This window comes from Euleptes europaea, chromosome 2 (genome assembly GCF_029931775.1).
Source record: "Euleptes europaea isolate rEulEur1 chromosome 2, rEulEur1.hap1, whole genome shotgun sequence".
In the NCBI taxonomy this organism is placed as follows: domain Eukaryota; kingdom Metazoa; phylum Chordata; class Lepidosauria; order Squamata; family Sphaerodactylidae; genus Euleptes; species Euleptes europaea.
Genome location: NC_079313.1, coordinates 15,954,965 through 16,006,556, shown reverse-complemented (window position 1 = coordinate 16,006,556; position 51,592 = coordinate 15,954,965). Strand labels below are relative to the sequence as shown.

Sequence of the window (51,592 nt, the reverse complement as noted above, 5' to 3'; positions counted from 1 at the left end):
TTGCGGTTCAGAAGTCCAGAGGAGAAGCCGGCCAGTAATCCACTCAACACCCTCACCAGAGAAACCATTAGGCAGGCCTTGAACGAGATCCCTCAAGTGGGGCAATTTTTTTATACTTCTGAAGCCTGGAAGGAAAGCGAACAGATGGGCCCAAACTAGGGTTGCCAACCTCCAGCTGGAGACCTCCCGCTATTCTGACTGATCTCCAAGTGACAGAGATCGGTTCCCCTGGAGAAAATGGCCGCTTTGGCATCTATTGGACTCGATGGCATTGATGGTTAAGGGGTGACATGATAGCCATGTTTAAATATTTGAAGGGATGCCAGGTTAATGAGGGAACTAGGTTGTTCTCTGTTGCTTCAGAGACTAGGACACGGAATAATGGATTTAAACTATGAGAAAAGCAATTCCACCTAAACATTAAAGAGAACTTTATGATGGTGAGGGCGGTTCAACAGTGGAATGCGCTGCCTCGGGGTGTGTGTGTGTGGAGTCCCCATCTTTGGAGGTCTTTAAGCAGAGGTTGGATGGCCATCTGTCGGGAGCGCTTTGATTGTGGGATCCTGCATGGCAGGGGGTTGGACTGGATGGCCCTTGTGGTCTCTTCCAACCTTGTGTGATTTTGGGAAGTCTCTCCCCTCTCCAAACCCCCCCCTCCTCAGACTCTGCCCTAAAAATCTCCAGGTATTTTCCAACCTGGAGCTGGCAACTAGAGTTGACAGGTCCCTCTTTACCACCGGCGGGAGGTTTTTGAGGCGGAGCCTGGGGAGGGCAGGGTTTTTGGGGGGAGGGACTTCAATGCCATAGAATCCAATGGCCAAAGTGGCCATTTTCTCCAGGGGAGCTGATCCCCATCGGCTGGAGATCATTTGTAATAGCAGATCTCCAGCCAGTACCTGGAGGTTGGCAACCCTATTTTAAAAACAAGGGCTGCGGCTTTTATACAACAAGGAAATAAGAAATCTGTCTAGCTAAATACTTACTCAAATCCCCTGGTCAAAATGGCTGCTTTGGAGGGTGGAATCTATGGCATTTTACCCCACTGAGGTCCCTCCCCTTTAGCATTGCCAGGTCCCTCTTCACCACCGGCGGGAGATTTTTGGGGCAGGGCCTGAGGAGGGTTTGGGGAGGGGTTTCAATGCCATAGAGTCCAATTGCCAAAGCATCCGTTTTCTCCAGGGGGACTGATCTCTATCAGCTGGAGATCAGTTGTAATAGCAGGAAATCACCAGCTCGTGCCTGGAGGTTGGCCAACCCTACTCCCCTTCCTAAATTCTGCCCACTCCAGGCTCCACCTCCAAATATCCAGGAATTTCCAATCACTAAGAGCTGGCAGCTTTAATGGGGCTCCAATTCAGATTAGGACTGTGAAAAACAGGGTTTCATCAGCCTTCCCACACCATTTTCTTGACTCCAGACAACCCTATAAGGCTGCTATTACCATGTTGGATAAAATTCAAGTCCCAGAACAGCTGCTGATATGAGGCATTCTTATGTATGTCGTGTGTGTGTGTGTGTGTGTGTGTGTGATGAAAATAGGGTTGCCAACCTCCAGGCACTAGCTAGACATCTGCTATTACAACTGATCTCAAACACACAGAGCTCACATGGAGAGAACAGCCGCTTTGGCAATTGGACTCTATGGCATTGAAGTCCCTCCCCTCTCCAAACCCTCCCTCCTTAGTCTCTGCCCCAAAAACCTCCCGCCGGTGGCAAAGAGGGACCTGGCAACCCTGCATATACGACACTAGGGATTGCCAGCTCTGGGTTGGAAATACCTGGAGATTTTGAGGGTGGAGCCTGAGGAGGGCGGGGTTTGGAGATGGGAGGGACTTCATTGCCATAAAGTCCAATTGCCAAAGCAGCCATTTGCTTCAGGGGAACTGATCTCTGTCACCTGGAGATCAGTTGTAATAGTAGGAGATCTCCAGCCACCACCTGGAGATTGGCAACCCTACTTATATGACACTAGGGGTTGCCAGCTCTGGGTTGGGAAATACCTGGAGATTTTGAGGGTGGAGCCTGGGGAGGGTGGGATTTGGGGAAGGGAGGGACTTCAATGGGGTAGAAAGTCATAGAGTTCACTTTTCAAAGTGGCTATTTTCTCCAGCGGAACTGATTTCTGCCTCCTGGAGATCAGTTGTAATAGCGGGAGATCTCCAGCCACCACCTGGAAGTTTTGGCAATTCAAAATAAAAGCACCAGCAAAATTACACACATGGGTAACAATAATGCAATTGCTTTTAAAAAATATATTCATTCAACTGTGGTTCTAATTGATACAAACAAATTGAGCAAACAATTTAGTAGTAGTTTACAAATGGTCCAGTAATGACCCCAGTACAGAAACGCAAGGCGTTAAGAAATAAATAAATTAATTAATGGGAGGCAAATTGCTCAGTACTTGAGAGTTCATACACATAAAGTGCAAATGCAATAAATTAGGCAGCGGAGACCGGACGTGTAGCAATGGAGATCCGGTAAAATTCCATTTCATGCGATACTTTTTCAAGCTTTATAAGTCCTTCAACGCATTCACGTACTTTGCCGTCCATGCATACAAGGAAGGCATACTCCTTCCCAGCGTGAATGCGTTGAAGGACTTCTAAAGCTTGAAAAAGTATCGCATGAAATGGAATTTTATTGGATCTCCATTGCTACACGTCCGGTTTCCGCTGCCTAATTTATTGCATTTGCACTTTATGTGTATGAACTCTCAAGTACTGAGCAATTTGCCTCCCATTAATTAATTAATTAATTTCTTAACGCCTTGCGTTTCTGTACTGGGGTCATTACTGGACCATTTGTAAACTACTACTAAGTTGTTTGCTCAATTTGTTTGTATCAATTAGAACCACAGTTGAATGAATATATTTTTTAAAAACAATTGCATTATTGTTACCCATGTGTGTAATTTTGCTGGTGCTTTTATTTTGAATTGCCAAAACTTTCCAGTAGCACTAATAGCCTGCTTTTGACTACCACCTGGAGGCTGGCAACCCTAGATGACACACAGTTGAAGAGCCCACCCCCCAGTCCTGCTGGCAGACATGAGAAAGAGATCTAAAAAAACTGAACAGCTACACACTGTTTTGTAATGAACGCGGTTTTGTGGTATTTCGGTTGTTCCTATGAAAAGTGTATCACACGCATTGTGTTCTTAAAATTTCTGCAACTCGTTAACACAGTGACAGCCGCTGGCCATTTTCATGTGCAGATTAAATGGGTTTCGGGGTGATTTCTCCCCCCACCCCCGTTCCCTGTATTCTCCCTCTTTCCCTGAATATGGACATTGCATTAAAAGGCTCTGGGAAGACTTGAAAAGAGCTCTCTTCCACTCTCAGCCTGAGGAACCGCATTTCACAAGGCTTTCATCGTGGCAGTTGTAAAAAGGGCCCAGTGTTGGAAAGACATGACTGTTTCTCCAGAAGCAAAAGATCCGGCCAGAGGGGCAGAATCTTATCCATATTTACCTCTAGGAACAGCAGATCTCCACGATCAGACCACAGTTGGTCCATGCAGTCTACCATCCTGCTTCTTATGATGGCCATAACCCAAAAAATACAACACTAGGCTATTGTAATATTATATACTATGTTATCTACGAATTTCTGTCAAACATGACAGTAATGTATAGAAACTATTCATACAATATTTTATAAGCAATTGCACAGAACCCAAACTTCCAACAGAGGTAAAGGCAAACCCGAGAGTTCAATAGGTAAGTCAACAAGGTTCAACAGGTAAATAAAAAAGCCTGTATCTTTAAAGAACCAAGTGATGTATCTTCCTCCTTAGGTGCAAAGTGCCAAGTGGGCCAGGTAAGTATAATAATCCGAGAATCTCTAGAGACCCACGGCGCGAAGTAGATCAAGAAGACGGGCTTTTCGAGTAATAGTTAGGCTCCGTTTGTGCTTCCAGCTTTCAGGAGCACTGCAGTAGAAATGGACTCTTGAGGAGTAAGAAATAACACATTGGCTATATTGTGACTTTTTGGATCAAGTAACTGGTTGAAGGAGCTGGGTTGAAGGAGCTGGGTATGTTTAGCCTGAAGAGGAGAAGACTGAGAGGGGATATGATAACCATCTTCAAGTACTTGAAGGGCTGTCACATAGGGGAGGGTGCCGAGTTGTGTTCTGTTGCCCCAGAAGGTCGGACCAGAACCAGTGGGTTAAAATGAAATCAGAAGAGTTTCCATCTAGACATTAGGAAGAATTTTCTAACAGTTAGAGCAGTTCCTCGGTGGAACAGGCTTCCTCAGGAGGTGGTAAGCTCTCCTTCCCTGGAGGTTTTTAAGAAGAGGTTAGATGGCCATCTGTCAGCAATGCTGATTCTATAACCTTAAGCAGACAACGAGAGGGAAAGCATCTTGGTCATCTTCTGGGCATGTAGGGGGAGTCACTGGGGGAGTTGTAAATTTCCTGCATTGTGCAGGGGGTTGGACTAGATGACCCTGGTGGTACCTTCCAACTCTATGATTCTATGATTCTGAAGAAGCTGGAAGCGCAAACGGAGCCTGTTGAACCTTGTTGACTTACCTGTTGAACTCTCGGGTTTGCCTTTACCTCTGTTGGAAGGTTGGGTTCTGTGCAATCGCTTATAAAATATTGTATGGATACTTTAGTTTCTACACATTACTGTCATGTTTGATAGAAATTCGTAGTGAACATAGTATATAATATTACAATAGCCTAGTGTTGTATTTTTTGGTTATAGTTACAGTTTGAACAACACTAATTTTGCTTGTTTTGGTTTACTCTTATGATAGCCAAACAGAAGCAACAACAGGAAGCCCACAATAAGGAGGGAACTCACCCTTGCCTGCTGTCCCCCCTGACCCATTTGTTATTGGGAGGTAACGCTGTCTCTGAACAAAGAGGTTATGTGGCACCACTATGGCAAATTGCCAATGACGGGCCTCTCCTCCTCTGTGAATTTCTTGAGCCTGCTTATGAAGCCACCCATGGCCATCACTACATCCAGCGACACGGAGTTCCACAAGTGAACTACGCATTGCACGAAGAGCAACCTCCTTCTGTCTGCCCTGAATCTATTGCCCATCATCTTCAATGGATGCTCCCCTTCTCAATTTGGGGAAAGGGAAAATTCTGCCTGACCAGCATGGTGTAGTGGTTTGGAGCGGTGGAGTCTGATCTGGAGAACTGGGTTTGATTTCCCCACTCCTCCACATGAGCGGTGGAGGCTAATCTGGTGAACTGGATTTGTTTACCACTCCTACATAAGAAGTCAGCTGGATGACTTTGGGCTAGTCACAGCTCTCTCAGCCCCACCTACCTCACAGGATGTCTGTTGTGGGGAGGGGAAGGGAAGGGGATTGTAAGCCGGTTTGATTCTCCCTTAAGTGGTAGAGAAAGTCGGCATATAAAAACCAACTCTTCTTCCTCTTCCTCTTTCTCCGTTCCATGCATCACATTACAAACCTCTTTCATGTCCCCCTCCCCCACTGCACCATCTTCTTTTTGTTTTTTTAAACTGGAAAGCCCCAAAGTTTTTAGCCTTTCCTCTCAGGGAAGGCATCCGAAACCGCTGGACCATTTGGCTTTGCCTAATGGGGTGCGGTTGATAAGGTCGGGGATGGGCTTGAAACTGGGCAGAGAGCCACCAGCATTCCTAATCCAGCCCTGGGAACGTCACCCCCCAGAGATAACTTGGCAAATGGCATGTGCTTGAAAGAAACAGAAACTCTTCCCTCAAAGTCACACTCATGCTGTCTGATAAGGCAGATAGTCCAAGGGCAGGAGGGATGTCTCACAGGGCAGTTGCTTTGTGTACAAAGTTGAGAAGGGTCAAAATTCCAGACCCACGGCCCTTGACGCAGCACAGTTTTGGGGGGAACCAGCCGCGGGCTTGCTCCCTTCCACGTTCCGTGCTCTCCCAGATGGTCGTTGTCCCAGGAGGGCTTCCCCCTGCCCCCGAAAGGGGCTCCGGAGGTTCCCGATCCCTTCAGAGCAACCTGCTCGGCAGACAGTGTTTCGCCACATCTCGCAGCTGCAAGTCCTCCCGGGGCGACCAGGGCCGGGCGTAGCTGCTGCGCTGCAGCAGGATGCGGTTCAGGGTGTGTTCATAATTGACGTGCCGGCGGGCCATCAGGATGTATTCGCGCTGCTCCGCCAGCAGGGGGCAGTCGCAGGTGTTGGAGACCCAGATGTACTCCCGGTGCACGATGGGGAAGCGGTTGCGGTAGGTGTGCTTCACTTGGACGTCGTAGCGGGTCTCCAGGCCAACGTAGCGCTTGGCGAGGATTCGAGCACGGAATACTGTCGAGGAGGGGAAAGGAGAGGTCATTTATGCAGGGGAAGTTTGGTTTGCTGCAGTCTTCTGATCCGAATTCTTAAACATCATATGCATGAGGGCTTCCCCCCCCCAAAAAAAAAAATTCCAGGAGTGTCTTGTGACTAATTATGCATCCCCAGTGAATCAGGGAGCTTCTGAGTCCCTGCCTCTGAAAATGCAGCCGTGTTGCAGTTTATTTGGAGGGGGCTGGTCAGCTCTTAAAGGGACTGCTCCCTGTCTGTGTGTGTGCTTTTGCAGAGCTGGGTCTTCCTCCCCTCCTTTCTTCAATAGCTCCCTGCCAGGAGCTGCCTTCCAGCCTGTCTTCGGTTGGTGCCTTCCTACATGTTTCATGAAGGTTTCACTCCCTCTTTTGTGCTTCGCTTTGAGGGAAGGGCTTGGATATGAGGGTCAGACACGTGGGAGGGAGAAGCTAGAATGGGTGTGGGGAGAGAAACCCCAAAGTTAGGACTGTGCATGGAAATGGTGGGGATTTGCCTCACTCTTGCCTCGAAGCAGAATTTAAATTCATTATAAAACAGCATCATAGAACTGCGGGGAAAGAACGAGGCGGGAGCGAAGTGACTTCTAAAGGTTGGTAAAATCATGAATAAAGCAAAGGAAGCCTTGAAGCAGTCCAGCAGGGATCACGAGCTAAATACCCCTGCATACATGGCCAGAGAGTCTGAAAAAGAGGGGGGCTCCCAAGTCTCCCTCCTCAGGGAGAATTTTAGCATTGGCAGCTTCTCCCTCCGTGGTTTCCCAGTCACTGGAGCCACAATTCAATGTGTGTGTCTTTAAAAAGAATTAGAGTAATTTATACCCAATTCTTGCCCCTTATGGGAACCCAATGCAGCTTACAACAGTGTTCTCCCCTCCTTCATTTTATCCTCACAACAACCCTGTGAGGTATGTTATGCTGAAAGAAAGTGAATGGCCAAGGTCACCCAAAGAGTTTCCACTGCAAAGTGTGGATTAGAACCCGGGTCTCCCAGATCCTAGTCTCATGTTCGAAACACCCCACCAAGTCGACTCTGTAGCAGTCTTCTTCTTCACCACGACCCTGGAATTTCTTGCCTTCCAGATGTAAGAAAGTCCCTGGCAGGGGTGGGGCTCAGTCTCAAACTAGATGAGATGTTTTGGCATGAGTTGGGTCTGGTTTACTCTGACTGAACTCTGATCGCCTTACAGTCAAATGTAACCTGCAGGAAACAAAGTTCCCAAGTGCGCCGGTCCCCGATTTGGATTGGAGCTGTGGTGTGTGGCAGGGAGGGGCTTCAGCATTCTACCCTGTGCCATTTTCCCTACTCAAAACGGCCCCAGGATGTGTGTTTTTTCCGCGTTGGTGGGGGGGGGGCTGCACATATCTAATTTGAGCCGAAGGCCATTTATGCATGCCCGTTTCCTCACAGTCACCCCCACCCGGACTTCTTCGAGGCTTTGCTTTGATTATGGATTAATTTTCCGACTGTCAGAGGTTGCCTCGCTCTCCCCGTGCATTTCCGCCCGTTTCCCCTGTGTTTTTTGGATGCTGGCTAACACAAATCCAGGGTCTTTTATGCATGGCTGTTTCACTCGCTGTCACCCCTCAGATGACTTTGGGTCTTTATTTGGATTATGCATGCTGTTTCCGACCGTCAGAGGTTGCCTCGCTCTCCCCTTGCACTTCCCTGTGTTTTGCCCTCATTTTGAGGGACCTGTTTTATTTTGAATTTGCAAACGCAGACAAAACATGGGGAAACACAGGGGGGGAGTGAAGCGACCTCTGATGATTGGAAATGGCATGCATAATCCAAACAAAGACCAGCATCCAAAAAACACAAGGGAAATGGGCTGAAATGCACGGGGAGAGCGAGGCGATCTCTGACAGTTGGAAATTCATCCATAATCAAAGCAAGTTCTGAATTCCCAGCAAATTTTTCAAACACTTCTTAGGTACGCAGGGGCCTGATTCAGGTCATTTGTGCAGGGCCCCCAAGGTCACCCCCACCGACTGCTCTGGTGCTTAGCTATGATTATGCATGCCTTTCCCGACTGTCAGAGGTTGCCTTGCTCTCCCTGCGCATTTCCGCACGTGTTGCCTGTGTTTTTCAGATTCTCGCAAAAACAGCATCCAGAAAACACAGGCAAAATGAGCGGAAATGCTCAGGGAGAGCGAAGCAACCTCTGACAGTCGGGAAAGGCATGCACAATCAAAGCGAAGCTCAAGAGCATTCGGCAGGGTGACTGCAAGGAAAACAGCCCAGCATAAATGGCCTCAGATCGGGAGATCGGCTTAAGCTTGGAGAAGAACATGCTATTTTCCCAGCCTGAAGTGGTCCTGGGGAGACACCATTTGCCCCATGGGGAACCTTATGTGTAGTTTATAAGTCTGCATAAACTTTCTCCAAGAAGGCAAGGGTTATTTCAGGCTGAGAATACAGCATAGTGGTGAATAGAGAGAATTAAGACCCCTCTCCGTTCATGCCATGGTCCCAACCTACGCCTGATAATTGTAAAATTGCTTGGAGCTATGAACTTGGAACTCCCGACACACGTCTTCTGCTTTGGATCATCTGAGTCTTGTCAATTGTGTAATGTGTCCTTAGGCTTCCTGGGATTTTTACTGATGCCAGAGATCTTCTGCACACAACAGCACTGAGCTATCCATTTCGCCATCCATGCTGTGATGCAAGAATACGCCTCTCCCCAAACCCTCCAGTAATCAGGCAGCCTCTGCTAATCAGTTCCAAAAGGGTTCTGAGGCAGTTTCTCCAATTTCGGGGGGAGGGGTCCAAATACCCAGCCCCTACCTCATTCCTGAAGAGGAGCGATACATACCAAAGTCACTCTGGCAGTAATGAAGAATGCGCTGGGATTTCCCTTTTGGTGTTTCACAACGTCCGCATCTCCCTGGAGGACAAGAAAGACATAAGAACATAAGAAAGGCCATTCTGGATCAGACCAAGGCCCATCAAGTCCAGCAGTCTGTTCACACAGTGAACAACCAGGTGCCTCTAGGAAGCCCCCAAACAAGACAAAGTGCTTTATTTGCAGTTCTGGTGCAGTGATGGGATGGGGTGGGGAGCCTTTGCACTTCTTTGACCCTCTACTAATCCAACTCAAGCAATTAACTCCACCTCACACATGCCTTTTATGAAGGGACATTTCCCTGTGGTCACCCCCGCCAATTGCTTTGGGGCGTTCTTCTGATTATGCCTGCCTTTTCCGCCCATCAGAGGTCGCCTCGCTCTCCCCACAGGTTTGGCTGCGTTTTCCGGATGCTGTTTTAGCCAGAATCTGGAAAATGCAGGCAAAATGCGCAGGGAGAGCAAGGTGACCTCTGACATGTGGAAAAGGCAGGAATAATCAAAAGGATGCCCCGAAACAGTCGGCGGGGGTGACCGCGGGGAAATGGCCCTGCATAAAAGGCCAGAGTCATCCTCCAGCCTCCACACCCATTTATCCTTATTCCTCCTTCTCACAAGTCACACATTACAGCTTACACAGGTTGAGTCTGGAATATTCCCACCCTTTCTAACAGTCAGCCATGAATTGTGGGTTCTCCTCAATTCCTCTGTGCGTTGTGCTCCAATTTTGACTGGCACTGTGGCACATGTGCCTTCCTACCTGTGCTATATTTGGGCTTGAAAAAGAGGGGGTCTTCTTTGTAGTCCATGGTTGTTTATGCATGGGTAATTTCACTCACGTGGGCCCCCAGTCTGTCTTGGTTATTCCTTGGAGTTATGCATGAGTTTTCCCTCCATTAGAGATGACTTCGTGCCCAGCCCTTGCAATGTCTGGGTCTTCCCATTCCTCTGTTAACCCAACTCTTCCCTCTCCCCTGAACAAAGCCCGGGTGAAATCCCTGTGTAGAAGGCAAAGTGCGGGACACATAAGCTTGGTTACACTCACAACCAATTACAAAGCAGCATATCCAGAGGTGGGGATTCAAATACTTCTGCTTCCTAGGAACTCTTTCTGAGCAGAAGAAAAGCTTTTTGAAACCAAGGCTTGGATTTCTCCCCCCCCCTTTCAGATTGCTCCTTTGTTGTTGTTGTTGTTCTTAAAATGCTTTTTTATGTGGCAATTGGGTTTGGGGAAGAATTTTCTCTTACAGTAAGCACTACAAGTAAGGCAATTACAAAACAGCATTTAAAGGGGCGGGGACTTGATTTGAGCTTGGAGACTTGCTGGTGCATAGATTCCCAACAGGAAAGTGTGGGTTCTGCCAGCAACAAACCTCAGGTAAAACTCCCATGCATAAACGACCATGTGTTTCACCAAACATGCGTTTGATCCTGGCTGAATCCTGGCTGAAACAGGGAATAAATGAGGCTAAAGCGACCATGCGTTTTTGTCCCATGATTTTTTAATCAGTTCTCAGTATTCTTGGACCAGACAGCAACCCGGTTTTCTCACTCCCAATCCTCCACCGGGAATCAGTCTTCTCCCAACTCCTGGTAGCCACCTCCTCACCAACCTAACCCTCTGCTCCGACTTTTTCATCGGCCTGTCCAAACATATCCCACCACTTCTCTCATCCTCCAAAAATCCGGCCTTGAACCACCTCTCATATAAAAATGATTAAGCTAATGGAACCAGATTTCTTCCTAGGCAATGCTTTTGTTTTGCTGGAGGAATAGGAGGAAATTTGGTTTATAATCTTTGAATGTGTGACGTTAGTTTAGAATAATGTGTTGTGCAGAAACTGGGGAGGGGGTGATTCTGTAACATCAAAGACCTCCCCCGGTGCCAAAAATAAACCTGTTATTTGTTCTTTATTCGTTCTGTGGCAAAACGTTCCAGTCGGACCGGCGAGGGCACAGATAGGTGAACTGCCCGTACTTGCACAAGTCAGAAATCTCGTTGTGAATTATGGAGTGAAACTCTGGCGGCTGGAAAGAAACAAGCCTTTGAAAGTTGTGCGTGACGCAGCAAGCAGAGAAATACGCCTCCAGACGTTTGGGCTGACATAATGCTAAAACTGATCGTCTGACTTTGATTTTTCATTTCCACCTTCTGTCAGCCCGATTTACGAGCAATCAGGAAAGGAAGTTGACAGGGACACAAGACATGGGCCCTTGTTGTCTGCGTCCAACAGCATCAGTAGAACCCAAGGGGTCTGACTGGTCAAACTGGAGATGTAAAGCTGGATGAGTGAAACTGACCATCAACAGAAACAATTAATACTCAAGGAAGAAGAAGAAGGAAGAAGAAGAAGAGTTGGTTTTTATATGCTGACTTTCTCTACCACTTAAGGAAGAATCAAACTGGCTTACAATCACCTTCCCTTCCCCTCCCCACAACAGACACCCTGTGAGGGAGGTGGGGCTGAGAGAGTGTGACTAGCCCAAGGTCACCCAGCTGGCTTCATGTGGAGGAGTGAGGAAACAAATCCAGTTCACCAGATTAGCCTCCGCCACTCATGTGGAAGAGTAGGGAATCAAACCCGGTTCTCCAGATCAGAGTCCACCGTTCCAAACCACCTCTCTTAACCACTACACTACGCTTGTCATTTATGCAGGGCTGTTTCCCTCATGGTCACCCCTCCAACTGCTTTGGGGCTTCCTTTTGATTACTCGTGCCTTTTCCGGCCATCAGAAGTTGCCTTGCTCTCCCTGTGAATTTCCGTGCATTTTGCCCAGGTTTTCTGGATGCTGGCTAAACACAAATCCGGAAAACGTGGGGGAAATGCATGGAAATGCGCAGGGAGAGGGAGGCAACCTCTGACAGTCAGAAAATGCAAGCATAATCAAAGCAAAGCTCCAAAGAAGTTGGCGGGGTGACTGCAAGGTAACAGCCATGAATAAATGGCCAGAGAGACAGGGTTCTAACTACATGACCAGCTGAGAGAGAGGGCAAGAGTGAGAGTGGAGCTTCCGAGAAGAAGAAGGGTATTGCCCTAAGAGTAGCACACATGAAGCTGCCTTATCCTGAATCAGACCCTTGATCCATCAAAGTCAGTATTGTCTATTCAGACTGGAAGTGGCTCTCCAGGGTCTCAGAGTGGTGTAATGGTTAAAGCAGTGGTTTGGAGCGGTGGAGTCTGATCTGGAGAACCGGGTTTGATTCCCCACTCCTCCCCATGAGTGGCAGAGGCTAATCTGGTGAACTGGATTTGTTTCCCCACTCCTACACACAAAGCCAGCTGGGGGACCTTGGGCAAGTCACACTCTCTCAGCCCCACCTACCTCACAGGGTGTCTGTTGTGAGGAGGGGAAGGGAAGGTGGTTTGAGTCTCCCTTAAGTGGCAGAGAAAGTCGGCATATAAAAACCAACTCTTCTTCTTCTTCTTCTGTCACCCGCCACCTGGTCCTTTTAGCTGGAGATGCCGGGGATTGAACCTGGGACCTGCTGCATGCAAAGTATAGGCTCTTCCACTGAGCCACAGCCCCTCGCGAATCTGGAGACAGACAAGGAAAAACACTTAACTGGAGAGAAGGTGCTGATCTCACCATCCTATCTAATTGCTCTTTTGCTGCCCCCTTTAGGGTCTTCTTCTCTTCTTCTTTCTGTGCCAGACATTGCCTATTCTGACAGTCTCTAAGTTTGCTGCCCCCTTTAGGGTCTTCTTCTCTTCTTCTTTCTGTGCCAGATATTGCCTATTCCGACAGTCTCTAAGTTGCTACTGGACTTGAATCTAGCAGAAAAAGGTGCTACAGTCAGATGCTACAGGCCCTACCTGGTTGGCTGGGGATCCTGGCTGGAGCAGACACGGGCACCTCTTGCGAAGTCTTCTTGGCCGCACCCCTGACCTTTTGAATGGGTGGGGCTGTTGTAGCTTGTGGGAAATGTTGGGGTTCCCTCTCTGGGCTTCCCCCTACTTCCCTGGTCTGTTGCTGCCGCAGGGGGCTGGCGTCGCTCTGGACCTGGCGGAACTGCTCCCTCGGCAGCCAAAACTGATATTCAATGCCAGAGTTGTGCTCCTGGAAGAGAACCTGACAAGAAAGTTTGGGCTGAGACTCTACGGCGGGGGTAGCTCGTGAGCTAGCTATAGCTCACTGGCTGCTGCAGAGTAGCTCACGCATCCCCTAGGCCTAGAAAATCCAGAAGATAACAAACGTCACTTATGCATGGGTACTTTCACTTTCACTCACATTCACACACACACACACCCGGGTCTGTCTCAGTTGTTCCTTGGAGTTATGCATGAGTTTTCCCTCCATTAGAGATGACCTCGCTGCCAGCCCTCACAAATCCCGGGACTTCCCATCCCTCTATTAACACGATTCTTCCCTCTCCCCTGAGCTCAGTCTGCTTGAAATCCCCATGCATAAGGTAAAGCGCGGGACACAGAAGCTTAGTTTCTCTCACAGCAAGAAGACAGCCAATTACCAAGCAGCTTGTCAAGGGGCAGGGATTCAAATACTTCCTGCTTCCTCTGAGTTCTTTCTGAGCAGAAGGCTTTTAAAAACGAGGGTTGGGTTTCTCCCCCCCCCTTTCAAATAGCTCAGTTTTTGTTTTTAAAATGCTCTTAAAATGTGGCAATTAGGTTTGGGGGGGGGAGGGAACTTTTCTCTCACTACAGTCAATTATAAGTCAGCATTTCAAGGGGTAGGTATTCAAATACTTCCTGATTTGATCATGGAGACTGCTGGTGCATAGACTGCCAACAGGAAAGTGTGGGTCCAGCAAGTGACGAACCTCAGGTGAAACTCCTATGCATAAACAACCAAAGACCATTTATGCATGGCTGTTTCCTCGTGATCGCCCTGCCAACTTCTTCAGGGCTTTGCTTGGATTATGCTTGCATTTTCTGACTGTCAGAGCTTGCCTTGTACTTCCCGAGCGTTTCCTGGATGCTGGCTAAACCCGAACACAGAAAACGCGGGCAAATCGGTGGAAACGTGGGGGGGAGAGCGAGGCGATCTCTGACGGTTGGAAAATGCAAGCATAATCAAGGCAAAGCCCCAAAGTAGTCGGCGGGGTGACCACGAGGAAACAGCCATGCATAAATGGCCCAAAAGATCTGTCCTCGGATTTAAAAACAAACAAATCCAAGACTTTTATTTCATAGGATTTTTCTCTGTGCTGCTTGGCTTTCTGATGCTCTTCCAAGTCCACGTTCTGTTTCTAGGACAGAACAAAACTTCCTTAAATGCCATAGATGGGGGGGGGGAAGTCGGTAGGCACATTTTTTCCCATTACTCTCATTAAAGAAAAAGCTGCAACACTTGCTTTGATCTCGGGGACAGATCTTTGATCTCGGGGACAGACTTCAGAATCATTCCAGGAGGGGAGGCACAGTACCCCAGATGTCTCTCCTAAAGGCAGCGGATGTAGAGGGAGGATTACAAAATCGTATGCCCCGTTCCACCATATTGTGTTAGTTGGAATGGAATGGTCTGGGGCTGAGTAGAGGAGGAAAGTTGAGAGTGGGGCTGGTAGTTGGGGACTGGACCCCTTGCACGGATGCTGTTTTTATTGCCATCTCTTTCCTGTATCGATAAATCAACCTCTGTTGGGCTCCAAAGGAGTGATTCGGTGTGCTGGATTTCAGTAGCAGAAGTTAGCTTTGTGCTGGGGATTTGAGCAGCGAGGAATGCACCTCCCCCCTTTTCCCAGGGCTCCCTGCCCTCCCCTCTTACCATCACAGACAAGTCCTCCTGGGTGGGCCCAGCGGCCTCAAAGCTCTCGTGCACGTCTGCTGTGCGAGCATAGTGCACCTTGGTGCCTGCCACTTCGTACACGCCTGGCCAGTCGATGGCCCAGTCCCCGTTGATGATGTAACGCTGGTTTGCATTCATCAGAGCTGCGGAGGGAAGGCAGAGGGAGAGATGAGGCGGCCCCCAGCCAGGCGCTGATATTACATGCAGGTAGATTAACAATGGTCTTTCATGCATGGCTGTTTCCCTCACCGTCACCCCTCCAACAACTTTGGGTCTTTGTGTGGATTATTGCATGCCATTTCTGACCATCAGAGGTCGCCTCGCTCTCCCCCTGCTTTTTCCTGCGTTTGCCTGCATTCTCAAATTCAAGAGTAAAACAGGTCTCTGAAAACACGGGGAAAACGCGGGGAAACACAGGGGGACAGCAAGGCGACCACTGACAGTTGGAAACAGCATGCATAATCAACACAAAGACCCGAAGTCATCGGAGGGGTGACAGTGAGTGAAACAGCCATGCATAAAAGACCAATGAGGACTGGCGAGGAAACAGCAGGATCCATGCCAAGCCCTAATAGCTGAGAAGAAGTTGAGTCCAGTGGTTGGAGGGAAAGTACAGGCTCTCCCCCGCATTTTGCCTGTTTTACCTCAAATTTGAAAATGCGGGGAAACGCAGGGGGAGAGCGAGGCGACCTCTGACGGTCGGAAACGGCATGCATAATCAACACAAAGACCCGAAGTTGACGGAGGGGTGACGGCGAGGGAAACAGCCATGCATAAAAGACCATATATTCCACCTAGAGCACCTTAGGGGGATATAAATTTGATAGACAGTCAGGTATGTGCTCCAACTGTCACCAAACAGGGAAACAGGATAATACTTCTGCTGGCCAGTGGAAGGAAAGGAGAACCGGACAGGGCAACCAGCCCAGGGAAACGGCTTCCTACCCAGGTAGTTGCGGCTGCGATCCGTCACCTTGATGTTCCTTGCGCCTGCTGGGATACGGGTCACATTCTTGTACCCAAAGAAGCCTGTCAAGAGATCAGAGAGGGGAGAGAGTCAAGTGTAGGGGGGAGAGGAAAACCAGGGCAAGGTGGTGAGGGGGCTGCTGCCATCAGCGGTACGACAGGACGTGTGTGGGTCCAGGGTGGATAAGAACTGTGTTGGGATAGTGGGGAGGGGGGACCGCTTATAGCGTGACACAAAGCGAGAGGCAAAAGTCTTCCTGAGACAGCAAACCTGTTGGCTCAGACCCCAAGACCATCCCCCAAATGTCAGGCATTTCAGATACCTCCTCTTTCTGCGATCAAAACAGGTCACATTAAATAATTGTACATTTCAGGTAACTAGAATTTTGGATGCCCATGATGGTGGAAAAATGGGGTGCAGAGTTAATCTGGAATCTTAAAAAAACAAAACATTGGTTCTTGTAGGTTATCTGGGCTGTGTAACAGTGGTCTTGGCAATTTCTTTCCTGACGTTTCGCCCGCAGCTGTGGCAGGCATCTTCAGAGGAGTAACACTGAAGGACAGTGTCTCTCAGTGTCAAGTGTGTAGGAAGAGTAATATATAGTCAGAAGGGGGTTGGGTTTGAGCTGAGTCATTGTCCTGCAAAGTATTAAAGATAATGTGCAAATCATTGTCCTGTAAGTATCAAGATAATGTGCTAATGAGGGTGTGGTATGTTAATGTGGAATCATTGTATCCTGAAGTGATCTGTTAACATGTGGAATCCAAGGCTAATCTGCATGGCTATTGTGTACTGTAGTCTTTGTTAGTCTGGAGGAGACTACAGTAGACTACAGTACACAATTGGCCCTAAGCCAGCACGCGCCATTGGGCACGGGGAGGTTGTCCCCCCCATCACAGACCGGGGGGGAGTGGCCACAGGTGGCCAGGGGGGCATATAAGCAGGACCATTCCCAATGTATCCCCAGTTCTGTTCTACCCTACAATAAACGTTGGTTGCATTGAACTCCGTCTCCGACCTCTTGAATCCTGCCCACGCAGACTTAACAGAGACCATTGAAGACAGAAGTTAATTCAGTTGGGAGTGAGTCTGGCTGAGTGAAGCTGTAGAGAAGAGCAGCTCAATGTTGGCTGGAGAATACACACACACACACACACACACACACGGATATGAATAGATGGTGGCAGCGTGGCAGTGTTTGAGTCCTGAACCCCAACAGCTCTGTGCAATGTCTGAGTGAGGGGTGATTATTAAAGGGGAAAGGGCTACCCTGTCCAGTGGTGTCTCTGTGAGTGAGAGAGAGGACCTGGGATGTGAAATGGCCATGGCTCTTTATATGTTTTAAAAGAGACAAGACAGGTAGCGAACTGTGACTGCCTGACCTACCAGTAACCCGAACCTGTGAGACAGAGGGTGTGGAGGGTGGTAGGCATTCTGTGAGAGTGAGAAAAAGAGCCGTCACAAACTCCTTGGGTCCAAATCATACATTTCCTTGTGTTTACTACAAAAGTTGTGTTTTTTTGTTCTCAACTTTTATTTTTTCCCTACTTCTCAGACAGCCAAAATTAAGATACATGTGCTAAGGTAGCAAAAGGTGCAGCAGTTTGCAGGTCTTTCTCTGCCTCAGGTACTGGATGTATTTGAAATGTTGCTTGTAAAAAACGAACAATTTTTTTATAAAATATGTTTAGGGTTCATAGGAAAGTAAGTACTGAATATATTTAATTCCCCTCATTTCTGTGTCCCCCTCCTCCACTGAAAAAACAGTTTTCCCCATGGCTTCAACATTTTGGGAAATCTAACATCTCTTTGTGGGGGTTAACGAATTAACAATGCGATCCTAAACAGACTTCAATTGACTCAGCAACCTGTAACTACCCAAGATGGCACTGCAAGAACTAATTAATCTAATTAAAAATACAGGTCTGTTGCACCCCAAGCAAGGCCAGCTGTAAGCAGAGAGGGTATTGGATGGGTGGGGTTGTGGGGATGGGGAGAAGGTGAAAGGGGGGGGGGAAGAAAGAGCAAAGGCATTAAAGCCAAAGGCCAAAGCATTCACCCACGGAGAACGTCAGGGCATTCAATCACCAGAGGTGGGGAACGCCACCCGGAACACCTGCTGCACAAAGACGCAGGACTCATTCTTGCCGTTGCAAACACCGCAGGCATCGGCTTGGGTATCGGAGCCCAGAATACCATCGCAACCTGCTCTCTGGCAGAGGAGACAAAAGCACAGTTTTAGTTGGCGAATCATGGTGAGCGTTATTTTACCCTCAAGCAACCCTGAAGGTGTTATGTCCTGCCCTGGTTGTACCGATTTTGGCAGAAGGCAGAGTAAAGTGGTTCTAGAACCTTTTCCTCTTAGGACATTTGCCATTTATGCATGGCTGTTTCTTCTGCGGTCACCCTGCCGACTTCTTCGGGGCTTTGCCTTCATTCATTTCCTGGCCTCAGAGGTCGCCTCGCTCTCCCAGTGTATTTTGCCTGGGTTTTCTGGGTGTTGGCAAAACACAAATCCAGAAAATGCAGGAAAAATGTGCAGAAACGCGAGGAGAGAGTGATGGTCAGAAAATGCATGCATAATCTAGGCAAAGCCCCGAAGTAGCCCCATACATAAATGGCCATTGGTTCTTGTAGGTTATCCGGGCTGTGAGACCGTGGTCTTGGTATTTTCTTGCCTGACGTGCTGTGGCAGGCATCTTCAGAGGAGTAACACTGAAGAATATAAATGGCCATTGTCATAAATAAATAAATAAATGGCCATTGTTACCTACACAGTAAGTAGTAAAGAGTGTGCCCAAAGTACAGCCACGTATACTTATAGTTTTCTTTCGGTAAACAAAAAACTCCCTTATCGGAGGTAGAAGAACCTCCCCAAAAACCAACGCACACATAACGTATGGAAGTAAGAAAAAACCTCATGAGTATTTTCATAAAACGCTGCTCCAAGAAAGCCCTTTTAAGGTACCCCGGATATACACACTCTTCCTGACAAACAGTCGCCACAGAGAGACATTTTCTTGGAGTAGAAAATACTCCCCAAGGTACAAAAATGGTATTCGTTTTAGATACTGTTACAATGTTTCCATTCAAAATTAATGAAAGCTCATGTTCGTTTTGTAACGAGTTCGAAACATAGTTTTTGTTTTTCTAGTAACTGGAATTTATATATATATATATATTTGTTTTTACAGGGCTATTAGGGGATTTAATCTGCAAGTAAGGGGGCACGGCAGTTTCGACAGGTGAGAAGGCATGAGGGGACAATGTCTAGAGAGCACCTCATTCCATCCTGCTGTTGGCCCAATCAGGATCAGGCCCTCCCAGAATTTTACACTGACCATTCCAAGTTTTAAAATGGCAGTGGCGCCCCCATGTCAGATATTAGGATGGTATCCAGTTTGGCCAGCAGATTGGGAAGTCTGGGGGGTCAAAACAAAGTTTGCAAATCAAAGTCTGCAAAGTTTGCAAACGAAAATTCTGGGGGTCAAAACAAAGTTTGCAAAGCAAAGTCCCCTCCTGTGCGAGCACCGGGTCATTACTGACCCATGGGAGTGACATCACATCCCAACGTTTACTAGGCAGACTTTCTTTACGGGGTGGTTTGCCAGCGCCTTCCTCAGTCATCTTCCCTTTACCCCCAGCAAGCTGGGTACTCATTTTACCGACCTCGGAAGAACGCAAGGCTGAGTCAACCTCGAGCCAGCTACCTGAAACTGACTTCCATTGGGATCGAACTCAGGTCATGAGCAGAGCTTGGACTGCAGTACTGCAGCTTAATACTCTGCACCACGGGGCTCAAATCAGTGATAGCATGATGTTAACCCATGGTCCCACTCTGAATGGCTTTCCATGTCCTGCATATCCTAAATTTCAACTGCGAACTCCCACCACATGGCTGTTTGACGGGATCCAGGGCAGACCTGAGGATGGATTCAGGAACAGTGTATCATGTACAGAAGCTGCCTTATTAGATCTAGGAATCGTCGACTAGCAGGGGTTCTGACAACCCCTCGTCTTTCTAGAACTTTCTGTTTAGCTAGACTGAATGCAAACCCCTCCATGGTTATGCAGGGCAGGATTTTGAACATACCATACCCAGACAGGGCCTGTCCTTGCTCTTCTGGCTCTATTTATTCATCAGCTCCATGTCCTCTTGGAATGCCGCTTTTATGAGGAACTTCGATCACGTTATATCTCTCCCCTTTTAACATATAAATCTAATGCCTCTATCTCTGACATAATGCCTTTTTTATTAAGAGACAGGGATCCCAAGGCTATATTGTCAGTGGCAAGATTTATTTCAGTCCTTATATCCCTCAAACATTAGATTTATGCTGCTCAAGATCAATGGATCAAGGAGCTTCTAAGGGATAAAGGAAAGGACTAGCAGGGGCTCTCCCAGGTCGCTGGCAGAGAAAAGTCACTCCTAATGCCTGCTCCCCAAGATCCTTTAACTGGAAATGAATCTGGCTCCATCGGCATCCAAAGCAGGCACCTAACCTCCCCAAACATCTTTCCTTTCCTTTATCCCTTAGAAGCTCCTTGATCCATTGATCTTGAGTGGCGTAATTTTAAATCTAATGTCTGAGGGATATAAGGACTGAAATAAATCTTGCCACAGACAATGTAGCCTTGGGATCCCTGTCACTTAATAAAAAAGGCATTATGTCAGACACAGAGGCATTAGATTTATACGTTAAAAGGGGAGAGATATAACGTGATCGAAGTTCCTCATAAAAGCGGCATTCCAAGAGGACATGGAGCTAATAAATCAATAGAGCCAGAAGAGCAAGGACAGGTCCTGCCTGGGTATGGTATGTTCAAAATTCTGCCTTGCATAACCATAGAGGGGTTTGCATTTAGTCTAGCTGAACAGAAGGCTCTAGAAAAACGAGGGGTTGTCAAATAATAAGTATAAGAGGGCAAACCGCATGGTATTCCGAAAAACTGAGATGAACAAACCTGGCAAGCACGAAAAGTAGTGCTGTTATAATCAAGCTCTTTAATGACCTTTTTAATTTTGGCAAAAGCTTCAGTCCCCAAACATCCAGCACCACCATTAAAAGGGTACGCGCGCCCCTAAACCTCTCATCCCAAAGTTGAATGCAACTCACCAAACACTGACCGGTGATGCAGAGATCCTGAGACTCGGGGTTGCAGCGGGTCCCATCCAAAACTCTTCCAAAGGTGTAATAAAAATTGTGTCCCACCGCCAGACAGTTAAGATCGCAGAGGTTGGGCGCTAGCAAAGGGAGAGTTAAGGAGAGATAGGTGAGGTTACAGCATCTGGTGGGTGCATTTATGCCTAAAATGTATGAACCTCATGAACTTCCTGGGCCTTCTTCCAGATAGAGCTCCCTGCTGTTTAATATATAGTACAGGCGCCTACAGCCTTCGCCCCTAGAGCCAATTTGTGCCCCAGTATGGAACCAAATATGGCCCTTTAAAAAAGAAAACAAAATATTTACGTTAAGGTACATTGGCGGAATAGGTAGGGTTGCCAGCCACCAGGTACTAGCTGGAGATCTGCTGCTATTACAACTGGTCTCCAGCCGATAGAGATCAGTTCCCCTGGAGAAAATGGCCACTTTGGCAATTGGGCTCTATGGTATTGAAGTCCCTCCCCCTCGCCAAATCCCGCCCTCCTCAGGCTCCGCCCCAAGAAACCTCCCGCTGGTGGCAAAGAGGGACCTGGTAACCCTAGGAGTAGGTGGGTTCCTAAAATAAACAGTATGTGAAGGGAATGACAGGCAATGGTTTTTATGGGATGAAAGAGACTTCTTGGAGATGTGTATTATGGAAAGGGAAATGGGAGAGAGGTGAACAGTGGTCAGTATTCCAAGTACAAACCATGTGCAGATTTATGCCAGTGCACTGAAACAAATGTGCAGGATGCTTCTGAGCTTGGGTTGCCAGCTCTGGGATGGGAATTACCCAGATATTTTGGGGCTGGAGCCTGAGGATGGCGGGGTTTGGGGAGAGGAGGGACTTCAATGCCATAGAGTCCAATGGCCAAAGTGGCCATTTTCTCCAGGGGAACCGATCTCTATCGGCTGGAGATCAGTTGTAATAGCAGGAGATCTCCAGCTAGTGCCTGGAGGTTGTCAATACTCAAAAAAGATTAGCCTGCTGTAATAGGGATGAACAAACAATACACAGCAGAGAGGCTACAATGAATAATGCAACAAAGTGTATAATGTCAAAAAAGTAATATAACAAGCCGAGTGTGCGTTCCAATACAAAAATATTATTATAATATCAAGCAAATAATAGTACGAGCATGTCTGTATCATTCATTGGCGTGTCGACGCTACCACAGTTCATGCTCTGAATGCGTAGTCCAGACGATGAGGTAATAATCCACTTTGGCGCTTCAGTAGTAAAGCCAGGTATAGGATCAGAACCCGTCAGAAATATGACAGAGATCCAGTAATCAGTCTGTCGTACTCCAATGAACGAAACAGACATGCTTGGACTATTATTTGCTTGACATATTATAACATTTTTGTATTGGAACACGCACTCGGCTTGTTATATAGTACTTTTTTGACATTATACACTTTGTTGCATTATTCATTGTAGCCTCTCTGCTGTGTATTGTTTGTTCAGTGCCTGGAGGTTGGCAACCCTATCTATGGCATTATACTCCACTGAAGTCCCTCCCCTCCCAAACCCCACCCTCTTCAGGCTCCACCCTCAAAATCTCCAGGTATTTCCCAACCCAGAGCTGTCAACCCTACATATTAGCGAGCCTTGAAAGGAAAACGAAGAACTCTGGCGGAAGGTTTCAGCTTTAGCTTCCATCCAAAACCAACAGTGGAACGGGAGGCAGAATCCGGCCATGCTCACCTCCGTGAAACGGGACCCATTGATATGGTGTCTGGCTCCCCAAGATGGGCTTGCCGTTGTAGAGGGAGCACTGTATGGCCCGGAAGGGTGTTGATCCTGAGGGGCAATCCTGCAGGGAATGGGGGGGGAGAGAGAGAAAGGGCACCATGGAGTAATGCAGATTGCAAGATGCCAGGAAAACATAAATATTGGACTCCCACCTGGGGACTCTATAATTCCATATGCGTGATCACTAAGGTTGCCAACCTCCAGGTGGTAGCTGGAGATCTCCCGCTTTTTCAACTGATATCCAGGTGATAGAATCAGTTCCCCTGGAGAAAACAGCCGCTTTGACAATTGGACTCTATGGCTTTGAAGTCCCTCCCCTCCCCACCCTTCTCAGGCTCCACCCCAAAAACCTCCCACCAGTAGTGAATAGTGCTATGAATGCCTTCTAGCTAGGGTTCCCAACTTCCAGGTAGCAGCTGGAGATCTCCAGCCGATAGAGATCAGTTCACCTGGAGAAAATGGCCACTTTAGCAATTGGACTCTATGGCATTGAAGTCCCTCCCGTCCCCAAACCCCACCCTCCTCAGGCTCTGCCCCAAAAACCTCCCGCCGGTGGCGAAGAGGGACCTGGCCACCCTACATCTAGCATCTCAGGCAACACATAAAATGACACACACCGTAAGTCCTTGCATAACGGCTGATACTCACATCCAGTTCACAGATTCGATACTGCCGGGGCTTCCCTTTGCACATGTCCTCCTCAGGAAACCTGCATCCAAAGAGGACACCCACTGAGTAGCCAACCTCTACAATCATCACAGGCTTTGTTCCATTAAATGGTGCAATTAACTATCCCCTAACACGCCACAAATGATTAGATTCCCATAGTACTGTGTTACTGAGAACATAGGGTTGCCAACCTCCAGGTAGTAGCTGGAGATCTCCTGCTGTTACACCTGATCTCCAGCCGATAGAGATCAGTTCTCCTGGAGAAAAGGGCCGCTTTGGCAATTGGACTCTATGGCATTGAAGTCCCTCCCCTCCCCAAACCCCGCCCTCCTCAGGTTGCGCCCTAAAAACCTCCCGTTGGTGGCAAAGAGGGAACTGGCAACCCTATGAGAACAGCACAGCAAAAATTAAACACTTCACTAAGACTATTTATTTACAACATGTATTTTTCCCCTGGCAACTTCCAAGAAAAACTTCAGACTGCAAACAAATTACAAGGGATGTTGCTATTTCTAGCCTGTACTTTTCAGGCCTAACTCCTCTTACATATCTTGATGAAAAAAACAACAACTGGCAAGGCAGCACAGGCTGACAGTTTGGAGAGGGGCCATAATCTCAGTGATGCTGCACGAAGAAGGTCCTCAGTTCAATCCCTCGCATCTCCACTTAAAGGATTCCAGGCAGCAGGTCTTGGGAAAGGCCTTTCTCTGCCTAAGCTGCTGCCAATCAAAGGAGGCAATGGGAACTTGATGGATAGGGTTGCCAACTGCCAGGTACTAGCTGCAGATCTCCTGCTATTACAACTGATCTCCAGCCGATAAAGGTCAGTTCGCCTGGAGAAAATGGCTGCTTTGGCAATTGGGCTCTATGGCATCGAAGTCCCTCCCCTCCCTAAACCCTGTCCTCATCAGGCTCCGACCAAAAAACCTCCCGCCGGTAGCAAAGAGGGACCTGGCAACCCTATGTGTTAAGTCCGCGTGGGGAGGACACACGAGGTCGAGACGGAGTTCCAACAACAACGCGTTTATTGTGAACAGAACTAGAGAATACGGTGAACCGGCCCAGCTAATATGCCCCCCTGGCCGCCCGCAGCCACTCCCCCTCTGATCCATGATAGGGGGAAAACAACCCCCGGGTCGCCAATGGCGCATGCCAGCTTAGGGCCAATGGCACATGCAGGTTTATGATCCTTCGTCAGGGACTCAAGCTCCTAGGTTTTCCCCCGCTTATCGGCCTAACTATATACATACATAACACTATGTATCAGGGAGGGCTTCCTACACCACAGGAAAGCGCCACTGCTAGAGGAATCAATCCACAGGATCCAACCCTGAGACTGAGACCTATAATCTTCATCTCATTGTCAAAAGATTTTGCAGCACTGGGAAGTTGTGACGAATAGCGTGCAAGAGAGGACAATTCCAATCTCTCCACTAATTGTGTTATCAGTTTTTTTTTCCGGAAATGCCGGATTATATCTGAAGATCTGGAATTGGCAGGTGACCCACCGATATCTTGCAGGATAACCTTTGCTAAAAATTATTGGAAAAAAAATATTTGGCTGCAGCAGTGGAAAAAGGGAAGGATTTGGCAAGCGTCCCTAATGAATATGCTGAAATCTCAGCAAGTAGCTGTGATGGACTGTACAAAAAAATAATATCCAAAGCCAGCAGTAAAGAAATATTTTTAGTTGTTCTTAATAAAGGAATTATCTTTCTGTTGCTTTTTCTCAAAGTATGTCATCTCACATCATATGCGGACTCTGCACATGTAGTTAACTGCAGGATAAACGACAGACTTTGGAACCAGTAAAAAGCAAGACTAAAAAGTAATGAGGAGCCCCGTGGCGCAGAGTGTTAAGCTGCAGTACTGCAGTCAAAAGCTCTGCTCACGACCTGAGTTCGATCCCAACGGAAGTTGGTTTCAGGTAGCCGGCTCGAGGTTGACTCAGCCTTCCATCCTTCCGAGGTCGGTGAAATGAGTACCCAGCTTGCTGGGGGTAAAGGGAAGATGACTGGGGAAGGCACTGGCAAACCACCCCGCAAACAAAGTCTGCCTTGGAAACGTCGGGATGTGACGTCACCCCATGGGTCAGGAATGACCCGGTGCTTGCACAGGGGACCTTTACCTTTTTAAAAAGTAATGACCACAGGAGAATTACACAACTTTAAGGGTGACAAAAAGGAAACTGACATTGAATAGAAAGTCTTCATTCCTTGGCTCCATCATCAACCCAAAGGGGGACTGCAGCCAAGAAATCAGAAGGAGATTGAGACTGGGAAGGGCAGCCATGAAGGAGCTAGGAAAGATTCTGAAGTGTAAGGATGTGTCACTGGCCACCAAGATTAGGTTAATTCATGCCATCGTATTCCCTATTACTATGTATGGGTGTGAAAGCTGGACATTGAAGAAAGCTGACAGGAAGAAAGTAGACTCCTTTGAAATGTGGTGTTGGAGGAGAGTGTTACGGATGGCCCAAAAAGCAAATCAGTGGGTTATAGATCAAATCAAGCCTGAACTGACCCTAGAAGCTAAAATGCCTAAACTGAGGCTATCGTATTTTGGTCACATTATATGAGAAGGCAAGAGTCACTGGAAAAGACAGTCATGCTAGGAAAAGTTGAGGGCAGCAGGAAAAGAGGAAGACCCAACAAGAGATGGATTGACTCAATAAAGGAAGCCACAGCCCTCAATTTGCAAGACCTGGGCAAGGCTATCAAAGATGGGTCATTTTGGAGGACGTTGATTCATAGGGTCGCCATGATTCGGAGGCGACTTGACAGCACTTAACACACACACACACACACACACACACACAAAAAGCAAGAAAATTGCTTGGTATTTGATTTTGTTGAGTCACTTTGAGCTTGGGAGAAACAATATTAAAAAAAGATTTAACTAAATAAACAACAGGAAAAGAATATCAGCCATGACAGGGCCTTCTCAATGGTGGTGCCTCACCTGTAGAATTACCTGCCTGTATTGTCTTCAAGGTACCTTCTGCACTGAGTTCTGGTTTTCCAGGTAGAGAATATATTTATTCTCCCAGGTATTTTGCAATTAAGGTGGGGATTTTTTTTAATTATTGGAGGTAAAAGGAGGCCTTTTAACTCCCCTTGGTTTCTTTGCACGTTTATTTGCTGTGTGAATACTTTCCAGATTTCTTGTCAGTGCTGTTTATCATACTGCTATTGTTTTGCTGTAGTTTTAGGTAATTTGTTTGTTATGACTGTATATATTACATCTATATTTGTTAAGTTCATATCCCATAGCATGAATTGGAGAAACTCTGGAGTCATAAATTAGGCTGGTAAAATTAGGCTCGTTTCGGTCGGGGAGGGCGGGCTAGAAACTGAAATAATAAAATTGAAATAATAAAATGTAACTATTTTAAATATAAGTACTTTTCAATATAAGTACCTGAAAGAACAGGTGCCATTCTGGAAAAGTCATTCCCACCTTTATTTATGCTATTTCTTGGTCACTCATTCAACAACAGCAACAATAATGGCAAAAGATTTACAAGATGGTTTCTGCACACACACAAATCAAAGGTACAAAAAGTTCCCTCGCAGATGAGGGACTGCTTGTTTTAAGAAGATGCCTTACATATACTGCATTCTCCCGTCCTTCCCATGCAGGACAGAATTCTTCTTCTAATAAGGCCTGGCCATCCCTAGAAGAGGTTTTCACCTTCCCTCACACACAGCATGGAATCCCTCTTCTTAACTTGCCATTTGTGGAAGAGGCATTCCCTTTTCTCACATAGGAGAGATTGCCACCAGTGGAAGAGGCATTCCCTTCTCACACAGAAGGGAATGTGCCTTTTAAGAAGCCACCCCGTCATGTTTGGAAGAGCCATTTCCCTTTCTCTCACACACAGGAAGGAGAAAAGATCAAGAGTCCAGTAGCACCTTAAAGACTAACACAATTTCTGGCAGGGTATGAACTTCTAATCCGTCTTCTAAGAAGTTACCTGCCATTTGCAGAAGAGGCATTCCCCTTTCTCTCAAACAGGAAAGAACGCTCTTCTAAGAAGAGAAAGCCTTTTCAAAGAGGATAGAGCCTCATAGCCTTCTAAAGGCTTGTTTGTTTTTGTATAAGCTGGAGCCCCCTTTGTCTGATGAGTGCCTTCTTTGCAATTTTGGCTGAATCAGACTACTATGGCTACCCTTCGGGAACTGATCTGCTAGAAGAGGCATTCCTATTCCATTTTCACATGGGAGGGAATGGCTCTTCTAAGAGGATGTTCTGCTGCAACACTGATGGAAGGCATCTCAAAAGCAATAATGTCCTTCCTTCAAAAACCTTATTCACTTTTTTTTGCCAACAAGTTGACTTATGGCTAGCCTGCAAGGTTTTCGAGGCAAGAAATGTTCAGAGGTGGTTTTGCCATTGCCTGGTCCTGGTCACAACCCTGGTGTTCCTTGGAGGTCTCCCATCCAAATACTTACCAGGGTCAACCCTACTTAGCTTCTGAGATCTGATGAGATAAGACTAGCCTGAGCTATGCAGGTTGGGGCAGAAGGCAAACTTTAATTGACATTGAACCAATTAAGACCGACAGTTCTAACCAAATGCAGACATGCACCCCAGTTCTGGATGTTAACTGGAAAGAAGAAGAAGAGGAAGAGGAAGAACAAGAGGAGTTGGTTTTTATATGCCGATTTTCTCTACCACTTAAGGGAGACTCAAACCGGCTAAAATCCCCTTCCCTTCCCCTCCCCACAACAGACACCCTGTGAGGTAGGTGGGGCTGAGAGTGTGACTTGCCCAAGGTCATGAACACATGAACACATGAAGCTGCCTTATACTGAATCAGACCCTCAGTCCATCAAAGTCAGTATTGTCTACTCAAACCAGCAGCGGCTCTCCAGGGTCTCAGGCAGAGGTCTTTCACATCACCTACTTGCCTAGTCCTTTAACTGGAGATGCTGGGGATTGAACCTGGGGCCTTCTGCATGCCAAGCAGATGCTCTACCACTGAGCCACAGACCCTCCCCTCACCCAGCTGGCTTCATGTGTAGGAGTGGGAAATCCAGTTCACCAGATAAGCCTCCACCACTCATGTGGAGGAGTGGGGAATCAAACCTGGTTCTCCAGATCAGAGTCCACCGCTCCAAACCACCACTTTTAACCACTACACCACAATGCCACGCCTTTTAAGCAGAGCCCCCTGTTAAAGTGCCACAATCCAAGCCGCCACGTCCACATATTTAGCTGACTGCAAACTGAAAGGCTCCCAGAGGCACACCCACGGATTTCATAGCCATGGTCTGCTGCCCCTCTTGCGCACACTTACCGGATGCACCGCCTGGTCCGGAATGAAGCTCCATCTCCACAGGTGCTGGAGCAGGCACTCCATGCACCCCAGTGCGTCCATGTCCCGTGGCTCGGCTGGCGCTTGAGGCGGGGCCGTGGGGACAGGCCGGGTCCCAGAGTCCTGCCGTCTGTCCCCTACTTAAAGGAATATGGCAAAGTCACAATTCTCCAAGACGGTCAACAGCTTTGCTTTTGTCTCATGGAAACATCTGTCTCTCGCCGAACCAAGATCTGTTGTTTGCGGGAGGAGCATGCTAGTCTCTGATTTACACAGGCCTCTGGCAAAGCAGCAAAAAAATGCTGAGTCTTGGGGGCACAGAGATTTGGTGTTGGAATAAGGATTCACCAGCTGAACCATGGATTGGTAAGAATATGCCTCTGAAGAATGGTCCTTTGGCAAAGAAATGGCCTAGAAGGCAGCTCAAGAAAGGTTTTCTGCATATTATGTAGGTTTAGGGTTGCCATGTCCTCCCTGGCCAGGGGGGTAGGGTTGCCAACCTCCAGGCGGTGGCAGGAGATCTCCTGCTATTACAATTGTTCTCCAGCCGATAGAGATCAGTTCCCCTAGAGAAAATGGCCACATTGGCAATTGGACTCTATGGCAAGTATACTTGCCATCTGCTTGTTACAAAAGGTTACACGCCTGATTCTGGAACAAATGTTCCATGGAATACACATCTAATCGTTGTGGGGTTGCCAGAATTGATGAAGCTTGAGCGAAATGGGACTAGCTACCAGAAATCCGTCTGCATTTTTGGCATACATGGACAAATGAGAAATTCTTTATATGTTTCCATGTTTATATGTTCCTTGTACTATGTACATTTTGTAAAAATATCTAGCAACTGCTAGAGTGTTTCAGTTATTGATCAGTGTGCTAATACATGTGATTTTTGGCATAATTTTGAGTACTGCTCGTAACTGGTTAGCCATACGTGCTGTTTGTTTTGTTAGACTTATATTGTTGGCTTGAGTTTGTATTTTTGGTTGCGTAACCTCCAGGTAGTGGTTGGAGATCTCCCGCTATTACAACTGATCTCCAGGTGACAGGGATCAGTTCCCCTGGAGAAAATGACTGCTTTGTCAATTGGACTCTATGGCATGGAAGTCCCTCTCCAAACCCCACCCTCCTCAGGCTCCACCCCCAAATTCTCCAGGTATTTCCCAACCCGGAACTGGCAATGCTACCTGGAGACCATGGCCCCCTATCTCTTTCAATGGCACAGGAGAAACGGAGGAGGTCTGTCTTGCAAGCTGCATGCAGTTTTCAGTCCTACCCCCCAAATCTTTAAGACCTTTTCATGCACCAGGCTGAAATGGCCTCTCTCTGAGTGTTTACCTGAATATCTGAAGGACATTCCCAAGGGCCAGAGAGAGGCATATGAATCCTACCAAGCATCCTGGCTCACATGGGATTTAGTGAGCAAGAACAGTTTAAGTATTGTATGAAGACATGCAGAGGGAGGGGATCCCCAGCAAACCAGAGAAGGTGGAAACCTGAAAGGGCCCGTGGCTTAGTGATAGAGCACCTGCTTGTCATGCGGAAGGTCCCAGTTTCAATCCCCGACACCTCTAGTTAAGAGGATCGGGCAGGAGGTGATGTGAAAGATTTCTGCCTGGACCCTGGAGAGCAGCTGCAAATCTGAGTAGACCATACTGACTTCAACGGACCAGTCATCTGACACTGGCTAAGGCAGCTTAAATAAGGGTAGAGGACCTCACCAGTAGAGGACCTGCTTTCCATGAAGAAAGTCTCAGGTTCAATCCCCAGCATCTCCAGTTAAGAGTGATGCAAAAGACCTCTACCTAAGACCCTGGACAGCTGCTGCCAGTCTGAGCAGGCAATGGTCTTTTATGCATGGGAGTTTTACCTGGGGTTCGAGGCTCTCTTGACCCACACTTTTCTGTTCCAAATCCTAAAAATGCTAAGCATGTTGTTGTTTACCCTGGAGAAAGTCCTGGGGTTTCCAGAGTACTGTAGAATCACCAGCAGAATTCCGGAAGTGTCTGAGTCCCGCCCCTTGGAAACACTGCTTTGTAATTGGCTGTAGTGCTTACTGTGAGAAAAACATCACACGCACACCCAGCTCCCCTCTCCCACATTTTGGCTTATGCATGGAAAAGGGGACGATGTGACCCAGGCTGATCTCTGGGGAGATCGAAGAATCACATTACAACAGGATCGGGAAGACCCAGACATTGTGCAGGCTGGGCACAAAGTCATCTCTAAGGGACAGAAAACTCACGCATAACCGCAACAAAAAAACGAGTCGGACCAGCGGAGAAAGTAAGTCAAAGTGCCCATGCTTAAAAGACCAATAGTAACCTTGGTGGGCCAATGCTGATTCAGTATCAGGCAGCTTCATGCGTTCAAGGAATGGTGGGGAGTCATGAAACCGCACTGGAGGTAGCAATGTCCATCATGCATCCCCTTGCATAAAGACAAGCGCTGTCCAATGATAAAGCAGTGTCCAGCACATTACAAAGTCCTCAGGTTTGCCACAAGGACTTTCAATCAGATGTCCATTGCAGGTTCTCCACTCGGAACACAATTCACAAGAGCAGGGGAAGATCTGATTCATCCTGAGACCAAGGGAGATGGGGCTTAAGCCTTCCCCCACCTGTGCCATTTTCTTGACCTAAAACAGCCTGGGGTCAATGTTTGCTCTGTTGGGGGCTTCATGGGTACCAATGGGGTACATATAGGATTCCACAATGGGGCAATAAGTGGGCCCTGGGGCTGTTTCAACAGAGGACAATGGAGTGGGGGGAATACGTAAGCACTCTCCCCACACACACACTCTGGCATTTTATGCATGACTGTTCCCCTTGGTTTTGATTATGCTTGCTGTTTCCGACCGTCAGAGGTCGGAAACAGCATGCTCTCCCACCCCCCGCGTTTTCCCCACATTTTCAAATTCGAGATAAAACAGGTCTCTGAAAATGTGGGCAAAACGTGGGGAAACACGGGGACACGCAGAGGGAGAGCAAGGCGACATCTGATGGTTGGAAACAGCATGCATAAATCAAAACAAAGACCCAAAGCTGTCGGAGGGGTGACCACGAGGGAAACAACCATGCATAAAAGGTCTCTGTGTTCCCAATCTGAATTGGGCCCCCAGCTGGTTTGCCAACCTCCAGGTGCAGCTTGGAGATCTCCCGGAATTACAACTCATCTCCAGACTACAGAGATAAATTCCTCTGGAGGAAATGTCTTGTTTTGGAGCTTGGACTCTGTGGCTCTGTTATATCCCACTGAGGTCATTTTCCCTTTTCAAACCTCACCTTCCCCAGGCTCCGCTCCCAAATCTCCAGGAATTTCACACCCTGGAATTGGCAACCCTAGCCCAGGCACCTGGAATTATGTTCCTAGCAGAGAACTCCAGATGCACGTCTAACTGAACATCTTCCCGGCCGAACCAGATGCGACCGAGGGGTTTTGTAACGGGTCCTGAGGCCCTCAGAGAGACTTCAGGCTCCAGAAATCCAACTCCCCCACCCCAGCCAGGCAGCTTCTCTCATTGCCTACGTCATTTTTGTTTCTGTTTTGTATCCCTTTCACTCGCCTGGTTAAATTCTGGATGTTCTTCCCGCTGTCTGCTTTACCTCTTCCCAGACTTTTGGAATGGAACCTTACAACCTTTTTTTTTGAGGTGCAGAACGAAACACAGACAGACAGACACCCAAAGGCACCTTCCAAATATATGTTTTTAGAGAAGGGAAACTGGAGGGAGATACCCCCACGGCCCCACTCCAATCAAAAATATCCAGATGCAGATTTGGAAGTGGGCTGGGGTGCCTCATCCTCAGAGCCCCGGATGGGAGAGGGACTACCTCTGTTTATGAAGGAAAGGTCAAAAGAATTAAATATTTATCGCTGGACTAAGCAACCGCTAACAACAAGAACAAAGCATGGCGAATGTAGGACGAAGGGGGTGGGTTTGACCACTGGAAGGAGAGACGAATGAGGCAGGACCGGGAGAGAGAGACAGAAAGAGAGGGAGGCCACCACAGAAAGAAGGGCGAAGCAGAGCAGGCAAAGGGGGCTGGGCCCCCTTTCTTGCACCAAATCCCCCCCATGCAGGATCTCTTGGCTGCATTAGCATCCCTCTGGCTGAAGAAAATCAGCTGTAGGTAGGGTTGCCATCTCAAGGTTGGGAAAGACCTGGAGATTTTTGGGGCAGAGCTTGAGGAGGGTGGGGTTTGGGGAGGGGAGGGACTTCAACGCCATAGAGTCCAATAGCCAAAGCGGCCATTTTCTCCAGGTAAACTGATCTCTATCGGCTGGAGATCAGTTGTAACAGCAGGAGATCTCCAGCTACTACCTGGAGGTTGGCAACCCTAGCTGTAGGTAGGGTTGCCAACTGCCAGGTAGTAGCAGGAGATCTCCTGCTATTTCAACTGATTTCCAGCCGATAGAGATCAGTTTACCTGGAGAAAATGGCCGCTTTGGCTATTGGACTCTATGGCACTGAAGTCCCTCCCCTCCCCAAACCCTGCCCTCTTCAGACTCCGCCCCCAAAATATCCCACCGGTTGAGAAAAGGGACCTGGCAACCCTAGCTGTAGGTGAAGTGGGTCCACTTAGCCCAGCTTCCTGTTTCCAACAGGGGTCAGCCGGATGCCCCAATGGGAAGGACGCAAGCAAGGCAGGAAGGCAAAAGCGCCCCCCCTGCTCTTTGTTCCAAAGATCGGCTATCGCTGGACACGGGGGATCCATGGTTCTATCCTTGTTAATATTAGCCTCCCATTTTTGAAATGGCACAGTGCTGAATTCGTGGGATCCAAACAAGCTGGGGTCAGCCATCCCAGCATCCTGCCTCCAACTGTGGTCTACCACTTGAACGGATGGGCCTCCTCTGCTGTTTATTCTGCATGTGGTACACAGAGGTAGACTGCCTCTACATATAGGTCTTATAGGTCTTTTATGTAGGATTGCCAACCTCCAGGTACTAGCTGGAGATCTCCTGCTATTACAACTGATCTCCAGCCGATTCAGATCAGTTCACCTGGAGAAATTGGCCTCCGTGGGGTACAATTCCATAGAGGCCAAAGCATCCATTTTCTTCAGGGGAACTGATCTCTCTAGTCTGGAAATGAGCTGTAATTCCGAGAGAACCCCAGATCTCACCTGGAGGCTGGCATCCCTAGCAGCAGCAGCAGAAGAGTTGTTTTTTAATTGCCGACTTTCTAGGGTTGCCAACCTCCAGGTGGTGGCTGCTAGTACAACTGATCTCCAGCCAATAGAGATCAGTTCCCCTGGAGTAAATGGCCGCTTTGGCAATTGGACTCTATGGCATTGAAGTCCCCTCCCCAAATCCTTATCAGGAAAACCTCCCGTCGGTAGCGTAGAGGGACCTGGCAACCCTGCAACTTCCTCTACCACTTAAGGAATCAAACTGGCTTACAGTCGCCTTCCCTTCCCCTCCCCACAACAGACACCCTGTGAGGTAGATGGGGCGGAGATAATGTGACTTGCCCAAGGTCACCCAGCTGGCTTCACGTGGAGGAGTGGGGGAAACCAACCTGGTTCACCAGATTAGCCTCTGCCGCTCATGTGGAGGAGCAGGGGAATCAAACCCGGTTCTCTGGATCAGAGTCCACCGCTCCAAACTACCACTTTTAACCACCACACCACGGCAAAGGAGGGCCATTCCTTCAAGTGGCACAGCCCCGCTTTGCACACAGACAGGCTGAGTTCCTGCCCCTGGCATCCCCAGTTAAGGTGATCTCGGTTAGCAGATGGCTTTTTCTGCTTGAGACCCTTCAGAGTCGCTGCTAGTCTGAAAACATAAGGCTCAACAGCCTGAATAAGGCAATAATGAGGCAAACTCCCACGGTTTCCTTTCCTTTATCCCTTAGAACCTCCTTGATCCATTGATCTTGAGCAGCGTAAATCTAATGTTTGAGGGATTTAAGGGCTGAAATAAATCTTGCCACTGACAATGTAGCCTTGGGATCCCTGTCACTTAATAAAAAAGGCATTATGTCAGACACAGAGGCATTGGATTTGTATGTTAAAAGGGGAGAGATATAACGTGATCGAAGTTCCTCGTAGAAGCGACATTCCAAGAGGGCATGGAGCTAATGACTCAATAGAGCCAGAAGAGCAAGGACAGGTCCTGCCTGGGTATGGTGTATTCAAAATCCTGCCCTGCATAACCATGGAGGGGTTTGCATTCAGTCTAGCTAAACAGAAGGCTCTAGAAAAACGAGGGGTTGTCAAATAATAAGTATAAGCGGGCAAACCACATGGTGGTGGTATTCCGAAAAACTGAGATGAACAAACGCGGCGAGCACGAAAAGTAGTGCTGTTATAATCAAGCTCTTTAATGTGCTCTTTAATTTTGGTGAAAGGGTCAGTTTTCCCAAGATCTAATATCCTGCAAGAAGCCCAACAATGACAATTTCTCATCTAAGATTTTTTTGCCATGAGGATTTAAAAGGGTTGTGCTTCAGAGAAGCTAGGAGCCCCTCGGTGCTAAAGCACACCTTAAAGTTGTAACTTTAAGGCCATGCCCTGGCTTCGAGCAACATTTGGCCAAACTCGGAGCGAAGGGCAACGTCAGCACTCCCATGGTTTCCAGGAAGGGTTGGGCTCCAGCGGTTCCCCTGCTTTAGGAACAACACAAAGCTTAATTTACTTCATGTGTCTGCAGAAGCGCATTCCCAAACCCTCCCATAGTTCCATGGAAATCCAGCGGGAGTCCAGAGAGTCCCCGGGGCTTGGCTGCCGACCCCTCCCAACACTGGCCGGGTTTAATGAACTCAGGCTGAAGGAGAGGATAAACACGGGTGGCTGGAGGACCAGGGAAGAACAGCCTGAGCGCGACCCCCACACAGAGGGGAGACAGGCCAAGTTTCTCGGGCCGCAAGCCGGGTGCTCAGCTGGGGGTCTCCAAGCAACTCTCCCAAGGAGAGGAAAGCCATCTTCAGAGGGGAGGGGGATTAACCCACCAAGTTGGTCCCCTCCCTACAAAATCCTTAAGAGATGCACGAAGAGGCCCTTGAAAGCAAGAATCGATTATCCCTAAGGCTGTGCTTTCTCCCAGATCGTTTGTGCAACTAGGAGAGGTCCTGTGGCAATAGGGTTGCCAACCTCCAGGTGGTGGCTGGAGATCTCCCGCTATTACAACTGATCTCCAGGCAACAGAGATTAGTTACCCTAGAGAAAACTGCCGCTTTGGCAACTGGACTCTATGGCCATTTATGCAGGGTCGATTCTGCTCCTCGCTCAATGCTGATTTTTTAAATCCAACCTTTAAAACAACCATTCACAGTCCTGATGCAAGAGGAGAAAGTCAAACAAATTCCACCCCCCACCTCGCCTGCTCCTTCTTTCTGTTTCTTCGTTTACATAGACATTAGCAATAGTCATTTGCATAGCTAAGCCATGGCTGGGATTCTGCATGCTTCCTTCAGTGAATGCTTCGATGTGGGGGCGGAGCAAATAAAAAAGATTCTGTTAAAGGGGCTCTTAAGAAATGAGAAGCAGGTATGCAGTGGCTTCGCAGTGACGGTTCAGCGTGAAGAAATTTAAAAAAATATGTGGGGTGCTTCAGCCTGGAACGAGCTGCTATTTAGCGAGCATAAACAGCCTTTGGCATTGAAGTCCCTCTCCTCACCAAACCCCACCCTACTCAAGCTCTTCCCCCATAATCTCCAGGTATTTCGCAACCTGGAGCTGGCAACCCTACGTGGCAAGGAGACCTTCTTCCACAACCTGAACTTACAGAGAACCACAATCCCTCCAGGTATTTCCCAACCTGGAGCTAGCAACCCTACTGCTGGATCATTTGAGCTGCCCTTTTCCTGTTCCATGATATCCTTTTGAGCCTGGATTAACATTGGCGAGATGGGCACATGGTTGTTGTGTCCCTTCAGCCCTGCCTCAAACAACAGTGTATTAATACTCTGTGCCATGCCTTAAACACAGGTGTGCCAGAGAGAAGATGCACCCGCTGCCATGCCCATCAAAGATTTAATTGATAGGGACCCGGGGGGGGGGGTAGGTGAGCCCCAAAGAAAAACAGCACAAGCACCTCACACTACGAAAACTCTTTTTAAAAGGCATCCCCAAAAGGCAAGGATAAAGGGACAGAAATTTGCCAGGGACGGGGAACAGACAAAAGGGACTCTCTCCAGAAAATATTGGGTCATCTGGAGTATTTTTCCCAGTTCCACAGTAAGACCACATCTTGCACTAAATGATCTGCCAGTATTATAGTTGGTTGGCTGGAAAGGAGGCTGAAGGGCTGAACAAACACTCGACTCATATATAAGAATATCAAAATGAATGATATGGAATAACTTTAAACAGATACAGTTCAGATTTTGGCTGAAAGAAGAAGAATTGGTTTTTATACCCTGCTTTTCTCTGCCTTTAAGGAGTCCCAAAGCAGACACCCTGTGAGGTAGGTGGGGCTGAGAGAGTTCAGAGAAAGCTGTGACTAGCCCAAGGTCACCCAGCAGGCTTCATGTGAAGGAGTGGGGAAACCAACCCAGTTCACCAGATTAGAGTCTGTTGCTCATGTGGAGGAGTGGGGAATCAAATCCGGTTCTCCAGATTAGAGTCCGCTGCTCTTAACCACTACACCATGCTGGCTCTCTAAGAGTTACAAGCATCTTACTAACAAAAGAAAAAATTTTGATGTTTTCTCTCTCTCTCTCTCTCTCTCTCTCTCTCTCTCTCTCTCTCTCATCTCCCTCATATATCTTAAACATCATAAATTTAACAAAAGGTCACCCAATCCTTTTGAAATGAATGTTTGGTTTTCTCGGGCTGGAAGTTAGTTTGGACATTTCAGCCCATTTCTAAATCTTGACTATCCCTTCTTCCAGTGCTGTTTTTTTCTTTTACGATGACACTATTTATTTGCTGCCAGGGTTTTGGCTACAGATAGTAAATTCCAAAATTTCTTGTAATCCTACAAAAGCCATCCAAGAATCCAAGGAAAATACTCAGCGGATTATCTGACAAAGCCTGGAGCATCTTCTGGCTAATGCTGCATAAAACCTTCTTCCAGAAAGTCTGGATCTTGGGATGTTCCCATCATATATGTAAGAAACTGGCTTTGGTTTGATGCAGTTTCCAAGTGCAGTCCATTTAATATCAACAAAGTGGTGAACTTGGGGAAGAAGCCGATGTCAGTACAGCAGAATGGTAGGAACGACAGAAGAAGAGTTGGTTTTTATATGCTGACTTTCTCTACCACTTAAGGGAGATTCAAACCAGCTTACAATCACCTTCCCTTCCCCTCCCCACAACAGACACCCTATAAGGTAGGTGAGGCTGAGAGAGTGTGACTAGCCCAAGGTCATCCAGCTGGCTTCATGTGGAGGAGTGGGGAAACAAATCCAGTTCAACAGATTAGCCTCTGCTGCTCATGTGGAGGAGTGGGGAATGAAACTCGGTTCTCCAGATTAGAGTCCACTGCTCCAAACCACCACTCTTAACCACTACACCATGCTGGCTTTGGGTTTCCGTTGGAGAGAAAAGCCGGTTATAAATAAAGTAAATAAATACTCTGTCTTTCTGTTGTTTCACAGTGACCTTTTAGACATGGCTGTTTCCCTCGCCATCACCCCTCCGACGACTTCGGCTCTTTGTGTTGTCTATGCATGCCGTTTCCGACCATCAGAGATCGCCTCGCTCTCCCCTTGCACTTCACCCGCATTTTGCCCACTTTTTCAGGGACCTGTTTTATTTTGAATTTGAAAACAGGCAAAACATGGGGAAACGCAGGGGGAGAACAAGGCGACCTCTGACGGTCAAAAACGGCATGCATAATCAAAACAAAGACCTGAAGCCATCCGAGGGGTCATCACGAGGGAAACAGCTATGCATAAAAGACCAAGGAGCCAGTGTGGTGTAGTGGTCAAGAGCGGTGGTTTGGAGTGGTGGACTCTAATTTTGAGAACCGGGTTTGATTTCCCGCTCCTCCACATGAAGCCAGCTGGGTGACCTTGGGCTAGTCACAGTTCTCTTCGAGCTCTCTCAGCCCCACCTACCTCAAAGGGTGCCTGTTGTGGGGAGGGGAAGGTGATTGTAAGCCGGTTTGATTCTTCCTTAAGTGGTAGAGAAAGTCGGCGTATAAAAACCAACTCTTTGTCTTCTCCTTCATTGACTTACAATCAGGTGCTCTATTCCTGGCCACTTCTGGATATCAGCCTCTTCTAACTGCACATATTCCCCCACCCCATCCGCAAGTAACCACTTCCTGTTTATCTGGTGTTCCAAGCAAGATTCTGGCCATTGGAAAGGCAGTGGGGGGAATCATAATTCATACAGGAAGCGACTGGAATCTGCCTGGAGGGGTTGTGAACATACAATGCTGCTGTATTCTGAGTCAGCCCTCTGGTCCATCCAGCTCTGTATTGACTCCTCAAACTGTCAGCGGATCTCTTGGGTCTCTGGCCTTTCCCAGCATCTGCACTGAACTGGGACTCCCCCCACCCCCCAAAACAAAGTATGCGCTCTGCCACTGAGATCTGGCTCAACCCTCAGAGGAACAGAGCTGTGGAGTTTTGCTCGTGAACCCACCGACTTGCGCCATTAGACGTCGAGGGTCTTTGCTGTCCCAGTGTTATCTAACAGACGGCTGCTTTCCAAGGTCTCTGGCGAAAAGCAAACAGGATTTGTGTCCTCTTACCTCCGACTTACCTGAACAGCACAGGGCAAAGCCAGCCAGACAAACAGAAGCACCATCCAGGGAAAGCCATTCCTGTGAGAAAGTAAAATGTGCCTGTTGAAATTAAAAGTTCCAAAATTGTTTCTGGGAACTGCAGGGTGCCTCTATTAGTACCTCGATGCTGTCTATTTATAAGGTTTCAGAAATAATTTTTATGATTATTTATACATACTCCGTTTTTCTCCCCAATGGGTACTCAAAGAGGCTCACAGTATCACTCTCCCATAGGGTTCCCAACCGCCAGGTGGTGGCTGGATATCTCCCGCTATTACAACTGATCTCCAGGTGACAGAGATCAGTTCACCTGAAGAAAATGGCTGCTTTGGAAGGTAGACTCTAGGGCATTATACCCCATCGAAGTCGCTCCCCTCCCCAACCCCTGCCCTCCTCAGGTTCCACCCCCAAACTCTCCAGGTATTTTCCAACTTGGAGCTGGCAACCCCCCTCTCCCCTCCTCAATTTTGTCTTCTTAACAGCCCTGTGAGGTAGGTTTGGCTGGCAGAGTGACATGCCCAAGGTCATCTAGCAAGCTTCCATGGCTAAATGGGGCTTGTTTAATCCTAACAACAGCAACCCCATGAGGTAGGTTAGGCTGAAAGAGAATGACGGGCCCAAGGTTACCCAGCAGGCTTCCATGGTACAATGGGGGTTACATTATCCTCATGACAAAACTGTGAGGTAGGTTAGGTTGAGAGAGTGACTGGGCCAAGGTCACCTAGCAAACTTTCATGGCAGGGTGGGGGATTCGTACCTGGGTCTCCCAGATCCTAGCCCTTCATTCTAAGCATTACACCACGCGCGTTCTCTCTTTCTCCGTCTTTCCTTTTGTAACTTTTATGCGTGAATTTATAGGGAGGGGCCTTGGCTCCGTGGCAGAGCCTCTGCTTGGCATGCAGAAGGTCCCAGGTTCAATCCCCGGCCTCTCCAGTTAAAGGGACCAGGCAAGTAGGTGATGTGAAAGACCTCTGCCTGTGAGACCCTGGAGAGCTGCTGCTGGTCTGAGTAGACAGTACTGACTTTGGGTGAAAACACACAGTCGCTTTAGCCTGCTTTATTCCCTGTTTCAGCCAAAATTTAGCCAGGATCGTACGCACGTTTGGCGAAAACGCATGCATTCGATCCTGCCTGAATCCTGGCCGAACCTGGGAATAAAGCAGGCTAAAGCGGCCGTGCGTTTTCGCCCTATGATGGACCAAGGGTCTGATTCAGTATAAGGCAGCTTCATGTGTTCATCAGATTACAAAAAAGGACCCGTTACAAAGCAATTTTGCTCAGTTTCTGCTGTAGGCTGCCCGCGGCCACAGTCTTTCCATAACAAGGAACAAAAAAAAAACCAGCACGAAGGAAATCCAGCAATTGCACAAGAGCCGGGGGCGAGTGAGCCTCTTGCAGAAAACGAAAAAAACAAATGCATCCTGACACCTTAGGAGTGAACTGATTGACTGCGGATGGGAGCAGCCAAATTCAACAGATGTGGGTCAGGAGGGAAGCCACGGAGCAGCTGAAGGCCGGACTTCCCAAGCAGCCGCTCCTTGCTGGTTTCATTCCTAGCAAAGAACGGATAGAGAGATTAGGAACGCTTCCGCGTCTCCATTTCTCCCTGGGTTTGGGAGCTCTGGATGGCCTCGCCTCGTTTCTGAGACCTCTATTGCTCTGTTATAGATTTCCAAACTTGGTCCGTAAAGCTGCACCCCTCACTGCTTTATTCCTTCTGTTCCTTTGCGTCTTGGCTGACCTGCTATGCTGGGGTTGCCAACCTCCAGGTGGCACCTGGAGATCTCCCGCTATTACTATTGACCTCCAGATGACAGAGATCAGTTCCCCAGGAGAATATGGCCGCTTTGGAGGGCGGAGTCTATGGCATTATGCCTTGCTGAGGTCCCTCCCCTCCCCAAACCCAACGCTCTCCAGACTCCTCCCCCAAAATCTCCAGGAATTTTCCAACCCAGAGATGGCAACCCTACCCTACGTTGAGGGTTGCCAACCTCCAGGTACTGCTAAGGTAAACATACAACACTGACACTCTCAACTAAATAATGTATTATTACTTACTTCATTCAAAAACACCATAAATTATACTATTTCAAACATTTGTTGTGTATTCTTTTATGCTATTTACTCTAATAAATTATATTAATTCAAAACATAGGTTTGCACTATTTGCTCAAGTAACTACACTTTTATAACAACACAATCCACCAGAGCCTTAGTGTTGTATGTTAACCTCCAGGAACTCGCTAGAGATCTCCTGCTAATTCAACTGATCTCCAGCCAATAGAGATCAGTTCCCCTGGAGAATGGCCACTTTGGCATCTATTGGACTCTGTGGCATTGAAGTCCCTCCCCTCGCCAAACCCCACCCTCCTCAGGCTCCACCCCCAAAATCTCCAGCTATTTCCCAACCTGGAGCTGGCAACCCTATTGCCACCTATGGAAGAGGCATTCGCCTTCTCTGACTAGAAGACGATTGCCAGTGGCGTTTGGTGTAACTTCCAGATTCTGAAGGAGATGAACCCCAAAGAATAACAAGGATTAATTTTACCAAAGCCTCTCTCCATAAGGCAAACAAGAGCGGGGAGGGGGTGGAATGAAATGTGTTTTTGCAGGGATAGGGACCATGAAACAAGGGTCTTTAATTCAGATTGAAGTCTAGTGGCCAATACAGGAAACCTTTACCACAATCTGATAACAGGAAGCAAACCTTGACAAAACCTGACGGCTTGGCAAAAGGCTCTCTGTTTCCTCTCCTGGACAACCCAACTTTAATATCTCCCCCCCTCCCACTTTAAAAGTTCTGCTCAAGGTACTGTGAGGTATGAATGCAAAACATGCACCTAATCAGACAGGGCCTTCTTGGTTGCTGCCCCATTCTTGAAACAGGCATTCTACCCCAGGAGGTTTGTTTGCTACTAACTCATTTCTCCTGAGAGAGAATGGGAATAACTCCTTTGTTCTACCAGGTTGTTTATGCATGGGTACTTTCACTCACCTTTGCCCTTGGTCTGTCTCGGTTGTTCCTTGGAGTTATGCATGAATTTTCCGACCATTAGAGATGACCTCGCGGCCTGGGACTTCCCATTCCTCTATTAACCTGATTCTTCCATCTCCCCTGAGCTCAGCCAAGGTGAAATCCCCATGCATAAAGCAAAGCACGGGACATAGATCCTTGAGGGAGTGACATTTCTCTCACAGACAGCACTACAACCAATTACAAAGCAGCGTGTCAAGGGGCGGGGATTCAAATCCTGCTTCTTGCTTCCTTGAAGTTCTTTCTGAGCAGAATAAAGGATTTTAGAAACGAGGCTTAGATCCCCCCCCCCCGCTTCCTTTTAGAGAACTCCATTTTTTAAAATGCTTTTTAATGCAGCGATTGGGTTTCCGGGGGGAGGGGAACGGGACTTTTCTCTCATAGTAAGCACTACAGCCAATTTCAAGGGGCAGGGACTCAAATGCTTCTTGATTCGAGCTTGGAGACTGCTGGTGCATAGATTCCCAACAGGAAAGTGTGGGTCCAGCCAGCAACGAACCTCGGGTAAAACTCCCATGCACAAACAACCCCAGACTCTCAATAATTATCTGCTCTGCTGAATTTTGAATTGAGCTGCTATCTGGGATTAAGAAGGAGTCCCCTTGCGCTGGAAGAAAGAACCGCCACTAGCGTCACAGATCTGCAGGGCCGGGCATTGCCAGGGCTGGGCACGGGGAGCAGGAAATGAGGACCATTGCTGGTCAGTAGGGACAGTGTATGCGGGCATTCTGCTAGGGGCCACCCGCAGTAAGATCAGCCCTAGTTCATCCGGAGTTTCATAGAGGGAAGATGCTCCCTGCACACAGACAGCACACACAGTGAGACACAAGCAAACCCGGACAAGACAAGACAAAAGCCATGCACGCGCAGTGGTGTGCAGGAACAAGTCGACAAGGCGGAGCGGGGAGAGAACAAACAGATCCGAAATCCAGACTGATGTCTCTGGTGCGTCGAGTTCAAGCCAAGAGGCTGCTGGATTGTTTGCGAGCTTCCCCTGGAAGAGTCCGGGTTAGAGGGCAGACGGGTACTGCGTTTCCACGTCACTTAACAGGATCCTGAGATCGCAGGGACGCCCGGCCCGTGTGGAACAGCCCCCAGTGCCCCTGAGCATGTGCAGAACAGCCAGTATTGTGTAGTGGTTAAGAGCAGTGGTTTGGAGCAGTGGAGTCTGATCTGGAGAACTGGGTTTGATTCCCCACTCCTCCACATGAGCAGCGGAGGCTAATCTGGTGAACTGGGTTGGTTTCCCCACTCCTCCACATGTAGCCAGCTGGGTGACCTTGGGCTAGTCACAGTTCTCTTAGAGCTCTCTCAGCCCCACCTACCTCACAGGGTGTCTGTTGTGGGGAGGGGAAGGGAAGGTGATTGTGGGCCGGTTTGATTCTTCCTTAAGTGGTAGAGAAAGTCGGCATATAAAAACCAACTCTTGAACACATGAACACATGAAGCTGCCTTATACTGAACCAGACCCTTGGTCCATCGAAGTCAGTATTGTCTACTCAGACCGGCAGCGGCTCTCCAGGGTCTCAGGCAGAGGTCTTTCACATCACCTATGTGCCTAGTCCCTTTAACTGGAGATGCTGGGGATTGAACCTAGAACCTTCTGCATGGCAAGCAGATGCTCTACCACTGAGCCACAGCTCTTCTTCTTCCTCTCATGTTCACATTACTGTAACACTATGAGGGAGCAGCGTGGCTGGGAAGGATAGAACCGGGCGCAGCCCTGCCCAAGCTCCGTTTCACCCTGCAAAACTTATTCTGACATGTTGATCTGCCGATAGCCGAGGACAGAGCAGCAGAGATAAGATCCCCAGCTCCCACACGTGGGGGGGGGAGGGGGAGGAATCAGATAAAAGCCCGAGGTAAAGATGTGCATCGCTCTGCTCCGGTTTCAACAGCACAGAGTGCAATTAAAGCAGAGCCCCGGGCAGGCCGGGCTGGCTCCGGAGAGGGAATCAAGGGCACATGCTACAGCTCCCAGGGAGAAATGTGGTTTTTTTCTTCATGCGCAATGACTCATTCAGGCCTGCAATGTGTAAATCTGGTGGGATCTCGCCTTTCATCGCTCAAAGCACCCAGTCTGTTTAGAACAGCCCATGCGCATGACCCACCGTGAATGTCACCCTGCCCTCTGAAGATGGGGGGGGGTCCTGTGGCGTCCCCCCCCCAATCTCTACACAATTCCACCACTGCCCCAGTTCTCTCTAGAGCGGCCTTCAAAATGGAGTGTTGCTGTTTCGTACACATTCAGGTTTTTAGTCCTGATGGGCTAGATATAGGGTTGCCAACTTCCAGGTTCTAGCTGAAAATCTCCAGCTCTTACAACTGATCTCCAGACAACAGATCAGTTCTCCTGGAGAAAAGTGGCTGCTTTGGCAATTGGACTCCATGGCATTGAAGTCCCTCCACTCCCCAAACCCCACCCTCCTCAGGCTCTGCCCCAAAAACCTCCTGCTGGTGGCGAACAGGGGCCTGGCAACGTTAGCTAGATTCTGGAACTGCAGGCTCTAGGTCTGCAGGACTATCGAGATGGGGATAAAATTCCAGGGGGGCATGCAAGGAATCTTTGTCTGGGGTGGGGTGCAGTACTAGTTCTCAGCCACCCTGTAGTTATGGTTGTCAGGTCCCTTTTTGCCACCGGTGGGAGGTTTTTGGGGCGGAGCCTGAGGAGGGCGGGGTTTGGGGAGGGGAGGGACTTCAATGCCATAGAGTCCAATTGCCAAAATGACCATTTTCTCCTGGCGAACTGATCTCTATCGGCTGGAGATCAGTTGTAATAGCAGGAGATCTCCAGCTAGTGCAGAAGAGCCAGTGTGGTGTACCTGGAGGTTGGCAACCCTACATGTAGGTCTGTGGACAGGTGGGGGATCTAGAACCCGCAGCCAGCTGGCATTTGGGGAGGGAGAAGTGAAAGCACCGGCAATGGCGCCTCACTTGCCGACAATGCTCTGAAAGCGAATTTATTTACAGCACTTTTAATGTCGTTCCTGCCTTCTCAGTCTGTGGGGAGGGAGGGAAAGAGAGGACGTCAACCCTTTTCTCCTCCCTAATTCCCCAAACTGCAAGTTTGACCAGGTGACTCAGGGATGACTAATTCACTAAAATTGTGGAATAGGCTCATCCCTAAGAAGCTTAACTGGTGACAAAGAGCAGCATTAAACCTGCCCAAACCATCCTTAGACCTATTTGGGGCATATCTGACTTAGGCAAAAATAGATGTATATTTATCTTTTTTTAAATCATACCCATTTTAAAGATGGGAAAAATTAAGACTGAGGAGAAGCCCCTTTGGCTGAGCATTAGGGTTGCCACGTCTGGGTTGTGAAATACCGGGAGATTTTGGGGGTGGAGCCTGAGGAGAGCAGGGTTTGGGGAGGGGAAAGACTGCAATGCCATAGAGTCCAATTGAGACAGCAGCCATTTTCTCCAGGTGGTCTGATCTCTATCGGCTGGAGATCAGTTGTAATAGCTTATCTCCAGCTAGTACCTGGAGATTGGCAACCCTACTGAGCATGCATACTCCACAGCATGTGGTTTGTCCAGAGGGCAGGTTCCTGTCTTATATTTAGGGTTGACAACCTTCAGGTACTAACTGGAGATCTCCTGCTATTACAACTGATCTCCAGTCGATAGAGATCAGTTCACCTGGAGAAAATGGCCACTTGGGCAATTGGACTCTATGGCATTGAAGTCCCCTCTCCAAACCTGGCAACCCTACTTATATTCCTGGTGGGGTATCTTACAGCCCTTGCTGGAAGCAAGGAGAACTTTTCTCCTTGCAAGATCCGCCCACAGCGAGGTCAAGGAGGCTGCAGGGAGCATTGCATAGACCAGGTTGGTCTCCCGCCAGGCCCTGAAAGTCATGCGTGCCAATGGGGCATCAGCAGATGCCAAAAGGGCACAGGGACCGGAAACATCGGAACAGGCATCCAGCGTTGAAAATCACAACCAGCCAAAGCACTCTGAGAGCCAAGCTCGGCTGGCATTCTCTCGAGAATAACCAACGGGCACAGCACGGCGGAACGAGAATGCCCCCTGCCCTCCTCGTACACGCTTCCTACATGTATAGTGTGTACTCGTCGCAGTTCGGGGGTATGCGTGCAGGTTTCCCCTTTCAAGATGGCCCCAGACCCAATTTGGATCGCCTGCCCCTCTTTTCCAGGTTGCGCTGGAGAGGCAGGAGCGCAGGGGGGACAGCTCATCCCAACCCACGCACCTGGAGACGCCAGCTCCCGGCGCAGGTTGCATGCTGTCTGCATGTCTCAAACACGCCAGGGGCAAAGAACTGGGGGCGGGGGGAGAGATTGCGTAGGAAGGAAAGGAGCCTGCAAAGATTTATGTGGCACCAAAGAAACATGACATCAGGAAGTTTCCAGCCGCACTTCTCTCTCCTGTTCTCCCTTCAAAGAGCTACGCCCAGGAGCCAGGTGGGCTAAGCTTTGCCATATGCACAATTGAAGGGCTCCAGAGCATGTGCAGAGTGCCTTTCCCTCAGCTCCTGGTCACCTTTGCCCTGGATTGTATCAGGGAATCAGCAAAGGGCTTTCTGGTTAATATAGGAACATCAGGCCAGTTGGATCCTGCATTGTGCAGGGGGTTGGACTAGATGACCCAGGTGGTCTCTTCCAACTCTATGATTCTATGAAAGGACCACCAAGTCCAGTATCCTGCTTCTCGCAGTGCCCCCGGGAGCTCTACAAGCAAGGCACAAAGGCCAATACCTCAACCTGCTACCGTCCTACAGCAATGGGTGTTTAGAGGTAGAAAGCCTCTGTATGTGGAGGCTCCAATTAGCCATCACACACCTGTCCTCCTCCATAAATGTGTTTAATCCTGCTTTTAAAGCCACTTAAGCTAGCAGGAATCTCCACATCTTGTGGTAGTGAGTTCCACAAGTTAATTCCGTATCATACAAAGAATGTAACCTGGGTATACGACCCCTTTTAAAACTTGTTTACATCTGCATGAACCTACCTTGAGCAAGGCTGGGTTTTTTTGGGGGGGGGGTAAACCTTTATATCTCTCCCCATTCCTATTGTTCTAAGGGTCCTTTTGCCATCCTACAAACAACAGGGTGAGAAGAACTTGGTCACCAGTGGTTACAGCCAGCCTGCAGGGACGGTAGGATTAATTTGATCGCTACGTCAGTCTACAGACTTGCATGTTTTGCTGTGCCCTTATCCAAAGGTTAAGAGTAAACAACAGACATAGAATCATAGAGTTGGAAGGGACCACTAGGGTCATCTAGTCCAACCCCCTGCACAATGCAGGAAATTCACAACTACCTCCCCCCCCAAAAAAAAAACTCCCAGTGACCCCTACTCCATGCCCAGAAGATGGCCAAGATGCCCTCCCTCCCATGAACTACCTAAGGTCATAGAATCAGCATTGCTGACAGATGACCATCTAGCCTCTGCTTAAAAACCTCTAGAGAAGGAGAGCACACCACCTGCCGAGGAAGCCCGTTCCACTGAGGAAGTGCTCCGTTAGAAAATTCTAACTGTTAAAAATAAACTTCTTATTTGTAAAATGGATGGCGACATCCACCTCAGCCACTGAATGCCACTGGGAATACTTCCCATGGCTCAACAAGGGGACAGATCCCAGGTTCAAGCCCCAGCAGCATCTCCAGTTAAAGAGTGTCAGGACAAGATATTAGGAAGGGTTTTTTTCCCTCTCTGCCTAAGACCCTGGAGAGCTGCTGCCGGCCAAAGACAGCACTGAGCAGTCTGGAGGTTTGACTCAATACAAAGGTCAGGGTCATAAGGCGCTTCGGAAGGTGCCTGGGTGCAGATTTTGGAGAGTCACCCATAAAGTAGTGAACAGAAACTGAGAGCCAGAATCCCTGGAGTGAGCAGGACACAGTGGTGACCTGCATGATTAACTTGTGGAACTCACTGCCGAAGACTATAGTGACGGCCACTGGCTTAAGCAGCTTCATACAATGCATCGTGAACGTATGGAACCTGCTGCTGCAAGATGTAGCGATGGGCACTTGCTTCACTGGCTTTAAAAGGGGGTTCTCTGAGTAGAGGACCTCAGAATACTGAACAAAAAGGAAAGGCTGTTGGCCTCCATTCCTCACCAGAGACCTTTGCTGGCCCGCTTGGAAACATAATGCTGGACTAGATAGACCCCCACCTAGACTTGTTTGGATGCCGAAATGGAACCTCCCCCTTTAGAAGCAGTCTACCACTGCAAACTGCAGCTCAAGCATCAAAGGAGGGATGTTGCCTTCACACCCTGCTTGCAGACACCGGAGAGGCATGCAGTTGGCCGCTGTTGGAAACGAGACGCTGGGCTGAGCTGGCAGCCCTCTTCTTGCGTTATTAACAAATGTCCAATTTCTGTGCAATCTACCACAAGCGAGGTTGGGGAGGGGCCTCCAACAGGACTCCTGGGTCCTTATTCCCAATCTGGAAAGGGCCCTGGCAGGCAGGATGTGTGTTGTGTTAGAATCATAGACTCATAGAGTTGGAAGGGACCACCAGGGTCATCTAGTCCAACCCCCTGCACAATGCAAGAGATTCACAACTATCTCCCCCCCACACCCCCAGTGACCCCCTACTCCATGTCCAGAAGATGGCCAAGATGCCCTCCATCTCATCATCTGCTTAAGGTAATAGAATCAGCATTGCTGACAGATGGCCATCTAACGTCTTCCTAAAAACCTCCAGCAAAGGAGAGCTCGTCACTTCCCGAGGAAGCCTGTTCCACTGAGGAACTGCTCTGTTAGAAAATTCTTCCTAATGTCTAGACGGAAATTCTTTTGATTTAATTTCAACCCATGGGTTCTGGTCCGACCTTCTGGGGGAACAGAAAACAACTCGGCACCATCCTTTATATAACAGACCTTCAAGTACTTGAAGATGGTTATCATATCCCCTCTCAGTCTTCTCCTCTTCAGGCTAAACATACCCAGCTCCTTCAACCGTTCCTCATAGGACTTGGTCTCCAGACCCCTCACCATCTTTGTTGCCCTCTGAGGAAGGCCAGGGAGCAGCCGCCGGTTAAGAGGCCAAAGGCCACAATAAGCCCTTTTGGGGCAAGCGGGGGCTACCGATTGGAGAGGCCAGTCAAGACCCCACAATTCCCATCCCTCTGCCTCTGGCTCCCCATCACTCCAGCCCCCAAGCCACAGTTTCCCCATCTGTATTGTTGGAAAAGAGGAAGACCCAAGAAGAGACGGATCGACTATGTAAAGGAAGCCACGGCCCTCAGTTTGCAAGATCTGAGCAAGGCTGTTAAGGACAGGACATTTTGGAGGACATGGATTCATAGGTTCACCATGAGTCGGAGGTGAGTAGATGGCACTTAACACACACACACATTGCTGGGCAGAGCTTTACACCCTCACCCCACCAGCAGCGCAAGAGAGAGCTACTCACCAGATGCTCAGGGCACCAGAGGGTACGGGGTCCTGCCCCGGATTGCGTTTCGTGCCTCCCCTCCAAAGCCCAGCCTCGAAGGGCCCCACGTAAGTCGCCCCCTGCATCTCTGGGTCTTTCGGGAGGGCTTCTTCTGCTCCCAAAGGATTCAGACCCAGGAGCAACAGGCAGCTGGGAGCTTCGCCTCTGCGATCAGACCCCGGCGTCCGCATGGAGCCGACTGCCGCCCGCCCTCCGTTGTGGAAACTCCTGCATGCTCATCCCTCAGCTGTTCTGGAGCCTGTCCCAGAGGCTTGGATGACGTCCCAAGGGTGGCGGGGCTGGGTGGGGTGGTAGCAAGAGCTTCACGGGTGGGGACCCCCCCTCCCCTCTCCACTGCCCTGTCTTCACTCTGTTCCTTCGACGTTGCGCCGTGTTCCCAAAAATCTTCGATTCCAGCCTCCAGCGACTGGAGATATTAATATGCATACAGAAAAGGTGTGGGCAGAACGGCTTGTGCATTAACCCTTCAGCGCCATTCACACACACACTCTTTCCAGGGTTAAAAATAGTCCCGCACACAAACACACGCATACACATCCTTCTTCGGCCCCTCTTTTTTACAGGAGAGCAGGATGGGGAGGGGAGATGCGCAAGGAATAAAGGAATAAAGACTTGGCCTTTCCCCTTTTTGTTACATATCACCTAACTATATACATACATAACACTTTTCTTTTTAAAGATTTCTTTTTTAAAAGATTTGGGGGGAGACAGAAAAGGAGAGCGGCATTAACCCCCGAATGCCCAGCGTCATTTTCCAGGCCTCGTGCCAAACACGTGCACACAAGGACAGGCTATAAATAAATTCTCATGGGGGGGGGGAATGTCACCAAATCTTACAGGGGGAGGTGGCGGAAAGAGAGTCCAAAGCAGGAAGGGGTAAGTGAAGTTTGGCTGACGTTTGGAGGATGAACTGAAGGCCTGACAACGGCAGCAAGGAATGAATCTGGACCTGAAATAAGAGAAAACAAATTGACAAGGTGGTATTTTGGAGGTCTGGGGGAAAGCGGGGCGGGGGGGTTGTGTACTGCCCCAAGAGGGGAGGAAGACAGAGGTGAAAGGGGGAAAGAAGAATCACCGACACATGAAAGCCAGTTAATTCTTCCCATTCAGAGTTGTCCAAACCTGGTTGGTTTCGGTGGAGAAATTCAAGGCTCAGGAAGGAAACCCGGTTTCATTGCACAAAGCCCGGTGCAATTTGACAACCTTTGCCGAAACGTCTCTTGCAACATGCAAAAGGCACTGAGCTTTGTTGTTTCACCTTTGCCCTCCCCGGCCTGCTTCGTACTATGGTTGGGCAACCTGGATGGGGCCCCCCAGAGGAAAGAAAGCTTTCTGGCTTGCCTTTCCTCTCCACCCTTTCTCCAAGCTGGTGAAGCTGAACCTACTGAATTTCTGCCTGTTCCTCAGCTCTGAAAGACACCGAACCATGAAAAAGAGTTTCAAACCTACTAGCAGAAGGGTTGCCGTTCCCCCGCCGCCGCCCCTACTCCTGTGTTTTTAACCGCCATGCAAATGTCCCCGGTTTTTTAAGAAGGATAAATGAATCCTTTCTTTTCTGGGTTAATTAATTCAGTGTTTGGACTGCGGGGTTTGGGGTGTTCGTTTTATGTATTGCCTGGCTTTCTTTCTGGTTCCAAATAATTGTCTCTTATGTTCCTTTGCTGTGTTTTTGATTGCTGGGCAGTATTTATCGGCTTCTGTTCT

At 48.5% G+C, this 51,592-nt stretch overlaps 1 protein-coding gene across 1 annotated transcript; it reads right to left on the bottom strand.

Moving 5' to 3' along the window:
- Positions 1 to 5,964: 5,964 nt before the first annotated feature.
- Positions 5,965 to 39,458, bottom strand: ADAMTSL5 (ADAMTS like 5). The gene is made up of 11 exons (XM_056844682.1): positions 39,403 to 39,458; positions 28,721 to 28,875; positions 23,398 to 23,458; positions 22,702 to 22,810; positions 20,967 to 21,094; positions 17,938 to 18,061; positions 15,828 to 15,911; positions 14,862 to 15,025; positions 12,956 to 13,211; positions 9,112 to 9,183; positions 5,965 to 6,278 (listed from the first exon to the last, which is right to left on the bottom strand). The coding sequence occupies exons 1-11, from the start codon at positions 39,445 to 39,447 to the stop codon at positions 5,965 to 5,967; spliced, it is 1,512 nt and encodes a 503-aa protein (XP_056700660.1). The 5' UTR covers positions 39,448 to 39,458.
- Between the last annotated feature and the right edge of the window lie 12,134 nt (positions 39,459 to 51,592).

Excerpts from the sequence above, each read along its gene's own strand:
- ADAMTSL5 (XM_056844682.1), bottom strand. The coding sequence starts at position 39,447 with ATGGTGCTTCTGTTTGTCTGGCTGGCTTTGCCCTGTGCTGTTCAG. Across the intron at positions 21,095-22,701 it reads ATGGGTCCCGTTTCACGGAG|CGCCCAACCTCTGCGATCTT; the intron begins GTGAGCATGGCC and ends TCCCTTTGCTAG. Across the intron at positions 6,279-9,111 it reads TTACTGCCAGAGTGACTTTG|TATTCCGTGCTCGAATCCTC; the intron begins GTATGTATCGCT and ends CCTCCTCGACAG.